The following is a 72,089-nucleotide window of genomic DNA, read 5'->3' on the forward strand; positions in this document are numbered from 1 at the left end:
TTCTCCTTTTAAATGACCATCGCCAGTAGATCAGTGAGCAGCCGTGCAGAAGTTCCACAGGGTTTGTGAAAGGGACAGATTGGTCGCACAAATACAAGCTGATTGAAAATAACAGGTTGGGGAAATAATGTAATGTTCCAGTAAGTCCACAGCATTAATCGTTATCACACTGTGGACACGCTGCTGTGTCCCAGCTGTTGATGTGGAGGAGAGCTCTACATGTTGCATGAGGACGCAGTGGGTGGAAATGGTCCTGTGTTGGCTGCCTGGATGGAGACTGACGCCTGTAGGTGGCAACCATACCTCATCAAGAACTGAATCACACGTGGACGCGCATCCCCCCCCCACCCCCCACACACACACTCACTCAAAGACATGAGATCTGGGGCTTTAAGCGTTAATGCTATTGATCCCTGATAATTAACGACCTCTGGCTGATTTAAATGGGCAGATGGACGGGCGCGCAAAGTGGTCAAAGTTAAAGTGGTCCCTGGGCGACGCGCGCGAACACGCTCACGCCTACACGGGGCGCGCACCTGCACTAACACTCGCCTTACAGTCACTCACACACACACACACACGCACACGTGACTCCGTGCACACGCAGATCTGTGCCCGGGGACCGTGATTTCAGCGCGCTCGTGGGGGCTGCAGCCATTAGGAGCCGGTGGCAGGAACACGCTTCATTTGCAGCGCACGGACGATGCCGCCGCGTCCACGCCGCGCGGATCGCACACACGCGCGGAATCATCCCCGGTAGCCGCGCTTATGTAATCAATACATCGGGGGTTTTGGAAAGCGGTGTCTCGCGGATTCTCGCCCTTCGTCTTGATGGAAAACGCCGCGCCACCATATGCTCCCGCAGCCGATGACAAGCCATTGGTGCTGATGCGACGCGTGTGATGGTTGCAGTGGGACGGATATCCCTTAATTTTTATCCAATAGGCGTCCTCAGGTCTTCTTCTTCTTCTTCTCCTTTCGCAGGACGCTCCCGCACCTCTCCGCGCTGACCTTATCGGCAGTGCTGTGAATTGGGTAGCAGCTGCTTGTCATGTGTGTGCGCGGATCTTCATTTCAAAGACAACGATGATGCGCGTAAAGACGCATCCAGGCGGCGAGATCCGGAAGAATTAGCGCACTTTGGGTTTTTTTATCCTTTTGGTTTTCTCTTTTTGTGGGGGATTTTTATTTTTTTTTGGAGGGGGGTAGAAAAGAGGAAACCACCAGTGGGAGTCAATTTTGGACTGTGACTGGTTTTGGACGGGGGGGTGCTGGGAGAGAGAGAGAGAGAGAGAGAGAGAGAGAGAGAGAGAGAGAGAGAGAGAGAGAGAGGAAAAGGGGCCTTTACAGACTTGATCCCCCCCAATGTGAAACTCTGCAGGATTTCCTCCTCCTCAGTCCAGAGGAATATCTCCAGGTTCCAGGCACCAGGCCACTGCTGCTGCTGCTGGTCATCCGAGGAAAGGGGGGGGTGGGGGGTGTGGAGGTTTTCACCGTGCACATCCGAGGGAATCGTGGCGGCACCGCAGATCCGCGCAACTCTTTCTGAATGTTTGGCATTTTTTCGCATGCGAGCGTCCTGACTTGTGGCGGAGGGAGACGCGGACTGCAGCAGCCTCCAGGTCCCTTTTCACATGGAGATTTGTGCCTCGGTCACGGCGCAGCGGATCTTGGAAACGGGGACCGGGGCCCTGCTGCTGATTTTCCCCGCACTGCTCTCAACCTCGACTTCATTTATTCGAGAAAATGCGTAAGTGTGTGTTTTTTTGTTGTTGTCTTACTGCATCCAGGGGCTGCTCGGTGTGACATGCTGCTGTAACATCCCCATTACTCATCGCCATTTAACCCGTGATGTGTGGCCGGATCACTCACACACTTCCATGAGACGATACTTTTTCCTCAAGAAATGTCCTCTTTTCACCTCCTCACGGTCGCTGTCTCTCGTGTGTGTGTGTGTGTGTGTGTGTGTGTGAATGTGATGCACAGAGAGATAAAGATGGATAGAGACAGAAGAGAGGTTGAGGAGGTGTGTGTGTGAGTGTGAGGAGGAGGAGGAGGAGGAGGGGGGGGGGGGGTGTTAGCTGGTGCAACAAATTGTGTGTTTGAGCCCCTGTGTGGGTCTGTCTGGAATAGTCCCTGTTACCAGTAGGACATTACTGCTACAGAGGAGGGGGAAAAAAAAGGGGGGGGGGGCCTACGTCATGTGGTAATTCAAATTCAGTTCAGGTATTCTCAGCATACACACGTTTGCAGTGCCGGATTGGCCAGGTGGGCAGACTGGCCCACAGGAAGGGGGCTTTCGAGTTGGCTCGTGGGGCAAAGAAAAAAAAAAAAGCTCCTTATATAGGCTGCTGCACGTTGACCCGTGTACGTCTGCACAGCGAGCAGAAGCCCCCCCCCATGGGCGACGTGCTCACCTCCAGCAGGAATTAGGTTGCTGTTTCTCCTGAGCACAGCCGGCATGAGCAGATTATCCAGGAGATTCCAGCTGTCAGGTCCTGCAGTTGTTGCTTTTGACAGTACATACCACCCCCCCATTCACCCCCCTCCCACCCCCCACCCCCTCAATTCACCCCCCCCTACCCTTCTCTTTTTTTTTTATTTCTCTCAAACATAATGCATGTGAACAGGAGCTGTCCGGCAATGGGAGGTGCTGAAAATGCCCTGATGCTGAAAACACTTGTGTGTGTGTGTGTGTGTGTGTGTGTGTGTGTGTGTGTGTGTGTGTGTGTGTGTGTGTGTCGGTTGAAATGGGGAGAGGGAGCTGCCGTCACATCTGAAATTGCTCGGGCTGCTGCAGCCAGAAAAGCATTCCCACTTAAAACCTGAACCGGTCCTCAAGTGTACACTCACACAGTCACGCCTGGCGCTTTTTACGACCCGTCTGTAAAACGAAGGACACAGTCTGAGGGGTTTAAAAATGAGGGCCCCCCCCCCCCCCCCCCCCGTCATTCCGTTGGTTAGCACAGGACGAGCGGAGCCTGCCCATCACATTTCACCTATAGCCTGTTTGATTGGGTTTGAGGGGGGGGGGGGGGTTGCTGATGATTAAATTGTGAAGTGAATAATTTGCTGCAGTGCCATTTCAGCTGGTAGGAAAATGTGCATGGTGTATTGTGTGCAGAGTTCATTTTCAGCCATGCTTTTACACCAAGATTTACGGCTGTTGTAATTATTTTAACTGCAATGCATTCGACTCCACATCCCCTGTTACTCCAGCGCCCTGCAATGCTCTGGTAGCTGCTAAAATTAAGGCCACACAACCATTAAGTGTCTCTATAGGGCATTGGGCCACCATGAACTACCTGAGCTGCTACACTGAACTTTAAGTTTCGGAAAAAACTCAACTCGATGTGGCTATTTTCTCCAACTGCTTGAACTTTAAAAGGTGGTGAGTAACATCGTTCCCAGAATCACCGTGGGGCCCAGACACGGTGACCAATATACTGCCAGGGTGGTAAACACGATTTCCCTGCTCAGGAAACAACTCGGGAGATGTCGTGTCCCGTGGATTTGGATTTGTCACCTCTCTAACACTCCTCTGTCATCGCGACAGAGACACCAAAGCATAAGAGAAGTGATCGTTCCGACAGGCGTAGCTTTTATTGGCATTCACCTGCCCGCCGAGGGAGCAAATGGAGGTAAACGGTGCCAGGACCACTCACCAGAACGGCCCTGACAGAAGCCGTCACTGTGGGAAATAAGCACTTGGGCGAATAGATTACTTTTCATGCGTGACACACATGCAGTCAAACCTCTGGTTCAGAACAGGGTGAGCGGTGACTCATTTTCACGTCCAAGGTTTTTTTTCTCTCAACGCTTTTGTTCCCTGCACAACCTGCTGCGTCAAAGAGACGGTTCATACATTAAGTGCAGCTTTACGCGACGCAGTTCCATCACTATGTTGCTCCCTAGATTTCTCCTGACAAGCTGCCTTCTTACACCTCACACACACGTTTGTAGTGAGTTGATTCATAGTGTCTTGTCTATTTTTTATTTTTTTTTCTTGCATCTGGAGACGTCAGAGTGGAGTAATTCAGGATACACATCTGTTCCTCGCAGGTGGTCACGTCGTCCATATATCTTCCCGGCATCATCACTTCAGCTACATTTTCTAGCCATAAGTCAAATCATATAAGATAAGATAATATACTCAGATAATCAGCTCTCTATAAAAGTCAGAGATTTCTTATTCGAGCAACAGCAGCCAAAAAAAAACGAGCAACTGGGTCTGCCAAGGTTTTTACATACAACACTAAGCATACTGGGATGTTAATAGCCTGAAGGACCAGTTACACAACCGCGTGGAATAAACTTCCAGTTTTTTTATTCATTTTTGATGTCAAATGTCCTGTCAGTCAAACTAGGATTCTGAATTTACTTCCTTCTCCTTGGGTTATGGGTCAAACACAAACAAATAGTTGCAACCAAGTCTGGATTTTAGAGGAACTGTTTTAAGAGAAGAAAATCGTGCTTTGGTTATTCTTCATGGGTTCAAACATCTGCACCCGAAACCAACCTGGACCTGTCTGTCATTTAAAAGCTGGGACCCTGACCCAAGCAGAATCCAGAATCCTTGAATCTGAACCCAGTCAGACATTTAATCCATCCTCCACGAGGTTTTCTATTATTCCTCTCTTAACTTAGTCCACCCTTGATCCACTTATTGTCACGGTGATGGATGACAACTCAGTTTTTGCACATAACGTAAATCAGACCCAGGGCCTGTGGTAATAGAGCGGGACCCAGCCCGGACCCGAGTGACTGTATAACACGTGGATCCAAACCTGTACTGGTTCCAGGTCAGCCCTGGGGTCCTAGGGTCCGGCCTGACCTGTGAAAACCGATAACGACTATAGCTGGGTTTTGGAGTTTATAATTTAAAGGCGTCACCTTCAGCTCTGGGACAATGTGATGAGCATCTTTTGACATTTTATAGGATAAGTGCAGTGCCTGTGCAAACCCTGCCTGTGTAGAATGGGTCGTTCACTTGTCCTGTCGTGATCCTGGTTGCAGCTTTTTCTTTCTTTCTTTCCGAACTGGAGAATCAGTTGTCGTTGTTGTTGTGAATGAACCCGTTGTTGTGAACGTGCTGTTGTCGTGATGGACAACGTCACTAACATTGATGTGTCACAGCTGCAGCTGCTACCGAGCGCCAGTCGCCTGTTTATTCAAATCTTATTAATATTGAGAGTATCATGTGTTCAAATTAGACCACCTCCATTGGCCAATAACAATATACCTGCCAAGTGTGGACCCATTAAGATGAGCGGTTCAGCCATATACAGACAGAGATTCCTGGAAATATTAGATAGATACGTTACTGGTAGATTATTCAAAAAACAAAACAATGAGGATATTAATCCCTCATAAAAATAATAGAACATGTTGCAACCTACAGTAGGTTGCACCTTGAATTGAATCAATGACAGTGTAACCTTCTGACAAGCCCAAACACGTCTTCATATAATGACGACATTTGTTAAACTACAGCAAATCTTTCTGTCCTGAAACTATGAAGTGATTTAGATTAATGCCCATTTCTTAAAAAGAGTTGTGTTTCAACCTGTCAACAGCAAACATGCTGATTCATTTCCAAACGACTATCTTCTCCTCTGCACTTACGCTTGTGGCGACTGATGGGGGCAGTCTGTGTTTTTGAGGGATATGCTTGACTATACGAGGGCCACTGTTGTGTTGTTTCATCAATTTATATCGTGGTCCCGGCCTCCTGCACGCTCCTCCGTGTGATATGAGGATTGGTGTTGGGAGTGGTGATAATTTATGGCTGAGGTCCCTCCAGGCTTGTGCTTTTTATCTTAACTAATACAGAGGGATTGTGTGCATTTCTGTGCAGCATGTGTCTGCGTGACATAAATAAGCAAGTGGGATGCAGCCCGAGATTAGACTGACTTCCTGCCGGCTCCATTTTGATAGATAACAGTCTGTATCTTTCCAGTAGCACCTCCGCAAAACATGTGTTTGTGTCGAGTCAAGAGACAGGCCAATCTGAGCGGGTCGGACTGCTGGGCTGTGAAAGAGTCCGACGCATGCCAGGCTGGAGAGACTTAGTATTCACTGTGGCAGCTTAAGTTATGCCTTTGTGCACCAGAAAGAGGATTATTCAGCGAATCCCACTCTGTGTCATTCACAAGTCTGCATTTCTAAATCAACAAATATTAACGTGGAGAAGTATGCAGAGGGCTGGATCCGCGTGTGTCTGTGGATCCAATGCAACAGTGTTGATTCATCCTGTGAAGAAAATCATAACTTATGGCACAAATGTCTTAATGACTCATTGACTGTTTTGACTGCAGCCGTCGGTGCCGTATTTCACCATCTGTGTTGTGCACCATGTGTCTGCAGCGGCCTGCAGCAGCTACCAGCCTTCAACTCCAATGAGAGCCTCTGAGAGAAAGAGTATGTTCAGGCTGCGGGTGCCGCGTTTCCGCCTCTTCAGCAACCAGCCACATCCGGCACGAGCCGTCCACGGATTCCTCCGCACTGAGCACACACGTGCAGCTGAGCCACATTCTCCCGTCAACTTTATTGTATGTGATTAGAGTTATGGAGGAGCTGTGATGTGAGGCACAGCTGAGTACCGCCCACTGCTCTGAAGAATGCATAATCACAGTAAACAATGCCCTAGAGGCAATCACAGCTTTTCTACAGTTATATTGCTTTTTTTTTTTTTTTAACCATTTCAGAAGTTTTCTTCAGATTAGAGGAACAAGAATAAAAATCAAGACCTATAATTCAGCTCGCACGGAAGCGCAGGAAGCTGTGCATCATGGGAATTGTCCCCGAGAACATGCAGGGCTGCGTTTTGCTGGCAGATTTAATTTTGGATCTGATCCCAAGTTCATAAAACACTGATTAGTTCACAAAGACTTCGCTAATCGAATGTTTTATCTCCTCTCCTCTCAATTTTTACAAACAGAAACAGTGAAAACATGCAGCTGAGGGAATCATCAAACCGTCAATAAATATAAAGTATCACAACAAGCGTAGTGCTATTGATTTTCAGGCTAATAGATCCAGATTCTAATCTTTTTCTACACTGCTCTTGGTATCTAATCTGTCACTGGCAGACAAGCATGTCTCTACTTCAACCTCTCTAACTTTGCTCTGCTTCACTGATCATACATCATGTAGACCCAGTAGTGGCAGAGATTTTCTCTTTTCATGCGGGGCATGTATTTGTCGAGCAGGGGCTTGAGAAAAGGCCACATTTTAAGGTGTTAGTTCAAATATGGTCTCGAAATTAGTGTGAAACTGGAAAATAATATTTAAGAAAACTCAGATTTGGTGCAGTTTGACCCGAGATATCTCTAAAATCACAAAATCCACACGTACTGGGATGCATGTAGAGAAACCGCAGCTTTAGATTTGGGGATTTTCAGTCTTTGTGGCCTGATTTTAATTTCTCTAAGTGTACAGTTGAATCACAGCGCCTGCTCCTCCATGGAGGACGGCAGCTTGCAGTCACAGCTGTGAAAACCCAGAGATAGAGGGGATTGAAAAAAACAAACAAATCTATGTCCATATAGAAAGTCCTGAACTCAGGCAGCATTATTCATCTCTGCTCCGTCCATCTGCACACTCAGTATGTTCCAAACAGTCACATATCTGCCAAAATATGGTGCTAGTGAGATTGTGACAAACTGGGAATATGGACGGTCAGTGGAGGAGAATATTCTGTTTCCCTGGACAATGTGATTTTCTGTTTCAAGCACAAACTGGGCCAGCTGCTGGAATCCATGTTGTAAAGGCCACAAATCAAATCTAGCACTCTCTGAAACCTTAGAATAGTGGATATAGTAAAGTGTTTCTTCACTTGTTCAGGAATACAAACCAAAATGAATAGAAACAGTACGTTCTTTTTTCAAAGGAGATATATAAACAGTATGTTGAGATACCAAATACAAACTTTATGATATGTATGATAAGTCTGATTTACTGGACTATTTATGTTCATTTCCAGTTAGCTTTAAATCTTTGTACGTGGAACCTTAAGAGACCTGAGCCGACAAAACATGTGCCCAGTATAAACAGTCGCAACAGTTGGATAAAAATCTGTTAATAATTCTAATAATGTCTTGAAGCATAATGTGCAAACACGATAAGAAGAACCTGTAGTTGTTAGATGTTGAGACAAACCTGAACTGTTGACATTCTGGGAAACTTCTTAATCTACTTTAGCCTGGATGATGTTGGATGTTCGACGCGGAGCCACAACCCAAACACACAGAATTACAGGTTCAGTTAACAGGCAGAGGAATGAAAGACACAACCAAGTCACTGCTACGGATATCTGTTGTGGTTGTGGTTCTAGATCCGTGCTAACAGCTGTGAGGAGGAACTTTGGCAAAGTGGGTGTTGTGGTGCTGAATAATAAAGTTAGAAAACCAACATGCTCACGATGACACTGCTGGTGTTGTGCAGCTGCAGTGTTTACTGTGTTTAACATCATGGTTTAAATGTGTTCACCTGCTAAAACGTTATAATCAGCACTAAAACGATACAGTTCACACTGTTGGGAGAGTCATGAGATTTGCAGCTTTATTGGACAAATACATGTTTTGGTGTTAGTTGAAAACTGAACAGATGAACAAAGATGTTTTAATTCATCCTGAGGGGAAGATTGTGAAAAGATCATTTCAAGGGAATTTAACCAAAAAACTGTCAACAGATTTCACTCAAAACTAAAAAAAACTTGCAAACCTCACAAGCATTTAGGAGATGAACAAAGATTTGTATCATTCATGTGAAAAGACAATTTCATGGGAATTCATTTAAACAATGGACGTCTTTGATAAAGCTTGCACCGATCCAGTGGATGCATTTTACCGGCTAAGTGAAACATTGGTGTTTCACTGATGCAGTCAAGGGATCGTGTGTCAGGGCTCATCGTCATGCCTCAGTGGATCTTTACCAAATTTAGCAATCTTCTTGTTGTCAAGTCAAAATCAATAATCCCACAGTGATGGCGGCACTAGAGGAATATTTGGGCAACAACCTAAGTCAGTAGGATTCTGATCTCTGGACAGTTCATCCAGTGGTTAAGATATTTCAGTCTGAGACAAAGTGGAGGACTGGGAGGCCGATCATAACACATTAGGATCCCTGAAAATCTTTAACTGAATCTACAATATGACGAATTTCCTTCTTCTCCCTTTGACTTTTTTGTGGTTTCCTAATTAGAGATTCACAGAAGAGGACTGAGAAGAGAGAATCGAGTCTTTACACTGCAAAGACCACGGGCAGCTTGAACGTGCATCATGATGAATCGGTTGCAGGCCACCCTCAAAAACACGTCCGCGCAGCACAAATGTCGCCTCAACACACAACTGCACAGCAGAATCCAGCACAGTGCAGCACAATGAATCTAACTGCAATCGCGATCTGCCGCGTGCAGACGTGAACACGACGGCCGCTCCGGTGTTTGTGCTCCATCTGCTCGTTCTGCACACCCCCCCCCCAATAAAGAGATGACCAATCAGTTTCTGCTGAAGCGACAGAGCGTGCACGGTCACATGACTGTCCGGTGTAGGGACCAGCGTGGAGTGAACAGGCAGGACCAGTGACACTGAGCAGAACCTGCAAAGTGAACATCGCTGCATCGTGAAGCAACGCAACATACTTCTAAGGAAAGTCATGGTGACTGTATGGAAGTGAAAAACTACTGCACGACCAATATGGACCGATACTGATTTTAAGGGGTAAAGATTTTGAATATATGGGTCGATAAAAATAAATTTCATTCCTAGATGTCATTGTCAAACCCTTAAAACAAAGAAATGTAACTGAGGCTTTGAAATTTTACAAACAAACGCAAAACTTTATAATTAATGAAGCTATAAATGGAAAGAAATCAAAAATACAACTACACATATAGGACTTTTTATTAACAAGATAAATAAGATAATTGTCTCAGTGAAAAATGTAACATAAATGCTTCTTATTATCTCTGCAGTGTTTATATTGATGCACATCAGCAAACTGATGTAGATCCCTGTACGTCTGCTCATGTTTGTAGTTTTTATCGGCTGACCAATACATCTGGCTTCAGTGGAAACCCACACAGGTGGCTGTGGGTCGTCCACTAACCAAACGGTCTGCGGTTTGATCCCCGGGGCTCCTCCATTCCACTTGCTGAAACGACCTGGGGCAAGACACTGAACCCCAAATTGTGCCCGACAGCTGTGCCTTGATATGTAATGGAGATAGTGCTGCACATAGAGGAGCCGAGTGTGTGACTGGCACAGACAACACAAACAGCCATAGTGTGTGTGAGTGTTGCTCAATGTGACGAGGAGGAGCGTCGGACCAAGCTGATATAGACGTAGTGCCCGTCATCGGCAAAGAAGGATTTCAGAGAACGATCTGCACCCTGGACACACTATGAAGTGGTGAAGTTAAAGTGAGAGCGTGTGATTATCAAATCACACAATCACGGAATAACTCATCCTCCGAATCGCGCTGCGCTAATCCCACAAACACCAACGAGCGCCACAACGAGCATTCTGCCATTTCAACGAGTCAAGTTCAAAAGCTCTTGTAGGTGAAAACAAGCCCTTGGAAGAGCTTCGCCTCGAAGCCCGGGCAAATCTCATTGTCTGCTTATCAGCCTCAAATTTACTCCGCCTTACTGAGATATTCCCTCCGAGAATTAGGGATAATAGCTGAAGTGATGACTGTCGTGATGAGTCTCTATCTCGCTCGTGTTCAATGCTCTCCCCTCCTCCCTCCGTCTCCCTCTCTCCCAACTTTCCCCCCCCTATTTATCTAATTCTCCACATATTAATATACATTTTATCTGCTGCCAGTTCATTTAGCTCAGATGTCTTTGATGAAAGTATCCTAACGATACTCGGAGCCATGCGACGCACGGAGTTTTTATGTCGTAGCTCACGAGGAACAGACAGCGATTCATGATTCGCCGAAGGGACTCTCTGAATCAGTGTAAGAATAAAATTTATATCTGGTTCATTAATACTTTGGCATCTGGTGCAGATTTCTAGTTGCTGGAATACACTAGATTGGCTTAGTTGGCAAAGATGAAACCTCAGTCACTGGCGCCAAGTCAAACACAACTAAACCGACAAGGGGAATCTTGTAACGTTGACAAGATTGCATTTTTAGTATGTGGCGGAAATTTGCCTCTGCTACATTTGTATCTTTATGACAACACTGTTCTTCAGCCGCAGTGTTTTTCGGGATTTGAACAAGGCAGTTAGAACATCTCGTTCCCCCGTCGCCGTGAACTGATGCATTATTGGTGAACCTCGCTGTTTGCCACGAGAGCATTTTGTCCTTCACATTCAAAGGGAACGAAAGAGGAAACGCTCCTGTGATGATGTTCGTTGTGTCGTGTATCCTCAATAATAACAAAGTCGCTTTGATATGTTGTGAAATGTATTAAACCTCGGCTGAGCGTCGAGGCGCTTTAATGACATTTGCCGCGCATTTGTTCTTTCCTCTTGTTTTCCCGCATCCTGAAACCGTTTTAAGTCACAGGAGATAGTCACGTCCCAAACACGTGTTTTTTACAGTTTATCACAATCAGACACCGACACTGCGTTCAATACATATTTCAGCTATTGCTCCACAACACAGGTGCACATTGAATTCATAGCTCGCGGCCTTGAGATCCACATAATAACTTTACTATAATGTGTGTAGAAAGAGGACGGTCACTGGGTTTATGTTGAGAGAAGAATAAAGCTCTTTCCGTTTCTTCAGCTCCACTTTGAACAGACTTTCTGCTGCTCAGATTATAAAATGTTCCCAACAACAGCAGCGTGTCAGAGGTGGAGCTCACCCACAACACGAGAGAGATGTAAGACGACAGTTAAAGCGGCTTTGTTCACGCCTGCCGGCTGACGCAGTCATTTCTGCACTGTGCAATTAACTCGTGGGTCAGTCTCTGACTGTGGATACCAGTGTTCTCAGGGCAGCTCACAGACTTAAGCAACAAATACAGGATCAGGAATAGAAACCAAACAATTATTTGACTTATGTTATTTGATTTTTTTTTTTTTTACATTTTGACCTTTTAACACCGTCTCATTATAACGAGGCGCTGTATGGTAATCATGCACATTACAGGCTGGAAACATGCCATAAACGAGCTGGCACTCATTAGAGCACATGCCTCGGCCAATTAAGGTCCAACAGTCCCCTTAAATTCAATCAAGCTGCACCACATTACCCACACTCAGAGATGTCAGCCTCCTATGTGTACGCCATGTTTCTTCATTAAGTTCCCTGAAGTGTTCCCTGGACAATTAGTGAGAATTAGTGCAGATCTCGCAAGGTGGACAAAACACTGGATTTGCTCTTTTGTCCGGATCTGTGCCAAATATCGCATGTTCTTTTTTGGCAGATTGCATATTGAGATCAGATGTTCACATGAATATTTTAAGTCTTTACATTAAACACAGGGTGAAATATATCCATTCTCTAGAGTTTGAGGGATAGTTGTTACCCCACAGTAACTGTAGAAAGATCATTATACGGATCTACACCACGTTTCACCTGATAGTCGATATGAGCACTTTACCCACGCAAGATTTATTTTCATTAAAGCTCTCTGCTAAAACGACCCTGTCTCACAATGTTACGCACATTTTTGCTGATTTAATGGATTCTTCTTTGGCTGATTCCAAATCTTTCCACCATAAACTGCCCAGTGGTTCTTGTGTACTCTTGCTAACTATCAAAATTATGATAACATTATCTTCTTGGCGTAGTTAATTAGATAAACGCTTAAAACTTTACACGTACAGTATGATACATCTGCCCAGATTAAATGGAACATTATTGATGTATATCTGTTCATTTAAATATTTTTATAACTACAGACAAACATTGACTTGTCTCCATTTTACTTTACAATCTTCTAACCTCAGAACTTAAACCCATAACGATGCCTCAATAATGTTTAGGTTAGCAGAGGAAACCTGCTTTAGGTGAGTTGGGTGTTTAATAATTAATTATATTTTTGATGAACTGATTAATTGGCTGAAAGATTCACTGGCTCTTGCTGATCCAATGTGTGTAAATGAGTCTAAATGTGTAAATATGTTTGGGTTTTGAAGACATCACCTCATTAATCAGGAAAACATTTAGTGCATTAATCAATAATGAAGATAATCATTAGCTGCAGCTCGAGTCTGTGAGATCTTCAATCATCATATGCAGCAGTTTTCTGTTGCACTTGAAGCTCACTTGTGCGTTTCCCTCTCAACGTCTTCGAGGACACGCAGATGAGGCGGAATTCTGCAAGCTCGTCTAACTAGCACCTGCTGCTCGGACTTTAATTATCCAGGCAGGGAATACTGGCACAAACAAAGAGGGAGCGCCGAGTCGTTATCTCATTCACACCGTGGAAATTGAACTAACAATGTTGGAGACGGTAGCGCCGCCCGACCGACCCACCAAACGTTTGGGTTTAGCGGGCCCGAGCCGGCGGAGCAGGTCACACGAAGTGCAGTGTCGATATTCCTGCAGCTAAGAATAAAAATGTGACTGTGAAAACTTCCTGAATGTCAACTCCTGCAGGCGCAGAGGAGGAAAGATACATGTTTTTTTAGCTTCACCGTCATGTACTGTTGAATCAATATCATGGGTCTGAAAGAGCTTCTGAGAGGGAACAAGTTTATTCCAACCTGAAGAGCAGCATGTTCCCTGTGAATCGCAGAAAAACATGGGGACAATCTACATCTGAAGCCTTCTCAACAGATCAGATCACAAGTAGAGCTGCAAATAACAATTATCTTTATAATTATTATCATATTTACCAATTAAAATGGATACTTTTTTTGCTTATGTCTTCTCTGTGCTTGTTTTGACAGAAAAGCATAAAATATTCACATCTAAGAGGCTGAAACATCACAAATATTGACCAACAAAAAACTAAATAATTGTTCATTATAATCATTCTGAATAATCTATGACTATCTTTGATAATAAAAGATGTGAAATATGCTTTTAACTGCAGAAATGTTACAATTTTATGACTTTTTTTGTCAAATATAATAGAAAATCTAATTTTTCTGTTTCTATATGATGGAATATAACTAATCAATGATGGACCACCAGAAAGCCGATAACTATTTTGATCATTTCCGCCATGCTTCGAGCAAAGATGCCAAAGATTTTCAGCTTTTCGCTGCTGAAATGTCACAATCTGAAGCTTCAAACATGAACATATGTGGAATTTTTCAGTTTTCAAACGTTGTGCGGACAAAATAAGCAGTTTGAAGACTTCCCTTTACAATCTGGGCTGAAATGCGATGAGCATCAAATATTCAACCTCAACTGGGACCCTACGAGCGTCAGTAACGCTATGCCTGAGTCAACCGGTGTCTCCCAGTTGTGTTTTCTCTCTCTCACTGGTTGTGATGATATGTAGACTATGTATCCTGAATCATTTAATACAGAGTGGAGCAGCGAGGGCATATGGCATCGCTGGAGCCGAGCCATGTGGCTTAAGGCGGGGTAAACGCATGGGCAGGGATAGCTCGGTGCATTAGCTGCTCGGCTCTGCGTCGTGTCTCACTGTTGTCTCCACAGCGAGCGCGCTGTTTATCCAACAGCAGTAAATGAAACAATACAATCAGACTTTTTTTTTTTTTTTTTCCCGTGTCGGAGCCTCTCGCTCTGTCAATACCGTTTGTCTGTGCATTCACATGAGAGAGAGAGAGAGAGGAAGAAGAGGGAGAGAGAGAGGCAGACGGAGAGAGGAAGAAAACAAAATCCTTGGCGATGAAAGACTGCTGTATTCACACTTTATCCACGGACAGTTTGTACCAACACTAACATTCTGCTGAGGCTATGATCGGCCGTGATTGGCTAAATGCACTGGAGAGAGAATGCTGCCGCTGAGCTAGAGCGCTGACGACGGACTGTGTGTGTCGACTGTTGATTATGGGGAGAGCCTGTGGTTCCATCTATTTCATATTCATGAGCCAAATGGTGCACGATGTAATATTCATGGACAAATTAGACGTTCAAAACACCAGTGTGAGTGAGGCCGTATGGAGAATCATAAACTCCTCGCTAACCCGATGCACAAATCCACATCTCGAATCCTGGTGCTGTTTCCCTGCATCTGAGCTGCTGATGCTGAATATAACCCACTGGCTTTTTTTTTTTTTTCTTTCTTCCTTTTTAGTAGCACAGCGCTCTGCACTTCTTTCCGTGCAGCAGCAGCTTCTGCAAGCGTCGGGGAAAAGAGAAGACAGCCTTTTCCTTTTTTTTAAATATACATCCTGTTTACTATACAAGAGGCCGACCGGCTTGTAGGAGAGCGGCTTTGTTCTGCCTCTCTGATCAGCTGGCTTGCGAGCAGTCGGGACGCAGAGAAACACAAGTGTGTCCAATCAAGCTGAGTCTTTTTTTAAAGGCCCTGCAGTCCTTGGGCAGAGGCCGCGTTTATGACCCAAAAATCGAGGAGGCAAGTCTGGCCCTCGTCCAAACCCTCCGGCTCGTATATGTTCAGTTTGAGCATATCCAGAGGAAAGTGCAGTACTGCGAGGAGGCCTCACGAGGCACCTGTACGTGCGTAACTGACTCTGTTAGCGTGTGCATGTGCATGTAGTATGTCGGATGACGGAAGAACTTGTTAACCTTCAAACCTGCTCTGGTTTTAGAGAACACATCGAGATGAGATGCACGGTGCAACGGAACGTGAGATATTCAATGAGGTCAAAAAAAAAAACCAACACGTGTGCCTCTAATATACTGTCACTCAGGGATAATATAATCAGATGATGAATGTTCTCTTCTTACCTTTGACTTCAGTTAACCATCAGATTAACAACCACCTCAATTACATCAGCTAAATGGGAAACTGCGGTGATTTTTGTGATTACAGTGCGTTTGGTCAATTACGGTAATGGTGCGGTTTTGAATCACATCTTTCCCCATTAGGTGATCAGGAGGTGTTTTACACCCCAGTGGGTCTCATCCCGTCTGGAGTTCATCCCTAAACCGAAGGTCACAATCACAGGTCAATGACTGTGTGTGTGTGTGTGTGTGTCTGGAATCTATTCGAACAGACCCATGGGCTGGAATTGATGGCAAATTAGATGCAGAAATGACGCCGTTAAGGCAGTTAATGTGATTTCATACCTTAATTATTTCATTTCATACTGTAATTGCTTTGTTTTATATATTAAGCAGATAAAATGTGATATCTATCTTCTCAGTTCTCTGGGATTCTCCTTTTCCAATTGGATATGAGCCCTGCAGAGAGTCACAATTACCCCCAGTATGATTAGTATGATGTTAGCTGGATGCTATTCTGCTATTCTGCATTTCTTCTCTTGGGCCGGAAGTCTTCTGGTGTCTGTTTCTACTTTGACCAATCACGAGCAGGCTTTGGTTGCAGGCGAAAAAGAGGCGGAACACATTGACCTAAATACGTGGGCTTTTTAATTTATCTGTATTTATCTGCAGACAGCTGTTAATAGTGATGAGCCAGAATATCGTCTGGACCTAAAACACCTAAAAAAGGTGTTGTTCCTGGTGTTTTATGTGGAGAAACATTCAGCTAAAAGCAGTGAAGGGATCCAACAAAGAACTTAGTTAGAGTGCCTACTCACAGTATCTGTTCTTAGATATTCTCAGGCACTTCTCACTTTTACTCCACTGCTTATATTAGCAAGTATCTCAACTCTCTACATTTGTATAAAAACAGTGTTTTATGTTGATAAAGTGTTGGTTTGTGTCATATTTTTAAAAAGGATCCCGAGAGGGGAATTGATCCACTGATCCAATCAGAGCGGACAGGTAACATTAGACACCGCCTCCTTTAACGAGGGCAAACGGCAGCATCACTGGTGAAGAATCATTTTTTAACTTAAGACTGTCGCCTTATGGAATAAGCGTGTAACTCTACTTTTACTTAAACACGTTTTGTCTACATGCATTTGCACTTTTAGTTAATTAAAGACAAAGGCTTGGCCCAGATATCCACCGTCTATCAGATATGTCGAAGCCCCAAAAATATTGGCCTTTGCTGCCAGAGGATAATTCGCTTTCATACGATGGCTGATGGGCTCTGAGATTGGCTGGGTGTGTGTGTGTGTGTGTGTCTGTGTGTGTGTGTGTGTGTGTGTGTGTGTGTGTGTGTGTGTGTGTGTGTGTGTGTGTGCGTGTGCGTGTGTGTGTGTGTGCGTACACGTGTTGTTGCACTGCAATAGTTTGTTTTCCTCGGAGTGGATTTGTGCCAGCGTGGCCCGTGCTCGTGGTGATCAATAGGCATTAACTTGAGACAAGTGTTTTGTCAAGTAGGTTGTTCAGTGAGTGATTGACATCTCTGTGCTCCACCCAGACATCAGCATGAACCCGTCCTGCGCCTCTCGGCCTGAGTGACTGAGCGCTTCACTCACCGGGCTGTCACATCTTTTCAAAATAAAAAACACTGCAGCGCTTCCCGAGCTCGGAAATTATCCATCAAAATATGTTTCGAGATCAATCTTCAGGTGGGAAAAACGGGTTCCCGGGGATCGAACGCTGGCTCGGTTCCTCAGCGTTTAAAAAAAATAATTTGTACGTTGTCATCGTGTGTTCACTGAAGTTTACGATGTTTGAATAGATACGATTCATCAAACGGGGAATTTCCCTACTGAGAGTAATAACGTTTATCTCCACGTCTGTCCGACCTGTTGTAAAGTCATGGTTCACAAAGTTTGGGACTTTCTAGAGAAGGGTCGGGGTTTGATCAATATGAAACCTGAATTCACTTCCACCTGAAAATGAGCAGCAGAGGATGAAATGTTGAATAAATATCCATCCGTCATCGTATCAATAGAGTTTATCCTTCAAGGAGAAGCCGGAGCCGATCCCAGCTGACACTGGTCAGGAGTTGGGGTAGATCCCGCTCTGGTCTTGTACTAATATGTGTTTGACATGTTGATTTAACAGGCGTAGTTTATAGATAGATGGATGGATGTGTGCTTTATTGATCCCAAATTGGGAAATAATTGTGTTAAAGCAGCAATAATGAGCAATAAAACAGATACGAAGAATTAGAAAAGCTCAAAATAGAATGCAATATACTTAAAGACTTACAAGTAATTATACACAATAAAGTACTAGAATACACAGTAAAGTAGTAAATATGATAGAACAGCAAATACGCCCATAAACAAGAGACTAAATAGAAGAGATGACAAACTATGAATAAGAGACAAGTGTGCAAAGTTGCACTAGTTGTTTGCATTTAAGACAATGTAATGAAGTAGGTGGGAATATGACAAAAAATGAAGTATGAACTTGTTTTTTCATCAGCTTTTGATTGTTAACTAGCAGGATTAGGCAAAAACTACTGGATTGATATCCTTGAATCTTGGTGGAGGTTTGGTGTTGATCCAGATCAGGGGGCGGACCCAGGAAAAGTTTTTCACCGTATTCAAGGTTGCGTTATTAATCTTTTCTGTATTTGAGTTGATATCTCGGGAAAATAATTCACAGATCTTGATGAAAAATGTCAGACTGATATTTATGAGTGTGTGTCCACATAAAAGTCTGGATCCAGTGAATTTAAATGGGGTTTTACTGGGGGACTGGTGCTTGGCGGAGGTAGACACTCTGAGTTAGTTACTGCTGTAGATGGTGGATTCACTTTGACCAGCGCGTTGTGTGAACTGTTGGGTTTCTCTATGACGTTGTAAGGTCACGACCTCACTATGTAAGAGATATTGTGACATGACGCTAAACAATTAAAACTGAATTTACCTAGATGCTTAAAAAAAGAGCATCTAGGTCAATTAGAGAGTAATCTGGATTATTTAAACATTTACTTTGTCATCGACTTTGTACTTTTTTGACACATTAGTAGACAAAGAATGGATTACAAGGGGAGGAACAATGACAGGGAATCATTCAGGCTGCAGACCAGTCAGTGGACACCAGCTCTTTCCTCCTCCTCTGTTCTCTATTGAGTTTGATCTCTGTCCTTCTGATTTAGATTCAGCTGCGAAAACTCCTGTGTCGAGATCCAAAGCACTGGTGCTGTTTGCTCTCAATAACATTCCAGTCCATGCATCCATCTCCCAACTGCAGCTCAATTGATTTCCTTTCACACTCTCCCAGTTCCCGTCCCTCTCTGCAACATCTAATGAGTTACAAACCAATTTGCACCTGATTTCACATGTCGACTTACACAGATGAATAATCACAGAGACTCGCATGTTCCCTGTGCGGCTGCTTTCTGCTGCATCGCACACTAGAACAATGGTGAACGCCTCACTAAGCATGTCAGGCGTATTGTATTCTACTCTAGATGCATATTAATGTGGACGCTGTCTGTACATTAACACCGTCTGGACTGAAACGTACAATTCCTTGAATAGGAATTTGCACAACAAAGAGGTGGCCTATCAGTAACTGGGGAGGCGGCGAACGTGGCCGTGGCCTTGGAGATGTGCAACAGGAGGGATGATTTAATTATTGAAAAGTCTTGTGGGCTCCTTCCCTTTGCTTCCCCACCCCGACGGCGTTCAAGGTTAATTGTCGTAGGTTCAGGCCAATCTACCACCAAGAGCACAAGGGAGGGGACCAGAGGACAGCCGCCACGCCAGAATTCAATTTTATTAAGATGATTGTGCATTCAAGCAGTATTTTCCATTAGGCATTGATTCCTACCTTCAGGCAGCTTCAAAGAGTCGCTCCAATTTTCTGCACGGAGTTACCGCTCGTCCCCGCTCCTCACGAGCAGCGCTGCAGATAGAAAAAGAAAAAAAGCAATGCAACACATTGACTGCAGAGCCAAACGTAAGTAAAAGGGAATATGAAACGTCCTCTGAACCGTGTCCTGAAATAAGGCTCTTGGCAGTGGCATTAACAAAAGGTGTTTGGCATCGCAGAGGCACTGCAGATAGACGCAGGCCATTCCAGACACCGGCGTGTTAGCGTGTCTCAGCCGTTTAGAGGATTGCTTGTGTAATACCATCTGTATTCAGGGGATCAACACCCACTTTTACACCAGGGCAGGGAGAGAGGAGCAACAGTGACTTCAGCCAACATCTGTCGCTTCCCCTCTATCCTCCATTCACTCATCCGCCAGTCGCTTTCATCCACTTAAAGTAGTGACACAAGACCGGATATGTTAATTGGAGGAACAACTCGCTCCTCACACTGAATGTGAAGGAGAAAAAGTGTTTCGTTCGACGCAGAACATGAACTGCGACGGAAACAATGAGATTTAATGCTCAGTGAATGATTCATGGATTCAGCTCCATCACGTAACAGGAAATCCAGAGCATAAACGGGAAACTTCCAACGTGTCATGGGGAGATAAAGGTGAAATAAACCAGTTAGTAAGTCAAAAGCTGGAATTCTGAATTCAGGGGTTCAAGGAGAAAGTGCAAACTGGAGCTGGAGCGATAAGATAACAGATCCCTTAGTTCATCAATCAGCAAACTTTTCAACTGTTTCTGATAATTAAATCATTTAGAAGAAGTTTTAAAGGAAAAATAACAAACATTTGCTCGTTACAGCTCCTGCTCACATGTTCGAGTGGAGGCTTATGTTGCTTTCTTGGTTTTATGTGATAGTAAACTGAACATCAACAAGTGTTGGAGATTCGATTGAACAAAACAGAGAATTGTGAGGATTTTTCAATAGATTCTTTGTTCTTTGTTGACCAAATAATAATTACATTTTATTTAAATTTGTAAAAAGTAGAACCACAGACATTTAATAGAGGCCCAGTTCCTCATCCATAAAACATTTCAATGGTGCAAATCTGATTGAAGGATAAAGACGGAGATTCCCAAAAAGCTTGATAAGGTGCTGGCAAGAAGTTTCAGAAATCAGTTCTTCATTCAGCAAACTCAGGTCCGTGGGCACCATGAGAGTTTAAAAACACGAAGTGCTCTCAGAGAGTTTATTCCTCCGCTAATGCCCAAACTAACCATGTTAAAGAAAATGAAAAAATGATTCCTGGATCTGAATCCACTTAATGGGTTCTCCCTTGGGTCATGACCAACCCCGCCACAAATAGTAATTAAAGTGGTTCAGTACATTTTGCTGAATCCTGATAGACAAACAATTGGATGAGGGATGAAAACGTGACCTGTAGGCGAAGGTAACAAATCCTAAATGTTCATGATGACGTAACCAAGTGAGTCCAGAATCCAAAAATGGCTAAAACAAGTCTGCAAATGTCACAGGCTTTACTATGATTTGTGGTTTGACTGTGTCTGTGCCTTCAGGTCAGAAACTTTATATCTACAGTTGTTGGGACGTCAGCAGTGAGACTTGCTATTGGGATGATTAATACAGTGAATTAGAAAGTAAGATCCTGTTTAACCATAATTACTTAACCTAAATCTCTTTTTATGGGGTTTTATTAGACCAAATGAAAATACTGCATCTCTGATAATTAGATTTGTAACAAGCGTGCGAACATGGATCCTGTACTTTAGCTCGTCTGGACTTTTTCTATTGATGTGCCATGAGACGCAGGATGAATTAGTAAAGAAAAGAAAAGCTCACTTTAGGAAAGTGCACGTGCGAACACCTAGAACCTAAAGCTAATTAAACTGTTATAGATTGGGGAGGATATTAAAGACAAGAAGGTTGGAAACTGAGGTTGAGGAAGATGCGACGTCCGACATCACAGGAAACGTTCAGTTTTTGCTGTAACTTTGTTGTTTCTTTATAACAACAGTGTTTACAGTCTAATGTGCGAAAGATGAGACGCTGTAAAACTTTCCGTTGACACAGCAGCCGCTCGCTGCTGTTCAGGCCACACTTTGTTTTTCTAACTTTTATGAGATTGTTTCCTTGACAGCAGCTTTGATAAATGATCATAGCAATGTCCACAAAAAAAAAGGGACCAGTCCATTTTGTTTCTCCTTCATCCTTAAGTGCTTTTTATCTTTGGAAGGACGAACCCGCTCTTTACTTTGCTTCTGGCTTGCAGACACTTATTTCCATGTTTTCTAATTCATGTGGGTTATCCTACGATTGGTGCTCTTGTAATGTGATTCTCTGGCGGTGCCAAGTTTTTTGTTGTTTCCGTTTGTGCAGTCACGTGGTCGCCGGCGCTCATGCTCACGACCCGGCTCTTTCTCGCTTAGCTCCAAAAGAAGCTGCTGCTGTTGCTGCTCCGTGAAAAAAACCGCAGAAGCATCATTTTCTGTGGCGAGCAGGAGCAAAAAACAACAGAGAACAGACTCTGTTTGTGAAGTTACAGATTAATTCTCATACAATCAGTCTACTTTCATTAACAAGGATCCTTAATAATGTATGCAAAACACACACACACACACACAAACACACACACAGACACACACACACACACACACCCACACAAACCCAGGGGAAGATTAACTGGCGTAACAGATACAAATAAAATAAGAAGCAGGAGGTTGCAGCCATGGATCTGAACCACAGAGAGACAATTAGTCTTTTGGTTGGAGTAAACGGGTACATCTCACACACACACACACACACACACACACACACACACACACACACACACACACACACACACACACACACACACACACACACACACTGTAGTACTTTGACTCCATTCCTGTACCACTGCTGTCAGAACAAGGCAAAAACAAGCAACTCTGTTGTTCAAATATAGCTCAAAAAGCAACTCTATCGTTTTATTTCCCCACAGACTGAACAGGGGCTGATCAGCACTCCCTAATTTTAGTTTGCCGGTAATTGACGTGACAATATTTTTGGTCTCGTAGCGTTTTCAGGATCAAATGAACACACTTTTGTTCGTGTGTGTGTCAGTTTTAATGGGGCATGACACACTGTCTGGGTTTATAAATCAAATAGTAGTAGAATATTCAAATCTGAGTTGGAAAAAGAAAATGTGAATATACAAAATGAAGTTTAAATGATTCAATATATATCCTCACGTGCACTGTACATTTGTTTGTTTGTTAGTTCTTTTTAGGTCAAGTTGCACATTTGCATATTTGCTATTTCGGACTCGTTCCCATCCCACAGTTAGAGTAGTGACAGTTGCAGTTTCTCTCAAGACGTGATTTATCAAACCGTGAAGTATGTGGAAAACAGCCCTCTTAAATATTGCACATTGAAAAACCAGAGCTCTTTCCATTTTGGAGCAGCCTCTGATTTTAATTACTATACATGGTGAATTAGCTAATGAATAATGAATGGATTCCTCACACTAAGTGCTCTGACTGCTAATGCACTTGCAGTTCTCTCACTCTACAACCTCCTCACACACTGCCAATGTTGCTTTCTGATTCGGTCTCTTTTCAACCCCTCCTCCTCCTCCTCCTCCTCCTCCTCACCAAGTCGGATTCACACACACACACACACACACACACACACACACATTTCTTCCTGTTTTTGCTTCTTATTTTTCACTCTCACTCACATTTGATTAGATTTTCCTCTGTGAGGAATTATTTAGTGATGATAGTGGAGAATGAGAAGGAGACAGAGAAAGGCTCGGGGACAGATTGGAGACGGATAGTGGTTCTCGGGGGAGCGAGGGCGAAAGGGGAAAGGTGCTTTGAGGAAAATGAGAGCTGGGGGGGTGGGGGGGGGGGGGGGGGGGGGGTGGGGGTGGGGGGGGGGGAGCTGGAGGATTTAGGTGCCGCGGAGCTGCAGACGTGGAGTAAGAAGCAGAAACAGACACTATCCCATGTGCTTAGCGTGCATAACTTCAAGTGACACGAAGTTGTAAAATCTCTGCATATATAAATACACTCAAATGTATGTAATACTGAATTATACAAGACGAGGGCTGTGTGTTATATCCTGCGAACCAGCTAGACACCTGAACTCCACACATTTACACACGTTATCGTTGTGTCAGCATCCGTTTCCTCCACGTGCTCCACTTTCCTCCCACAGCACAAAGACGTGTAGGTGAAATGGAGCCGACTCTAAATTGCCTGTAGGTGTGAACGAGTGTGTGTCTGTGTGGAGCCTCCAATTCCTGAACTTTTTCCAGACGTTACCCAGAGGAGCTGCGTGTGTGAGAATACAAGTGTCCAACTGGGTTAGACCCAACGTTCCCTGGTGGCTCGTCAGCACCCGAGACGGCGTAATGTCTGATAAAGTGTGAATATAGCTGGTTATTGTCTGGGGGGGGGATTCACAGCCAATGAGTGGGCGCCGTGATGACGTTTCTGTCGCTCGTCCAAAGCAAACTGAGGAGGTGAGAATGCACCTCACACGGAGAAGCTCCTGTGAGGTGCTACATGTGTGAGAGGGCGACTCCGGTCACCTTCTGGACCCCGAGAGAGAGGAAACGGCTTCTACGTGCAGGAATGCTGGAAGTCAGTCAAAGTCAGAGTCGGGGGTGTGAAAAGCAAGTCCTTATAATGACGTCATATTTAAGTCTTAATAGAAATGGCCAGCAGACAGCAGACTTGGCTTTAAAGACGCATCACAAAATACAATACAGTTAACACCACAAACATCCATGGTTTATTCCTAACATTGTCCAGATCACATTCTACATGTTCAGATAGGCTACCCAGAAAATACAATAATACATAACATTCATTTAATATCATGAAAATATTACATTGAAAAATGGTACAACTACTACTTCTATTCTACTCTTAAAATGTTACTCTAGAAAAAGGAAAGTCTTTTTTGTTTGATTTGTTTGATAAGTTAACTTTTTTTGCCTTTCAGTTACAGCCCCTTGCCAGTAGGTGTGTGACTATATGTAATGTAAAAAGATGTCGCTCAGAGTATTTTCCCTCGACTCTGCTCTTACACGATTCTTTCAGCTGATTGTTTAGGTTTTTCTGGTTCACACTCCTCAGTGTCACCTTGTGTTCAGGGAGAAGCAGCACAGCTCCAGTGCCACACACCAGACAGACATCGAGCAACTAGCTGGTAAACAGTCACAGAGCCAGACATTTCATTTAAGAGCTTTCTGATAAATCCTTTACATCAACTTACAAAAACAATGCACCATGAAATACACTATACCACTGACAAGCTGTTTGACCTGTTCAAGCTAACACACATCAGTTGGACTCTACCTGAGTGGAAGTGATGTCTCTTCTTACACCCGATCGCGTCCTCTGTCCCGTGAAGGATCGGCTTATTGCCCGTTTGCATTGATTTTGTATTTTACTGCTCTGTCATGGTGGCAGCTACTGTCACAGGGAGCTAGCTTCACCTCCAGCTAACGCAACGGGAAGGCTGTGACCCGTTGACGACGTCTGAGGCTCGTCTACTAGATTTATCTACAACACGCTCATTTGTATCTACGACGTAATTAACATGCTGAGTCATGCATTGAGTCGGGGGCTTTGTTATTGGAGTTGAGGGGGGACTGCTGTATATGAAAAACTAGCTTTACACAGAAATGCATGGCTCTGTGTCAAGCGGGCTACATGCTTGAATCAAACAATAGTGAAAGGGGAGAAAGAACAAGGATGAACAGTAATCAGCACCACAGCGGCTGGACAGCTCGGCCTCCGGGTGACGAGGATTAAATATAAACGGTGTGAAATGTGTAAAGATAAACCAGCTTCTGTGGACTCAGGATTAAAGCCCGAGGTTCAGGTGTGAAAATGCACATGTACGGAAACACGGTGTTTGGACAGCGGAGAATTGAACTTTAAACAATGCTGCTGAAAAAAAGACCAGAGTGATTCACCAAGAAGAAAGTAATGTTTAAATGTCAAATACAGTGGAATCCACACTATTGTCGAGGACACTATATGAACAGAATCCACCTGTTTGGCATGGATTTGGTAAATGGAAACGTTATTGGACTGTTTTGGTTTCGTGTGGTTTGCCGTGTGGCCTGCTCCTGCAAAAAGCTGCAGGGTTACTATGGTAACTGGAGCACCAGGAGGGGTTAGAAGTGGATGTTTCTATGAGACAGTTGGTTCTGTTGTAAAAATGTAAATCAAAGCTCACAGAGGTGCATGTGCAGCAAAGGAGAAAGTTCCCGTCGAGTTCATCCCAGTGAGTCCTTCACCACCAGCGTAGGCCCAGATTAATGTACGATAACTTTGCAGTATAAGTATATAGTTCATCATAATATTTAAGTATTGTGAAGGTATAAAGGGCTAGTTTAAAAAGGGAATATTACAGGGGTTGTTTCCTCCAGAAAATGTTTCCTCTGACAAAGTCTTGAACAAGATGGATTTTCCTCCAAGTGCCTCTTTTGAAATGGTCAGAAACATTTTCTAAAGGAATAGAGGGGGCCGTCTTCTGAGCATCGATCACACCGGTTTGTGATTTATTACGTTGCACAATAAACTTAAGCAGTTGCATATGATAATTTCCTTGTAAAATAAAACAAGAAACAAAAAAAACTGAAGAGGACAAACAAGGACAAACCGATGGGGGGAAAAAACAATTTGAAGGAGGGGTTACAAATTTGGGCACGGCCCCAGCTCTAAACAGCTTATTAGCATGCCAGCTGAGACTTCACACTATGAACAAATAATGAAAGAAAAACAAGATGGACTACCTACTGTGTGCTGTCGACGCCGGCTACAAACAATCAATCTGCCATCAGCAGTGAGAAAACTCACACGATCCTTTACCTCCACAGACTGTATTGTGTTCAGCAGCTGGCTCTGCAGATGATAAAGCGTAATAACACTTTTGCCACCACTTTCAAAAATAAGAGGCAATGATCATCGTGGCTGGCGTAAGATACAAAGTAAAAAAAAAAGGTAGGTAATGTTTGCAACAGTACGATAAATCCCAAAGCCTTCCCGATGACCTTGCACAAGCAGAACAATAATATGGCTCATGGTGATGATTTGTGATCCTCTTAGTCGAGTTTTTATGAGGGACTGTGAGCACAGTGTACATCCGTCTTTCACAAAATTGTTGACTGCCACTTGAATAATTGCATTTTTCCCCCCGCTTTGATTTCTGACTGACTTTAAGACGGTCTCCCACCGAGCGTCACGCATCGGCTGCTGAAATTATCAAAGCAGATTAACGGCGAGGGGAGAAAGGAGAAGGGAGAAGAGGAGCGGCGAGAGAAAGAAAGAAAGACAGAGGAGGAGAGGAGAGGATAAAAAAAAAAAAAAAATCAAAATCACACCACAGTGAAAATGTCTGCTCCACAGCTTTCATTTATCGAGTCCAAATATATTGGAGGGTGGTTATTTTTAAACAGACCTTAATCCTCTGCTCACCCTTCATAGTGAGGTAGATAATTATAGTAATCTGGTCGAGGGGAATTAAATTTCCGAGCTGTAAATCGTTGCAGTGGGATGGGACTAGTTGCTCTGTGAAAGGGATTTATTGTGTCCTGCAGTTTTGACAGTTTGACATGTGACATGTAACATTGCTGCGGGGTTACTTAATTAGCACTTTCGGCACCAGGTACCCTCATGGAACGACACGGCGCATGGCAGGGATATACTCGAAGGCGAATAGTACCCATTGTTCCTCATGTTCTATATCGAGGACTATAGATGAATAACTTCCCTTCGAAGTAGGACAACCTAATGGTGCTCCCCTAATGTTCACTTCAAATGAAATCCTACCCTCCACCTCTAGAAGCTGTGCGTCTTCTGCTGGGAATTTCTTTTGAAGATATAAGAGATTTGAAATGGCCCTCCCATTGTTGCCATACAGGGAAAAAGGAGCTTGTAATGTGCTCGCCGCTCTTGTCCTTGCCCTTGAGCAAATCAGCGATTCCCCACTGACTCGCTGGCGGCTCCGGGGGCGACTCTAAGTGAAGATGACCCCCAAACTCTGACCTCCCTGGAGGGAGCGAAGTGAAAAGAGAGTTCCACTGCGGGGATCAATAGAAGTATCACGTCCTTATCGCTTCATACGAGTCAGTTAGGCAATTTGGAAAAGAAGGGCTTAGCTTGAATTTAATCTCTCGGCCAAGATATGCAGGGACACACTGCATGTGTGGTTCTTATTTAAACATGTTGTGTATCATCTATAATCATCAGTTCATCTTTGTCATAGAAGTGATTCTTACTGCACAAACATTTGTTTTTCGTCGTTGCAGAACATTAAATAATAAATCCTCCTTATGCTCTTTGACAAAAATTAACGACGTAAATTTTTCTTGGAACATTTTAGTTTTTCGGTGCAGTGTTTAATGCTTTTTGTTGACGTGTGCGTGAAGGTAATTAGGCGTAAACAGCTTACTTATAGTCTCACAGGTGCTCACTGTATCCTCTGTATGGAAGCTGGAACAGAGGATTGGATACAGTTGGCTTTTTTTGGGGGGGGAATGTAAATGGTGAAGCCCGTTAACTGCAGCGAACCCGTTTCATCGCTGTGGATGTTTTTTAAGACCCCGGACATGATTCTGAGAGCCGGAGCTCGGCCTCTGAGTGGATGCAGATCTGAGCTCCACTGGATGCGTTGGACCAAGTCATCCATCACTGTTGCATCAGAACATTAACATCCACTTTTACATTTTCTGAAAGAGGCTGTGCTCAGCGTTACATATTCATGCTCACAGTCAGAAGCCCTGTGTCAGGAGGAGCAGCTATTTTTCATTCGCACAGTTTACTGGGACATTTGGCAAAGTTAACTCAAAACACGGTGGAGAAAACAAACACATAAATCCTCATTTGTATTTTGTATTGATGGAAAATCAGACATGATAGTCTGTTGTTGAGAGACGTTAGGGTCATGCACAAAGATGTAAACCTGGATCTCTGTGGTGCTGGTTTTCATGTATCGATTTCATGTGTTTGAGGGTTTATGCCACTGGTTTTATAATTAATATTTTATTTTACTGACCCCAAAACAAGAGCAGACTTTTAAATTCTGCCCTCTTCTGCAGGAATAACTGCTTGAACATATAAATCTACATTTAAAGCCAAACACATTCCTTTACAAATCTTTCAAGTACGTAAATAACACACCATCAAAGTTTTTTTAAAACAAACCATAACCTGGCGTCATATACTCAACAGCTACAACCTAAATATTATTTGGGTTAACATATGTTGTCAGTGTTGCAGAAACCAGATTCATTTTGAGGATTTGTGAGACCGTGTTGACACCAACCTACGTACCAAGTGTGCGTCAGCATGGGAATGTGCGTCTGCAGCGTTGTATGTTGTCACTGACGTGATGAATGACTCCTCACAGACTGACAGACGTGCCGCTCAGTCCAGAGAATTGATTTCCAGTGAGAAACTGGTGGGCAGTAATCTTAAAAGAACAAAAGACCGCGCCGCGTATGGTGCCATCTGTTGTCAGTATTCTGTCACCACAACATTCAAACAAAAGCTCCAGAGAGAAACGCGTCCAACTTCTCCTATTCAGTCAATTTGCAAACTAGAATGGCCGGAATTCATTGGCAAATAGCTGCGACGGAACAGAGGACACTCCAGTGAACTAATCCCTTCGAGCACTCGGCATTTCGCAGGAAGCGGCAACCGGCCAGGACCTGCCATTGAAGCTACATTCCTATTGTGACATTTTTAATACAACACTGTTGTCTTTTCTCAATGCTGACAATGAATAACAGTATTTTGGCCTTTTGGAGGTATAAACATAGAATCCCACAACAGCAGTGATACTCCACAGTGAGGTAGAGATGTCATTGTTTTTTCCGACAAAATTGCAAAAACCCCCTTGTGCATGAACATTTGAAATGCGCGCGTTATGTCATTAAAACACACAACTCCCTGGCCCACGTTCTACAGCGTCTCAACCTGAAAGAAATCACATTCATTACGTTACCAACACATTTGGAAGGAGCCGAGTTCCACCGGCGATGAGGCACCTTCTGGAATGTGGGACCTTTATAATTATATATTTAATGATTGATCTTTCCAACAAAGTGAGTGTCCTGAGTTCATTACAGATTATTTAGCCGGCAGCACAACGTCGGTCCTCAGCTGCACGGACCCACTTCAGCAGTCACACAAATCCTTGGCGGAAGCGGTGATCTGTTTAACCACCATGAGAAGGCAGCTTACAGGGTCTGTCTCATTATTCTGCCACTGCTGCCGGCTGTGTGTACTCACCTACCTAAACCCAGGCTGCCACCTGCATTGTGGAGGGAGTGCGTTTCCAGCTTTCTGATCACGGAAACCAAAAATGTTTTGCAGGGGGGAAGCATTAGTCCATATCTGTATAACCAATTACAGAGGACTGTAGCTAACATTCTTCCCTGTGCCATGTTTTCATTTAGTCCAGTCAGCCCTGACCCTGCCGCCGTGCCCTTCCAACTACAGTTGGCTGATCCTGCACGTCTCTTTTTAGGAAGGCAGTCATGGGAGCAGATTGGTGGGCTACACAAGTGACACGAATACTAAGAGCGCCCTCGCATTCAGCCAGCGCGCCACCCAGGGCATCCTGTCTTAATCCCTTTTGCAGAGAGCAGACACAGCCTTGGCACGGTGCTTTTGAACACCGAGGTCCCTGCAGATTATTTAGCCCATGCAATTATCATAATGGAGGTAGCATAAGGCAATACGTGAATAGGAATGGAATATTCACTTGAAAAGGCGTCTCTTTACCGACTCGCTTTCCCTCTTTCCTGCACAAGACACAAACCCTCGCCTGGAATGAAGACACATGAAGCAACACACGGGGAACTGCGAGTCCTAGAATGTGATGCTCCCTGACGCCGTAACACAGGAGGTACTTCAAGTGCAAATCCCTGAAAAACAGCTGCACTCAGTGAATCCTGTTTAACATTAGCTGTACTCACTCACCACGGGTTTACTATAATCCCCACTTCCAGAATTTACAGATGTGTAGTATTAAAAATGCATGCCTGGCATTTTATACACTTTTTTATTTTTTTACATACAGTTTGGATCATTTTAAACTCAGTCAGACTGAAAGTGCTATGAAAAACGTGGCTTGTCCACTCAAAACACTGCTTTTCTTACTCTTCAGCAGAGATTAACACCATGTCACCATTTCAGAGCTATTTGATAAACAAAAAAAACATAAGACTTTCATTATAGCCAAGACTATAATCAGTCTGTGGGGCAAAGAGGCTGGATGGGTGAGAATAATAAGACACTGCTCATCAGCAACAAGAAATTGATTAAAACTGTCTTCTGTTCCGTTTTTCAGACATAACACTATGAAGCATATTGCACTTTGTTCCCTGAATAATTGTCTCTCTGACCATAATTCCAGATGGCAGTTTGATTGCTCTCAAATCTGCCTTTATTTCTTAATTTAATCACTGACTGGAGAAAATGAGCCCGCTCGTCAAAAAATCGTGATGATTTCCGATGATACGATGAAGCCATCTGGGAGCGCTCGTGCCCAAAGGGGACGGCAGATGTTACGCCGGGGTCAGAGTGTCGGCTGCACCCCCCCTCTCACCTCATAACCGACGGGGAGACCGAGGTTATTGTGTGTCTTCTCTCTTCAGCGAACCGGAGTGAACAGAAATCTTTTCACACAGACCCACGGTCGACAATGTTAGTAACACATTATGAGGAGAGTGCAGTTAGCTGGATAATCTCTCACCTCCTGTGAACCTGAGAAGTTAGTGTGGGAAATTGACTGTTTTTTCTATTTATAATATATTTTTGATCCCTGCATTGGCTGCGTGGTGTTTCCAAGAATAAACCTGGATATATTTCGTATATACAACATATAAATGGAGGAATCTCTACCTGGATTTCCTTGAGAACCACTAATCCGATCGAAGTTGGGTGGGTGTATCGCTAACGACCCGGTGAAGTGGAGTTTTGACTGTTAAGTGTTTTTGGTACAGTTGAGAAAATTAATTTGAAGCTGTAAACACTGTGAATAGAGACATTAATGACATCACGAGGGTTCAGGCTCATCAGGCTGCCCGTTCCGGCCTTTAAAACACGGTTACCATGGTAACAGCAAGTACAGTTTGAAAGATGTGGAGGACTTTCTGTTGATTCTCTTGACAGACGCTGCAGTCGACACCGCTACTTCCTTTAGGTCCTCGGCAATACAAGGTGTTGTGTGTGAAGGGAGCGGGCGACAGGTGGAAGCTGCAGCTCTTCTGAGTCAGTATGTCGTGCAATCAGCATCTGGGCTTTGTGACCATTAACTGGTGCATGTGCAATTTTATAATGGGCCTCAAAACTTGAGCAGAGAGATGAACTCAGGGATTATCAGGATTACGGCCGGTGGTGAGAGTTGAGTCTTCGTCAATGACCCAGAGACCGAACAGCCGTCTTCAACGTGGAAGAGCCCAAAATCCCTCGAGACCCAAGAAAATCAAGGTCTGGAGTATGTCCAAAATCACGCTAATCATTTTTTGTTAAATTCCCTGAGGGTTGCGCAAGCCTTACTCATCCCTAAATAAAATCCAAGGTAAAAGGTTAGGTTAACGCTTATCACGGTGCCATCTCAGAACTTTTTGATGGATAAAGTTGAAAGGATAAGCAGTTGTTAAGAAAGGCGTTTGCTGAAAGGGGTTGTCTATACTTATAGGCAATAGTACTAGTAATTGTATTAGTAACACCAGCCAACTAAATTCCCGGATTTGCATATTTTCTGATCAGTTGAATCAATGAATGAGTTTATTGTTTTCATGCCCCCTAGCGTCCAATAATCAACTTTAAAATGAATGGCTCCCGCAGAGTGTGTATGTGAAGGACTCAGACAAAACACATTATTCTCCTACAAAATGACTGATAGCTGCTTAAAATGTAGGAAATATAATTTAAACACATCCAAATGTGAGCAACTGTGTTTAGTTGAGCTCTACTAAATGTGGCGTGACCCTTCAGTCGTTATAGCGTCATGTTGTCGCTGAGACAAGAACATTATCCACAAAAACAGATGAGAAAAATCACTTAAGCTTTAGCCCAGTGTTATGACCTTTCTTCTTTTTTTCCATTTTGTGTCTGTGGGCATATCAGTGACTCTAAAATCCTCTGTCAACACGATGTTGTAGAATGTTTCTTGGGTCGCATCTCCCAGCAATCAGCAAGTCGTTACCTCGACGACATCCAATGAAAATGAGTAAATCATGTTACTTTCATTACCTTGAAAAATGAAATATTGTGGCTGCTGTCAGCTGAGCTTTGCATGATCAGACCGAAGGTGCAGAAATGATTTGATTTCAAAGATGAAATTATGATTTCTCCAAGTGATATTCCACACTAAGGGGTGTTGCTAAGGAATTAACAGCAACGGCAAAACGTGGTTAGCATCATTCTTTTCTTTTCAGGGGGGGGGGGGCCAGCTGTGAATCAGGAAGTCGAGCTGCTCGTCCACTAATCGAAAGGTTCGGTCTGTGGCTTTGCAGAAAGCGCACTTTGACCCTTAATGCATCAAAACATGTGACTGTGATAGAAAAGCTCCTCGTGAATGTTAATGAATGGGTGAATATTGCTTACATTGATAAGAAAAGTGCATTTACCATTTCATGATCATGTCTTGCAGCAGTTGGCTGTAATTCCTCTCAGACACTGAATTAACACAACACTCATTGTATGGTACTTGTACAAAAACTATTTTCTTTCAATGCATCACTTTTTTTTATGACAACTGGACAAACCAAACGGGCCATGAAGGCAAAATGCAAATGTAAAAAATATACCAGGCATTCACAGTGAAAGAAAATGATGTGCTTACACCTCAACCTTTGTAAATTTGACAATATACCGAGAGTTATCTTGCATTTGACAGCTGCGCCGACTGCCACATTCTAAAAAAAGGAGCTGAACTTCGACTCTACAGTTATAGACACAGTTTAAAATTGGCAGCAGCAGCGAGCCAGTGCCAATTCTAAAAAAAAAAAAAATGCTTGTTGGATAAAACCAACCCGAGAGAATGGAAATATATTCAGGGAAATAAACTTCATTTCTGCCGATCTAAAACCTTGTGCGGTCAACTAAAGAGCCATCGTTTCAGTTTCTGCTGAAAGAAAAGAGTTTGGTTGATAAGTCGGCAGCACCCAACTGATTTATTTACCCAATACCAGCACTGGTGGGGGGGGGGGGGGGGGGGCTGCCTTCATTTCTTTCAGGTGGAGCAGAAGTGAAGCGTCAAACACTCTCGTCCTGTCGGATCCTGGCAGCAGCAGCAGTGTTAGCCGCTGGCGATGATGACCCCTAGAGCAACGTTTTAAATATCCCAGAGACTTACGTATGCAAACATGCACGCGCAGTAAAGAGGTTTATTACACAAACGGTTTCAGTCATGAAATCGACTCATTTGTGTGTAAAAAAGCGAATAGAACGTTAAATAGATTCGCGGTAATTATTGTTGTATTATGAAGCCAAAAGCAAATCCCCTGCTGTGTTACATTATTACAGTATTTTTCAAAGTGTTAATAATTATGTATAAATCAGTCATGGTCAGAAAATACTTGCTTCAACAAGCGATATTGAAATATTTTCCATAACAGCTCTTCACTGGAAGGCCAGATTATATAGTTTGCAAGTTTAATCTGCTTCAATCCGTTTTAGATTCATTATAGAGCTGCAATTTATTGTTTTAATTATTAATTTATCTTCCGACTATTTCTCTTATCGATAAAACTGTTGAATGCAAAGTGGCTAAATAACAGCTGATTAAGTGGTTGGACATTTTACAGGAAATTTAATGGACTAATTATTTCACTTATTTACATTTTGTGTCTTTCCAAGTGATTTGTAAAGAATGAGGCTGGTAATAGTTTGTTTTACAATAAAATACCAAACCACTTCCTGCAGTAGAAGAAGATGATTGATTTGTGGTCACGGAGATTTACATCTTCATTAGGAATAAATAGTCTTTGCAGAACTGAGCAATCAACTGCTCCACCTAGTTTATCCCTCTCACCCTGGTATTGGTTGAAAACAAGAAAAAAACCTCATCGTTTAACACGCTTTCTTAGAACATATGCTCGCTAACAATGTATTCGTGTCATCACTTCCAACCCTGACACAACAAACCTGCCGTCCATCTGCGTCTCCTTTCCGCGTCGTGCACAGGTCTCGTAAGCTGCAGATGGTCAGCGAGGTTACGGCGTCAAACCAGATTAAAACAAGACGTGCGGCAGAAGAAAAGCACGCGAATGCTGTGAATCAGTGATGTGTTGAATGAATTAGCGAGATGACATTTAGCTCATCAGACAGCCGTCTCGGTGGCCATGGGCTTCTGTCTCTGTCATGATGCGAGACTGCCAGATTTCATATCACTTCATCTTTTACCCACTCTATCAATTTCACACTCGCTGGATCGACTGCGAAAGGCTGTGATTGGTAATCGTCTAGTAAGAAAAAAAACTGACTCTGCATTAAAGGGCTTTTTAGAAATACCAAATTATTCAAATAAATTATAAGGCATTTAGGTTATTCCCTGTGAGGTGAAAATGTGATTCATGAGGCTACATTGCACAGTGGAGTGTTAATGGTTTCAGCATCAACTGTGATACTATCAGACTTTAAACTGTCTGCCACACACGAGATTTGCAAATTAACTGTGGAGCATGTTTATTTCTTGTCACTCAGTTGGAATAATCCTTTTCATACATGAGACAAAATTCCCCTCAGAGCTGCGAGGGGAAGATGCTAAATGTGCCAACAAGCCAAGACAAATATCAAAATCAAAATGTGACTGCCAAGCAAGTTGTTCAATAATGCAACAATTCTTGCTAAAATTTCATATTCATAGATGTGTTGTATTTCTCAATTTGCGCGGAGCAGCTTTAACACTCTCGTAATTCGTACCGTCGCAAAAAACTGAAACCGAATCTCTCCTGCTGGAAACGAGGGGTGTTACCTCTGCTGATTGCGAGGCAGTTACTCCATTGTTATCTGCCAGGTTTGCTTCCCTGGCGTGTGGGAATGTCCGAGCCGCTTGTCCAAGGTGTCGTTGCTCGCGGTGCGCAACGCGACGCTCTAATTATCTGACACAGTAATTTAACGACGTTCAGGCAAAATACTCTCTGCTAAATAAACTACGGGCTCCTCGCTATGTGCGACCAGATTTAGACACGTGTCGCCACCGCACTTTTCCAACAAACTCATTATAACAAATGAATTTGGCAACTCGCGCTGGTGTCAGACATAATTCCGATGGCTGCCGGTTGCAGAAGCAGAAAAGTAATTGTGGGTGTGTTTTTATGTTGCTGGCAGGATTTGAGATGTAAGCAGCTCCTGCTTACAGTGGCTCTGAATGCACGTTGAGCCTGGATGAAATTAATCCACGCAGTGTTGCACCGACAAAAGGAAGGAGGATGTTTGAAGTGATGTTTTTTTTTTTTCTCCCTTGTGAAATATACGTGCTGTCTCTTTATGTAATGATGCATTATCTGCTTGTGTTCAGACAAATGGTTTTCACGAAGAAGTGGAGTGGTAGATGAACACGCTCACACCTGAGTTTACAGCTGATGATCTCTATCAGCGAGTCTGTCAAAGTTTCATCTCTTGGTGGCAACGCGGGGTTGTGGTAATTCCAGCCAGACGAAATGAGCTCCTGCCAGCGGGAGGCCTCGTTCGATCAGATTCCTCAGCAGTGGCTCCACTCTCCGTGCAGACCAATTCCTCCTGATGAAGACGCCGCTCATCTTCACCCGGAGAGCGATTTTCACCATTAAACAAAAACACCTGTCACCACACACTCGTTTCTTGTTGCTCGTGGGTTGATGGAAAAGGGATGATTGACAGATAGCTCGAGTTGGAAGAGCTGAAAAGAGAACGTCTAAGGACCCAGTGGGGAAGGATAATGTTTCCTTCGCACGAGCGAGAAGAGACAAGAGTGCTTCGCTCTCGGCGAAGGCATAAACGGCACTGAAGAACTTAATTGTACAGCTTGACACAATGCTGTCACATTTCATAACTTCACGGCACATGTGATCTTTTTCGGCATACAATATGTATTGATTTAAGTGTAGGTTACCATCTCTGCAAAGCAGGAGATAATACGGGGTGATAGCAACACGTCAACACGGCTGTGTGGAAGTGGCAAGTGCAGGCTTCACTGTATGTGCATAATGTCTTGGAAAATGTTATCTCCGGCACACTCGGGCGTATTCGTAGACACTTTGGCTGAATGGACTAATCTAATCTGATTTTAATCTAATCTAAGATAACAGAGTAATGAGTTTCTTGTTAGTCACTTTATTTGAGAGATAATAAATTCGGCTACAGTTACGCAAGGACAATATCTGGACCTCTTCACTCTATTTGTCAGGGATTTTGTGAGTCTAAATTGGATGGTAATGAAAAGTAAACAGGGCTGAAAAACTGCTTTAAATAAAAAATAAAAAAGCATGATTCATGAATCAATGAATGAAGGGAAACCCAGGAAATAAATCACAGATAAAAGACTTTAAAAGGCTATAAATTAGGTATAGATTGTTTTAGTAAAAGGTTAAAATCGTTAAAAGTAACCCTTATTGATTTGTTGGATTCCCTCTTTGATTGGCATTGGATGCATTTCGATATTTGCAATATTTTTAGCATTGACAGATGTTCTGTCAAAGTTCCTCAGACGGTATCTTCTTGTGCCGGTGCAGAGCCGTGTTCGCCGGGCGTAATGATTTGGTGTCAGTGACTTGTCTCGTCCTAAAACCACTGGGTCCCAGTGAACTCAAAAGATGCTACTATTTCCTCTGAAAATTTCATGACTAAGGCTTTGTGTATTAAATAATTCCAGGCTTAGGGTTTTCAATGAGTAAAGGGCTTACAAGAAATTCACGGTTCCTGCTCGAATGGGAGACAGATGCTAAGTTCTCGTTTTTCATTTTCAGTCTCCAGTGTAGATGTATCAGCTTCTGTGAAGTCTGGAAATCTGGGGCAATCCAGGGTTAGGGAGCGGACAAAAAAGCTTGTTACATCCCACAGATGGGCAATACTGACAATTAATGAAGCTCTTAATTCATCTTGGTTCCTTTTTCCATGCGCATTGTACTATATAAATAACTCAGGGCTGCTTGTAATGATTATTTTCATTATCAATTATCTGTTGATTGAGCTCAACGTTACATCTTTCAATAGTTTGTTTCATCTGACCAACGCTGCCAAAATATCCATTTCACCATCGTAAAACATAACAAAGCAGCAATTGTTCACATTTGAGAATCTGAAAAAAAAAAAAGCTAATGTTTTTGTTGCCAGTTAATTTTCTGCCCACTAAACAGTTCGGCATGAAAAAGATCTGGTCATGAGTCAAATTTAACTCATGACCAGATCTTTTTCATGCCGAACTGTGACTCAGAGAAACGTCTGGTCCTATGTGCTTATTAACTATTGTTCTTTTGTCTTTCTTCTTGTTGCAGAGAACACAAACAGCCGATGAACTATGAATGCTGAACACAATGATCTCCTCCCTCCAGCGCCAGACAATGAGAGGTCGTAGGCTGAAGGGGGCGCTGTCCAACCCCCTCTTTGTGCTGCTGTTGGCCCTTCAGATCCTGGTGGTGGCCGGGCTGGTTCGTGCTCAGACCTGCCCGTCCGTCTGCTCATGCAGTAACCAGTTCAGCAAGGTCATATGCACCCGCCGAGGTCTCCGGGACGTCCCCGATGGCATTTCCACCAACACTCGCTACCTGAACCTCCAGGACAACCTCATCCAGGTCATCAAGGTGGACAGTTTTAAACATCTGCGCCATCTGGAGATCCTGCAGCTGAGCAAGAACCACATTCGCAACATTGAAATTGGTGCCTTCAATGGGTTAGCCAGTCTCAACACTTTGGAGCTCTTTGATAATCGGCTCACGACAATCCCCAATGGAGCATTCGAGTACTTGTCCAAGCTGAAGGAGTTGTGGCTCCGGAACAACCCCATTGAAAGTATACCATCATATGCCTTCAATCGAGTCCCCTCGCTTCGAAGGCTAGATCTAGGTGAGCTCAAACGTCTCTCCTACATTTCAGACGGAGCTTTCAAGGACTTAAGCAACCTGCGCTACCTGAACCTGGGAATGTGCAACCTCAAGGAGATTCCCAACATTTTACCGTTGGTCAGGCTCGAAGAACTAGAAATGTCAGGAAACCAGCTCGCTGTTGTCAAGCCCAGCGCATTCACGGGATTAGTGAACCTCCAGAAGCTGTGGATGATGCATGCCCAAATCCAAACTATCGAGAGGAACTCATTCGATGACCTGCAGTCAATGGTGGAGCTCAACCTGGCTCACAACAACCTCACCTTTCTACCACATGACCTCTTCACGCCATTGCATCGCCTGGAGCGGGTCCACCTCCATCACAACCCTTGGAACTGCAACTGTGATATCTTGTGGCTCAGCTGGTGGCTGAAGGAAACTGTACCTGCCAACACCAGCTGCTGTGCACGTTGCCATTCTCCTTCAGCTTTTAAGGGTCGCTACATTGGGGAACTGGACCACAGCTACTTCCAGTGCGATGTCCCCGTCATCGTGGAGCCACCCAGTGACTTGAATGTGACAGAGGGAATGGCTGCGGAGCTTAAATGTCGTACGAGCTCGTTGACGTCCATCAGCTGGCTCACACCAAATGGCTCATTGGTGACACACGGGGCTTACAAGGTGCGTTTGTCTGTACTCAATGACGGGACACTGAACTTTACTAGCGTCACAATGCAGGACACTGGGACGTACACCTGTATGGTCAGTAACACAGCAGGCAACATTTCCGCCTCTGCTGTCCTTAACGTTACTTCCGTGGAAAACAGTGGTGTGACCTATTTCACCACAGTCACCGTGGAGACCATTGAGACACCAGGGGACGATAGCCAAACGCCGTATCCCCCGTTCGGCTGGACGTCCTCGACAACAAAAGGAACTCCTGTGTCCACGAGGACCACAGAGCGGACTTACACCATTCCAGTTATTGATCTGGATGGAGAGGGAGCCCTCAACGGCCTGGACGAAGTGATGAAAACCACCAAGATTATCATCGGCTGCTTCGTGGCCATCACGCTCATGGCTGCCGTTCTCCTGGTTATTTTCTACAAGATGAGGAAGCAGCATAACCAGCAGGATCCCGATGGCCCGGCCTCCTCTATGGAGGTCATTACTGTTGAAGAAGAGCTTGCAGGGGTTGCAGCCATGGAGAGACACCTATCGCTGCCCCCTCTGGAGCACTACAACCACTACAACACCTACAAGAGCACTTACCACCACCCGTCCATGCTCAGCACCATACACAGCTCTGCCACACAGGAACCTTTACTGATTCAAGCCTGCTCAAAAGACAATGTACAAGAGACCCAAATCTGATCTTGTGTTTGAACAAATATCCAGTATCAGCAGTTTCATACAAGTACAATGGACCAAAACACGACGACAAAAGAAAAATCAAAATGACATTGACTTGACAGGGTTGATGTCGATAATAGCGATAAATCAGCATTTGGCAAAGGGACAACGCGCGATACTTTAACAAGTGTCTTTACAAGAACAAAGATTATTTATTAAAAATATGTCTAGTGACTAAATGAAGAAAAACAATTTGTGATAGCTTTTTAGCTCATTTTATTTCTCTCTCTCTCTCTCTCTCTCTCTCTCTGTGTGTAATACTGCACAAGGGAAAGAATGGTTCACTGAAGGCGAATATGGAATTCATCGTCTACATCTCGTGTGAAACCCAATGCAGAAATTGGCCTTATTCTACAATTAAAACAGTGCTATAAATGTAATAGTTTGATTTGAGTAATTATTATTTGGTAGAAATGCATTGCTCTAGTCGAGAGAAGCATTTATTTCCCGGCTGTTGGACGAATCTTGTCCAGTTTAGCAGAGGTTTATGAGACAAAACATAAAATGGGTTTATTTTCGTCGCCATTATTTTCTAGCTGTCATTCAAACACAAAATGGGATCTTTTAATGACACAGCTCCGGATGATATCACAGTGAAGCCAGCATGCCTGAGGAGCAACGCAGCCAAATGAGTAAATGTGCATTTCCCCCGTGGCTCCTAAACAACAGACATAGATCCTTCACTTTAATTAAGATTAAGTTTTTGCTCCCACTCCTCCTCCTACATTTTCTTTATGCTTCTACAGTCACTCTGTCTTTCTTTCCATTCCTCTATTCCAACTCCGAAATTCTCCATCTTCCCCGTCTGCCCTTGTTCTGCTTCCTCCTCACTCTCTCTTCCTCCATGTCCCCATTCTCCTTTGATTGTCTCTCTGTCACTTTGCTCAGGCAGGTTCCTCAACCCTTCGCCATGTCTCATTTGTCTCGCTTTATCCGTCGGCGTGTGCCGCACGACGGCAGAATATTGCTTGGGAAAATGAAGGGGAGCATAAGGCTGCAGTCTGCAGCCTCCCTGTTAACCCAGCAATGATCTACGTCCACTCAGCGTCGTGTTACCTTGCCATCACCCCAGGGTCACACAAGCTTGGGCGCTGATAGTCCATCTGTTAGTACAGATAAAGAGGCAAATGAGGCTGCTTTGTAATGTAGTGTGACCCTGTCAGACTAACACAGACAGGGCGAACATAGGCAGTGAAGCAGCTAGAAACCTGCAAAAAATAAGGGGAGATGGGTTATAGCTCATTAATCTGTATCAGCAGTTCATTTGCAGACTAACAGACGAAAGCTGATAACAAAACAGCATGAGACTTTTCCACTCTCCCTGTGCCTCACATCTAACGGGGGGGGCGGAGGCCTTTGATATTGAAGCGACCCCTGTTCCGTCTCATTTTTGTCCGAGAAAAACACACACACTTTGATGTTGCATCATTTATAGACCATCAAAACATTGTCTCTGCTGTAGTCTGTTGACGCTTTGCTTTTTTTTCATTTAGTCTTTCAAAGAGGGAGGCTTACGGAAGGGGGGGGCAGGGATGAAAAGTGAAGAGCAGTGGGTGGGGAGGGGGGTGGGTGGTGGACCCACAACGGTCATGAGGGGTCTTCAAACGGAGATATTGCAGATATGAAGAGAGAGGAGTGAAAAATAGATAAGGAATAAGGAGGCAAAAACTAGCCATCAGACGGTTGCCAAGGAAACAGTGACCTTGTGCAGAAAGTAAAAATAGGTAAATCTGCCTTTCTCTTTGGTCTCCGTGCAACAAGAAGATTTTAAGCGTATTTATTTTTGAGCGAGCTTCCCAAAAGCGATTCCACAAATGCCAAATCAACAAAATTGCGATAATAGTATTGACAGATGGTTCTGATGGGATCTGACCTGCACACGTCTTAAATAAAATAAAAATAAAAATAAAATAAATCACTGCATGATGTGGAAAAAAACTGAACAATTTAACCGTCCGGCGGTTCCACTCGCCCGTATTGATTTCCATCCCCGTGAAGACAGCGACCGTAGCATGAGCGTCATAAAGCACTGTCACATAATCATGTGCTTCTGATCCGTCATTCTCCCCAATCCATTCTTACATTTTCTACAATAACGGAGGTGCGGCAAACAGAAAGGTGGCGAGAGGCGGAGGCAAAGGGGGGGGGGGGGGGGGGGGGGGTGAAAATTTACATCTAAAGACCGGTCCCGTCTGTTGAGGTGGAGACGGATGAAACTGCAAATGGAGCCGGAACCAACTCATCTATCATCGGCCTCTCGTCAGCTTTGAATGACAGGAGTAGGACAGTCGACGAGTGAGCCATTCTTTCCCTTTTCCACTGTTTTTCTTTTTCAATGCTCAATTCCTTTTTCAATGCTTTTGGTGGCTTAATGATTAAATGTCGACGCTGGCTACAGTGAAAAAAAAACAAAACAAAGGTTGAGTTTTTTTTTTTTTTTTTTTATATATATACATATATATATATATATATATATATATATTTGGGGATGAGGACTGTGAGTTATTTGGGGATGAATGGAATATATCTCTGTTTTGGTATTTACTTGAGCGGGACGGCTTGATGTGAGGAGGTATCTGAACGCCAGAATGAAATTAAGACTGACAGAATGTGGGGACTTGAAATACCAGCAGAGTGAGCTTGATTTTTTTGTGCAAAAACCCGAAGCCAAGGTGATCAACTTCTTGTGTGTTATTCTGCCAACTGTCTACGTATGGGGGAGGGGGTTACTGTACGAGGGGGGGGATGCTCTCTCTCATTTTTTGGAGAGGATGATCATCGAAATGGTGAAAATTTCTACAAAAAAAAAATATTTTCAAAAACATAATGCGAAAAAAAAAAAATCTTCAGATCATAATTTTACATGTGCTTCGATTGTTAAAAAAAAGACTAAAAAAGCAAAAACAAAAAATGAGAAAAGAAAAAAAAAAGACAAACAAGAGACTTGTGCTTGTGAGGAGTCCAACTAATTTCTCTGAGGATGATGTTCAATTATTGATACCTGAGATTGTAGTTCATACTGTACATGAATACAAATAAAAATTGCAATTCTTTTTTTTTTTTTTTCAATAGATTTCATGGGGAATGCATTATTCACAGGCCGTGTCGCCGTTTTGCCATCTCTGCCCCATTTGCACATGAACACATTTATAGAGATATGCAAACAAAAGGGATTACTAAGCAGCTCCCAGAATGCTGAAGTGAGAAGAATGCGCTGCGGAGGAAACGTACTGCGGAGCATTTTTTACGAGGTCAGAGGAGGGAAGTGGAATCTCGGGAGAGGAAAAGGAAGAGTGATCTTTCTGTATTATACATGGGAAGTCGGATTCCTTTATCTAATTTGAATCACTCCATCTGTCTGACAGAATCATTTGCTGCATGCGGGCAAATTTCGAGAATTTCATAACCAACGGCACAATGGGCTGTTCCTGCGCTCCCTCCGCTGACTCAATACGACGAACAAAGGACCTCACAGACCCTTGGAGAACATTGTCACGGGCATAGAAACACACGTCTAATAGCTCCACCCTCAATGTCACTTCCAAATCTATTCAATATCAAATCTATTAAACCGAATCTCAGCTGGAGATGACCATGATTTGTATTTAAAAAAAAATACTAACCAGTGAGGAGACCGCGTTTTCATTATGACATCCCCACTAAGCCAAATAGCACAGAATGGCTCCGTGACAGTGCCTTTAGGATTTGCTCCATTTCATTCACAAAGTACTTGACGGTGGCCTCGTTTAGAAGATACACTCGTTTGCATGGTCCACAGACGGTTTATAAAAGTGGTCGTGCATCTTCCAGAAAGTGAAGTGGATTCTCTCACCCACACCAAGCAACTCCTGGGGCTGCAAGTCAGTTTCTATATAAGTTTTAATGACAGAATGACCCTTCTCACTGGATCGATAACATTTTCCTTTATTCTCTCAATCTAGACTTTATTCTCTCAAATAGACCCGTAAGCACCGTGTGCATTGGGGGCTTGGATACCGTGTGATTGACAGCGAGTACCGTCCAATGTGTGCAGGTCACAGGTGTCTTGTGGGCGTGCAGCATCCAGCAGCTCCCAGTCAGGCTCAAACCCCCACTCCTCCAAATATGGTTCCTTCTGGTTTCCAATAACCAAGATGGCGCCGTTCCAACAGAGAGATCATTCACTCATGACCCAACGGATCAATTCATCCAGGAGGTGACACATCCTCAATGAAATTATGCCAATGAGTCCAACACGTGTGCCACATGTTGTGGGTGATTGACGTTTCTTTGCTCTCCAGCAGTGAATCAGATGTTGGTTTATTCTCCGTGGGAGCAGTGTGGGTTTGTGTCTTTGTTTTTTACCAGAGCACTTGACGTCAACTGACAAGAATGAAATAGAAAAAAAAAGAGGCTGCCGTTCTGTGTCAATGACTCTGTGTGTGTGCGTGTGTGTGTGTGTGTGTGTGTGTGTGTGTGTGTGTGTGTGTGTGTGTGTGTGTGTGTGAGCGGCTGTGGAGCCCTGATAATTTAAAACGTGAAATTCAGCTTCATTCACAGAACTATAGAGAATCACTGTGGGTGTTTGCCTCCACCAACCAGCGTAGTTTCAGTCTACATACATTTTCTTTCCCAGACACCTACGAGGACACCAGGACATTTGACCCTGAAAGAACTGAAATCTGATCAAGTGACCTTTGGGTTAGAGTCCAAGTGACGACAGGTCAAGCTGTGAAGAAAATCACTTGAGATATCGTGTTCAAGAAGCCAACTACATGTTGTATAAAGGCCATTGTCACTTTGACATTTGACCTCCCAAATCTAATCAGTTTATCCGTGAGTCTAAGTGAACGTTTTTGCCAAATTTGAAAGGATTGTGAAGAAGAGACGTTCACAAGGTAAAAAAGTATTTTGTGGGGTCAAAGCCACCTTGACCTTTGACCTCAAACAACCAACATCGTATCAGTTTATCCTTTTGTCTGATTCAACACCAAACGAGTTCCAAATCTGAAGAAACTCCCTCTGGGCTCTCTCAAGATATCGTGTTCACAAGAATGAGAAAGATGGAAGGGCGACCTGAAAACAGAAGGCCTGGGGCATAAAAACTCTCACCTCTCACTACAGTTTGAAACCTGCACACATTTATCTTTCCTATTTTTAAGAAAACAAAAAACCCATCGTCAGCCCTCGGTCTTTTCTGAGAACTTCACCACTTGAGAACAACTGTTCTGTCGAGGTGATGTTAAACCTGCAGAGGCTTTGGGAAATAACGTGACTTGATGGATGGATTAAAACAGAGACATTAATTAATCAATAATATTGTTTAAATTTGAAACGTTTGTATTTTTCGAATGAGATCTTTCACATATTGCATTTGACAGGCTGTTAAATTGCACATGAGCCATCAGCGACATTACTGACATTGAAACAAATTAGTCTGTTAACAAATTGACAGACTAAGACCAGAAGACATTCACATATTAAAAGAAGAAGGAAACAACATGTCAATGGAAAATATCAGTTTTTTAAAAAAAGGTTCTAAAGCCCCTTTCAAGGTACCCAAGGCTGCTTTATGGAGTAAAACAAAGCAGCCAGTTGAGTCTTCAAATGAAAGGAAGCGGCGATAACTATTTGCAGCAAGTGCTTTACTGCAGGTTAGTAGCCTACTGAGTTTGAAAAAGGCCACTTTACACCTAATAATTTGCAGCACTTTAGGCAAAGGAGCCTCACTGTGCTCTTCAGAGGATGCGTCATGAGGCCACAGTTTCGAGTGCTGCATTAATGTGGGCGTGATGGTACATAATCTGGATGCAGAACATTATATACAAACTATAAATTCTGTTTGAAGCCTTACCAGACTGGTCAAGGCTGGAATTGTTCAACTCCAGGAGGTGAATCAGGGACACGGTTAAGTTACCTGAACGTTGCTTTAAAGAGTTCACACCAGCTCAAATATATCATATTTAACTAAACCGAGGAGGTTGTGTTTTCACCCCTGTCCGTTTGATTGTTGATACGCAAGATTACGCAACAAATTAGAGATGGATCAGCAACAAACTTGGTCAAAGGAAGCGGTGTAGGTCAGGGAGGAAGCCAATACATTTTAATACAGATCCATATGAGGGTTAGACTGGAAACCAGTAACAGTACTAGGTGATGAAAGGTGCAGGCGAGGAAAATCTTTACCAAGTCAAACTTTGCTGAGACTCAAGTGAATCATTTCGGCTAAAATCAAACTTGAAGGCTTCTTTTCACAATAATTTCACATTATACAATAAAGCAGAAATTCTCAATAAATATTGATTGAAATAAATCCTATGAAATTGGCAGTTACCCCTTTAAAACTCATCTTTTTACAATGGCATGTGATTTCATGGGTGAAAATCCAATATACCGACTGTTTTCTGGGATTGATATGTAGTCAAATAAAATTAAAAAAGAGTGGAAACTTTGTTTAGTGCAATAGTTTCATCCTTTTTCTTTTAGCAAGAGAAATGCAGTGTGTTTTAATACGGTGCAGCTGCAGCTATATTAGTTTGTATCACTGCCTTCACAACATATCTACTGTTGGCCTTCAGTAGCTTCAGCTCTATCAGTAAGAGTCAATGTGAAACAAATGTAGGCCAAGGTTGTGTTTCAAGGCGCCGAGCGTCGCCTCTCAATACAGTTTGGCATCTCTCATGATTTTGGCAGCTTTTATGCCTAAAGTAGCTTCAGACATTTGTCTGCACAGACTGGATAAGAGAAGGAGCCAAGTGTCTTAAGATTTTATGCTGAGGAGGAGATGAGGAAAATATTCCTGTGGCCTCAATGCTCATTCTCAATCTGTGTGTGCACTTGTATTTATATATTTGTGAGGCCCAGTTTGAGTATAAACCTGGCTTTTTCTGGTTAGAATTGGCTTTAGCTTGGCATGAAGAGAGGGACTGAGGTCAGGCAAGATGTTATGATGGTTAAACTGAGATTAAGGGCCAAGGTGTTCATTGAGTCAACAGGAAGGGAGCTCACTCACGGTCACCACCTTCACCAGAAAGTGAAAAAGAGCTCCGGGACCTGCTCCAACATGTAATGGTCTCTTCCTTCTGTCAGGCCCCTGCCCTCCAAAACACTTCCTGCAAATTGGTTGAGTAGTTTTTGAGTAATCCTGCTGAGCAAAAAAAAATATACAGCCATGAAAAGCTTGTTGGCGGTTAAAGATAGAAGTGCAAGTGTGTGTGTGTGTGTGTGTGTGTGTGTATGTGTGTGTGTGTGTGTGTGTGTGTATGTGTATGTGTATGTGTGTGTGTGTGTGTGTGTGTGTGTGTAAGGTAGCAGATGCTTTTTTATTTGGTTTCATTCATGTGCTGCTTAATGGATAATTTATTACAATATCAGAAAGAAGCAAACAGCAAAAAACATGTTGCTGCAAACAACAAATGAAAAGGGAACTTGAAAGGCCTCAGGTCCCAGCAGAGATTCTGTGCAGTGTTTTTATCATGCATTTAAAAGTCTCGTTGAATTACACTTATACACTAGGATGTTTTTCTGTTATCACAGCGGCTGGTGAAGGATGGAATCAACCCAGAGACCTCAGTGCTGCCCACAATGGCAGACGTGATGGGTGCTGTGACAGCTGCAGCAAATTATGATGCAAAAGAAATGGCTGCCTGTTGCGTTGCCAGCGAGCGCCGTCACGCGCGTGCTTAAGTCCCACCTACTCCGAGACGGACCGGTGCTGCGACAAACGAGCCAAAGAGTGGATTTGAGCAAACTGGCAGCAGCCGCGGAGGCATGTGGCCGCTGCCTGAAAGTGATACTCGCTCAGCGTGGCCGCTCGACTCCTGTGGGCTGGAAGTCTAAAATATGTGTAGAAGCTCCAGAAATGAGCTCGTCTTCGGAGAGAGGGGGCGAGAGAGAGAGAGAGAGAGAGCGAGAGAGAGAGCGAGGGAGAGAGAGAGAGAGAGAGCTTAAAAATGGCATGCCAGCCAACGTTGCCCTTTGGGGTGGAAGAAGACATCTGATTTGCTTAATCTGTCGTAGTCTGTGTGGTTGTTTTTTCTACCAAAACCACTCAGAGGCAGAATCTGACAAGCCGAGTATCATCTGATTCAACCCTTGGGAATCTGGTGCTCTTTTACTCATTTTTGAATGCTTTTTTATATGAAATATCTATTATATATAAGAAAAACAATGTTTGCAATACCAAGGTTTGGTATTTTTTTCCTTTAAGCAAAACATTACTTATATGATTCGGCAAAAACGTTTTCCCTTCGAGATTATATATATTATCATTTTAAACCCCAAAACCCATCAAATCTGATGAAAACTGATATCAAATATATATATACACCTGCAGACATAACAAGTAGGTGATGTATTCATAGGCTTTTTTTGTTTATCTTTTAGCTATTTCATTCTTCCAGAGACTTCATGTGCACGTGGCCGGAGATGTGTCGGTCTTAACTCTGCTCACACATCATGGTCACCTTGCGTACCCTGTGTCTGTTTGGTGCATAGGTTGGAAAACAGGATGCAATACGCACATGAACAGTAGGGGCAACATCAGCACTGTTGATTAGGGGCCTCATGCACCATGAGTGATGGTGCTGAGCTTTGTCTGCCCTGAACTCAGAAGTAACCACAGACACAACTTCCTCCTGTGCCTCCACAGTTTGTTTCTTACTAATAGAAATCTAGAAGTTCTATGTGGTCTGAGTTCTGTGGCGTAAATATCCGCTGCCTAAGACAAAGATTTGACTTGCTGGCTTTTGCAGAAGTTCTCAAACTGTGCAAACATAACTTAGAAAAGGTCAAACGTAGAAAAAAAATCAATCATTCAGCTATTTACAAAAACAAAATCCATTAAAAACTGGCTTTTATATACTTTATATAATCACAGGATTAGCATTCCCATGGTGTGAGGTTTCTATTCTTTGCCCGACAAATTGAACTATTTCCATCATTACTCTCGACACCAAACAAATACTAGCTTCGAGTTTCAAAACCAGGATACATTTTTAGATAAGACTTTTTTTTTGGGGATAAGTTATGTGAACTTTTTAATGTTATGAGCACAAAGTGAAGCTTTTACAGGCTTCTATTTCATAATATATATATTGTTCTGTTTTCTCCGTATCCATTTTCATTCCTTGTTGTTTTTTTCTAATATTACTTTTGTTTGGTTCTAAATTTAACTTCAAGATCTGACACTGATCCGTCACTCTCTCTTTTCTCGGGCGCAGGGAAGCGAGTTACACAAAACCAGAGTGACAGTTTCAGCGGAGGACGAACTGTGACAGGACCTCACATGTTGTGCAGACGAGTCAGACTGTCAAGTGGCAGATTAAACAGAACACATCAAGTAGCCTTTATATTCCTCCTCTTTAGTAGCCCAAGTCTCATCGGCTGGTGCTGCAGCTCTGGCGTCGTTTCAAGCAGCAGTGACACAGCCATAAAAGTGCTACTTTGACGTATTGAAAAAGCCGCAGAGGAAGAGGCAGAACTGTGAGCGGATGGAACAGCTGTGTACGTAGGTGTAGCGCTTGTGCAATTGACCATGAGCCAAAAGAACCTGTCAAAACATCCTCTGGCGCTGAGCTTCACGACTGTGAATCTGCAGCTTTTCTCTGTTTGGTACCAATGTTAACTAGATATCAGGGATTCTGCAGTTTTCAACGAGGCAAACGCAAGACTCTTTAAGACCATAATGGAAGAGATGTGTTTCCAGTACAACAGATATGAGGGGATGTCAGAGTCCAAGAATTACATTCACTGCCACATAATTGAAGATTAGGTGAAGTAGCTGAGTAGAGAATCATCCTGTAAATCTCAGAGACAGTAGGTTCCATAGTCTTTCACAGTGTACCGAGACCTATTAGGACCAGGGTGTTTGTATCAGTACTATGTTGGTCTTGTAGTTTTATTGCAGCGTGTTAATAAATGTATTGTTGAGAAAGAACTACAACACATGGAGACATTACAAAACATTTCTCTTAAAAATTGGCAATGGAAGTTTCATTAAATAACTGTTACCATAATTAAAACTTAAACATAGCACGTAATATTTCCACAGAGGCTATTTAAGACATTTTAAGGTCTAAAATTCAGATTATTAAATTACAGACTTTTAAGGACCCAGCAGAAACCCTGTATGATGGAGCTGTTGACGGCTGATCGAACAAAACAAGCAATCCGAGGCTCTCACTTTGGGCCTTGGCGAGTTGTTTGACATTTTCTTCACCCGACGATGAATCCGTTACGTTAACGATGCACATAATCGTTGTTTGCGGTGTTAATACCTGGGACTTTACGGCTGTGGTTTCAGGATTGTCACACAGTTGGTGGAGGAGTGTTGGCGTCGTCACCGCCGCCGCCACCGCTGCTGCTTCTGGGAGCTCAGACGCACCTAAAGTGTCTTATGCTAAACAGGTGGTTACCTGCGCTGGCACAGGCGGTTGGCAGTGGCGGCCATGTTCTCTCCCCTTTTCCCTTTCCTTGATGAGCTGGCAGCCGACCACCCGACTGCCCAGCCGTTCAAATGACAGACTGCTGCTTCACTCTGGTGCTAATCCTGCAGCTCCAACCATCACCTCCTGACTGTGTATGTCACTAGGTATAAATGATCATACACAGGATATGATCATACATGCTCCATAAATACCAGACTATTGGTTTAGTGAACTGTATATCAGACCCTGGTTGTTTTTTTTAAATGTGCTTTAAAAATAAACTTAACTTTAAGTGGGTCTAAAGTTCAGGTGAAGTTTTCTGAACTTTCCAAAACAGTATCACACCTCATAGGAAAGGAAAATTTAACAATTTATGACTGTAAGTAAAAACAAGATGGTGTTCAGAACAAAAAACAAACATTACATCAATGTAGAAGCAGAGAAAGTCAGGTAATTAAATAAAAATAAGGAATTGATTAAGGACCCAGAGTGAATTTAAAGACAGTACAGACATAGGTTCATATAGTTTTGTAGAATATGGGTTCTATTAACCAATACCAGGGTATTTAATGAAACATGTATATGTTTATCTATGTGCAAAGTGTATTTGAAAGAGAATAAATCTATATTCATGAGTCTGGAGCTCAACAAGTATTTTTTCAATGTGTCACATATAAGACAGATGCTCTATTATTTCTACATTCACATGGACCTGCCTTGTTAAAAGTTCATTGGTGCATCGTTATTAAATGTTGCCGCCCCAAGGAATTGTGGGATATCTGTGGGTCTTATTGTTCCAGTGTATCCAACACTGGAGGTGAGAAGAAGAGAAGAAGAGAAGAACCTTTTCTTTACATTTAGTGAATTTGACCTGCGCTCATCATGGCTGCCACTCCGACACTTCCAGGTCGTTTCACTCCGTTGGGAATCAACCTTTGATCAAAAGACTATTTGACAGCAACCGAGCTCTGCAGTAGCTTCAGTGTTTAAAGTGGAAGAACGTTTGTTGAAGTTACTTCTCAGTGTTATTCACACTGTGGCCAAAATATGATTAAACCAGACTACATTAGGATTTAAAGGAAACAACATCCCAGAGTGGAAGATAAAACTAATTTGCATTTAAAAAGCAGTAAGATTAAAAGGCGAGAACTAAAAAAGAAAACACACAAAGGAAACAGGAATGGCTTCAGTGGAGCGCACACCTCTGCCAAGTCCCCTTAAATTCAATCAGGCTGCACCAACATTGCACACACTCGTAGAAATCAGTTCCCTTAATGTACCTTTTCTTCATCAGGAGCCATGAATTATTCCCAGGGTAATTGGTGCAATGTTAAAGAAAGTGAAAAAGTCAAAGTGAAATTTCTGAATCTGCCCCCTTGAATATGTCCCGTCCTTCCACTAAGTTTTGTGAAAAATTGATTCAGTAGTTTTTGCACAATCCTGCCAGCAAACTCACCAACCAACCACTTACCATTCAAGGACAGGGGCGGAAATAAATGGAAAGAATATGAGGGCTGATTATAAAGATGTTTTCAGGAAGAAGCCCAATCAGCCACTCTGTAAATGGACCTGTGCCAGGAATTCAAAATGTCCAGAAGGGCCCAATGTGAGAGTGTCAGAGCACACTCCATCTTTTAAAGGAATTAAAAACATTTGAGAAATGTCCCGGCCTTGTCGAGAGTTTAAAGGACTCTGTAAAAATATCCCCCCCAAAAAAAGAAATCAATAGAAACCCTGACAGGCTGCTGGGGCTCGATGCAGGATATATCGTTAATATGTTACTGCGACGCGCACACGGCACAATCTGCTGCTATGTCACAGCAGGCGGGGGGGGGGGGGGGGGGGGGGGGGGGGGGGGGGGGGACAGGGGATTAAAGAGAGGATATGAAAGCCACACATGATAAAAAATGATCTTTGCAGTGTTCCTGGGTTAAGAAACATGGATCAATCAGCTTCTTAGGAGGTTTATCTGGTGTCATGTATTAAATCAGTCATTTAACATGACTGATGTCAAACTCAAACATGAGCTGTTAGTGCTGCATTAAAGAGGCTGGAGGCAAATGAATTCAAATAAATATATATACATGCTTAGAGAATTATAATAAATATAAGTAGTATGTGCAAAATAAGAAGTATGTGCATTATTCTACAATATAAAAAGAAACGCAATAAGAACATGTGAAATGAATACAGTACATTTAAATTATAAATAGGTATGTTAAGATGAAAGCAATAAAGTATAAAATGTACAGTATAAATGTGGTATTGGTGCAGAGTACTGCACAGTTTATTGCACAAAGTAGTGTATTACTGCTCATTTGTTATTATCACTAGTTTTATAGTTGCTGTATCGTTTGTACTTTTTTTCCAAACCGATTGTTGAGCAATTGCAACAAAAAGAAATTTCCCTGTGGGGATCATTAAAGTTTTTCTGATTCAGATTCTGATGTAAATATTAATATTCTAAAGCAGCCGTGAGCTGTTGCCTAGCAACAGCTGCTATAAGTGGAAGAAGACTGACAAGTGGTGTGACGACAGACAGAAGTTTAAAAAAGTAGCTGAGGAATAAATGGAAAATCAAGTATGTTTGAAAAGGAAAAAACAAACCAAGGGTAAAAATCCAAAGGAAATTATTATTAGTTTAATTTAAAAACAGTTTAAAGACGTGATGAAAATACCAAAGCTCATTTACAAATGTTTGGGGTGATAAAATAAAAACAACATATTTTTCTTTATAACCTCTGAATAGATTCTAAAAAGTAATTAAATGTTGCCTGATGAAAGTTGAACACTTTATCATACGACTGACAATATCAACCAATATGAGCCTTTTCACAAACATACCAGTGTCGGTGTTTGACAGATACATTTTGAATTTTACAGAGTAAAAAATGCAGGAAGGATGTGGAATTAACTTTAAATTTTACGAAAGAATGTTAAGATATTTACTCAAGTTCTATATATTTGGTTGTCTTTGTGCTTTCTTTTTATTTTAGGGTTTGATAACTTAGGATTCATTGCCAAATTTTGTTTCAATATATATTTATTGGTCGATATTTTGTTATGGGAATCCTTTTACTCCCCAATACCAACATCAGCCACCAAACATTGGCCGGGCTGTGATAATAAAGTGTATCTTCTTGTACTTTTCATTTTGATAAAGATTTGTGAGATTCTTATTAGTAGCTAACTCAAGTCTAACTTAAGTAAATCAAATCTTTTTGTGATCCTTAAGTTCGAAGGAGCAGTGTGTATCTCGCGGTATTGAAGGAAGATGCCCCCCCCTTCCTACGGCGTTGTCCAACATAGAAACATGACGATGAACCACGGTGGTCCCGCTCCCTGTGTGGATATAAGAGGCTCATTTCAAATACACGGATTCAGTGTAAAAATCGTAGTTTCAGGTGATTATACACAAATGAAAACATCTTGATGTTTCATTTCTGCCAATAGAGCCCCTCACACACAACACACTGATCCTGGAAGGAACGTGTAAAGTCAATATATTATAATTTAGAGCAAATAATTACTAATTGATTGGTTGTCAGAATAAATGCCACACATGCTGTTAATGTTTAACTGGGCTGGTATGTACCCTGAGGTCTCTCTCTCTCTCTCTCCCTCTCTCTCTCTCTCTGACAGCTCCATGCCTCTAAAATGTTTCAACACCGTCTGGGAGGAAAATCATCATCGGGGAAATGGAGAGAGGATTTGTAGTGATATGACTCTTTTTTTTCCACTCCTCGTACATCTTAGGAAAACATGCTTTAAAAGAACGCTGCAGGCGGTGGTGCAACAATGGAACATGGCGCTCAGGATACATGTACACTACGGCTGTAAATCCATATGCACTGATACCAAAATAATCCCCTGAAAGCCGGAGAGAGGGAGAGAGAGGAGAAGGAATCGCACAGGAGAGAGGGAGAGAGAGAGGAGAAGGAAAAGCACAGGAGAGAGGGAGAGAGAGAGGGAGAGAGAGAGGAGAAGGAAAAGCACAGGAGAGAGGGAGAGAGAGAGGAGAAGGAAAAGCACAGGAGAAAGGGAGAGAGAGAGGAGAAGGAAACGCACAGGAGAGAGGGAGAGAGAGATAGAGAGGAGAACGAAATGCACAGGAGAAAGGGAGAGAGAGAGGAGAAGGAAAAGCACAGGAGAAAGGGAGAGAGAGAGGAGAAGGAAAAGCACAGGAGAGAGGGAGAGAGAGAGGGAGAGAGAGAGGAGAAGGAAAAGCACAGGAGAGAGGGAGAGAGAGAGGGAGAGAGAGAGGAGAAGGAAAAGCACAGGAGAAAGGGAGAGAGAGAGGAGAAGGAAACGCACAGGAGAGAGGGAGAGAGAGAGGAGAAGGAAAAGCACAGGAGAGAGGGAGAGAGAGAGGAGAAGGAAAAGCACAGTAGAGAGGGAGAGAGAGAGAGGGAGAGAGAGAGGAGAAGGAAAAGCACAGGAGAAAGGGAGAGAGAGAGGAGAAGGAAACGCACAGGAGAGAGGGAGAGAGAGAGGAGAAGGAAAAGCACAGGAGAGAGGGAGAGAGAGAGAGGGAGAGAGAGAGGAGAAGGAAAAGCACAGGAGAGAGGGAGAGAGAGAGGAGAAGGAAAAGCACAGGAGAAAGGGAGAGAGAGAGGAGAAGGAAACTTACAGGAGAGAGGGAGAGAGAGAGTAGAAGGAAACCAGAGGAGAAGGAAACGCACAGGAGAAAGGGAGAGAGAGAGAGGAGAAGGAAATGTACAGGAGAGAGGGAGAGAGAGAGAGGGAGAGAGAGAGAGGAGAAGGAAAAGCACAGGAGAAAGGGAGAGCGAGAGGAGAAGGAAACTTACAGGAGAGAGGGAGAGAGAGAGTAGAAGGAAACCAGAGGAGAAGGAAACGCACAGGAGAGAGGGAGAGAGAGAGAGGAGAAGGAAACACACAGGAGAGAGAGAGAGAGAGAGAGAGAGAGAGAGAGAGAGAGAGAGAGAGAGAGGAGAAGGAAAAGCACAGGAGAAAGGGAGAGAGAGAGGAGAAGGAAACTTACAGGAGAGAGGGAGAGAGAGAGTAGAAGGAAACCAGAGGAGAAGGAAACGCACAGGAGAAAGGGAGAGAGAGAGAGGAGAAGGAAATGTACAGGAGAGAGGGAGAGAGAGAGAGGGAGAGAGAGAGAGGAGAAGGAAAAGCACAGGAGAAAGGGAGAGCGAGAGGAGAAGGAAACTTACAGGAGAGAGGGAGAGAGAGAGAGGAGAAGGAAACACACAGGAGAGAGAGAGAGAGAGAGAGAGAGAGAGAGAGAGAGAGAGAGAGAGAGAGGAGAAGGAAACACACAGGAGAGCAGGGAGGTAAATGGGATCAGAACTCGGCGTTCACCTCCAGAACTTGGAGTAAGCACTTTTCCTGTGTTGGAGTCTGGAGTCGTGCCAAACTCTAACCAACGACCCCGTCACCTCGTGAAAGGATTACATGCCTTGACTTCTTGACATTTGTATACATACAAATTACATCTCCCTTTCTTTCTTAGTGCTTTTGCTTCCTGCCAAGAGGATCGGTGTGATCACCTTGAGAAGAACTGTGTCACTGGCTTTTCATTTATTTTTTATTTTCCTTTTTTACTATTTTGACTGATATTTTTTAATTTGTCCAATTTAACCCGAATATACAGCTCCGGGAAAAATAGAAGAGCTCTACTGTCTTATCTGAAGGGAAGCAATTTAATTGAAGTATAGGTCATAAACCCCACCTCCTCCGTGTTAATGAATGGGACACGAACCAAACTAAAAAACCCTGCAAATACATCTATCCGTTATTACATGTAATTTTTTTGCTAATCTATATATGCTCAAGTGTTCATGTGTCTGATAAGTTTGGTTTGAGGTATTTATCAGGTTATTAAAACATGGTGAAACGTCATAATTGACTCGCAATTGGTCGAGGACGTGGGAACCGCAGTGACCACGATACCGCGGCGCCACACCCTGATCATTACTGCACAGACGCCTCCTCCAGAGGACGTCACCAGCGCCTGACAGCAGCCTTAACCTTTGTACTGGGAGAATAAGTGGAGATGCATCGTCCATCTTTATTCACAGTCACTGGTGGCAATTCAGCAAAATTAATGCAATACTACTGGTGTAGGCGTTTTTCAAAAAGAAAATGTAAAGACATATTCTGGGCAGTTCAAGCGTGAAATGGGGAAGACACACGCAGTCGCTGCAGGAGGATTCAAGCCTCATGCAGGTCCCTCACGCTACCAGGTGAGGTAACGTGTTGTTGAACTGTTCTAATGTTATGTATCGTACAAAGCAACGCCATTTCTTTTATTCTTTAATTAAAATTACGCCCTATGTGGCGCGCACACACGTACACACACACACACCGTTAATTGAGCTACTAATGTCTGTAATATTCTATTACTTAAGCAGACGATCACTGGGGGGGGGGGAAATATGTGCAGTGGGTAGCCATATCAAATTAGCGCAGGTGTAATGAAAGACGGAGACTTTAATGGCACGACGCGATCATGATGCGGCACAGAGGGACGGTAAGCAGGTAAGTGGCCTGCAGAGACGATCTCCTGTGTGAGAGCAGAGGAGAACTCAGAGACTCGCCCTTCATTTCCTGCTCTTCTTGTCGAGTCATGAGAAGTAAGTGTGTGTCTGTGTGTGTGTGTGTGTGTGTGTGTGTGTGTGGGGGGGGGGGGGGGGGGGGGGGGGAGTATAATTGAAAGGCGTGCCTGGTTCAACTCCACTGGTCCACACACACGCACGCACACACACACACACACACACACACAATTGTAATTAAAGGGACCTTTGCACTGTGTGTGTGTGTGTGTGTGTCTGTGTGTGTTTGTTGCTCGTTACCTGTTTGATATATGGAGCCGCAGCCATGATGGATGTTTGGTCGTTCGCCGGTTAATTATTTTGGGGGCGATGTGGAACCATAAAATAAACCTGAGAGACCGGCTCCATGTGGTCCTTGTTCCTGTGATGGCAGATGGAACGACACCCATCAGGACAGAATCCAGGATTTATAACGAGACAAGATCAGGTCGTTTCAGATTGAAGCAGTTTACACAAACAAGAGACAGGATAATACTGTGATTGTGATTTCTATTGATACTGAAAAGATGATGAGTGTTAATGAAGCTGAACAGATGTGGATTTTGAGGGGGGGGGGGGGGGGGGCGATGCCCAAACTGATATTTGGGAGTAAAACATGTCATTTACCGTTACATGTAGATTCATAAGATGTCGTTATCAAACCCTAATGACAAAGAGTACGAGTGAGGCTGGATATTCTACAGTTCACCAAATTCAACATCATTTTTAATAAATACGAATTTATACATAAATGCACATCTGTTCTGCATTGTTCATTTATTCTGTTGTATAAAAGTTTAATATCGCCAAACAGTATTAGGCCTGTGAAAGGCTCATATGGGCCAATTATTGGTCGGTCGGGTTCTATAATGACTTATTAATTACTTGACGATCTAAAATGAGCAGAATGGAGGAAATGTAGAGCAACATTTTTTAAAGAATGAGGGGGAAAAAATGCTGAATCACTTTCTGACAATGCTACGTTGGTTTTTAAGTTCCACTCGGCTGCTGCTGCTCTTTGTGAACATTTTCATTTTCTCTCTAGGACGTGCACCAGCGCCTGTGAGAAGCCAGTGTGGGCAACATATAGAACTTTAAAGACAGAATTTAATCTATATATATAATTCCTCTGTGGTTAGAAAGGTTGTTTCTAGTCGAAGATCAAATGCACATCTGTATCAGCACAGACACAAAGCAGATTTTATCTAGTTTTCCTCATTTTAACCAAAAAAAGATGGTGGAAATCATGGGGTCGGAAATCATTGCCGGATGAGATAATTATCTTTCACCAGTTGCTGAGTGTTTGTCATCGCGTGGTTTTCACTTCAGGGGGCACAAATATAAACGCAACTAAAACAACCTGACGTGCTGTTTTTACTGCCAAGCAATGAGACGATAAACTGCAGACAATAACTATCGTGTTTTTCCCTTTTATATTTACATTTGCTGACAACGAGAGCGTTAATCATGCATTTACATCATATTTTAGTGCCTTGTTTAGTTTAATATCCATCAAAAAGTAATTACAGTATTCTTTGTCTTTTTTTTTTAACCGTATGCAACCAGTTAGTTTCCCGACAGAATTGGGATTATTCATTTCTCCTTCTTGTCTCGCGAGTGCATTAAAGTCTTGGAAGAGCAGGATGTGAATGATGTCTCCATAGAACTGATTAGAAATCAGCCAGTTTGATCCAGTGAACAAACACTCGACTTGCTAATGAATACGCCGCCTGATCCGTAACAGGTGCAACATCTGTGACACGAGTCTCCGTGAAGGTCTTCATCAGTCTTCATCACCAACTCTCTAAACGGATCCAGGTCCACATGAGTGTGTTGGCTCCGTGTCAGCTTTAGATTAGATTAGATAGAACTTTATTGATCCGCACATTGGGGGAAACTCACTTGTTACAGCAGCAGGCAGCTCAGAATGAGGGAGACAAGAGAGTAAGAAATGTATAAAGTACAATAGAATAAAAATAAAGTATTCTGTACACACAGGATGATTGTACGTGGCAAGTAAAAATCTGTTGTGACCACTCTTGTACTCGCCATGCAGGATAAGAAACGCCACTGGACACAGGAAGTGTCACAGATTGCTCAAATAACAGCTTGTCCTCTAAACGTGTTGTCAATTGTAAAATGCTCAGCAAATGCTAAGCTTAGCAAAGACAACAGGGTCAACAACGCCTGTAATTGATTATCCATGTTGCGTTCTACATTGGTTGCCGAGGCTTATGCCAGTTGTCTCCTTCTGGCAAAAGGGGGGGGGGGGTCACGTGATAGGTGCCTTGAAGAATCAACAAAAGGTTAAATCATGACCCAAAAGATCCAATCAGCAAGCGGTTTGCGAGCGTGTACGTAATTGTTTCCAAACATCTCTGTTTCTGCTAAAACGCTACCCCGGAGTTTTCAGACTAAAACACAGCCAGAAACCTTTTTCTAATCTTCTCTGTGTTGTGTCTCTAAAACTCCAAAGTAGTGTGGATGCCAAGCGTTGATGCATTTTCTAATGAAGACGTAGTGGTTTGGATTCAGCCTGAAAGTCCCATTATTTTCACTTGGAACTTAAACAACTAATAATGTGTATCTGGAATGAGAACGTGATTTCAACCTGAAGACGGTTGCAACAATGTTCAGCATGTGATAATTGCAAGGTGGATTTTCAGTAGAACACATGCACACTCTGGCACAACAGCAATTAAAAGACAAGAACACGAGGTGATGGTTTTGTACAGTGAGGACAGTCCTGTTTTATCACATGCTGTACCACTCAAGTCACAAAACACCAGGCGTCTGAGTAACACGTACACTTAAAGCACTTCAGACACCACATGAGCTGATCTTTAATTTTCTGTTATGCTGACTTTCAGAAGGTAAGATACAGCAAAAGATAAAACCCTCCTCAGTGAAGAATTTCAGTATAAAGAGACAATTCTTTATCCCTTCCAAAGCTTAAGGAATATTAAAGCCCAGGCTGCTGCCTTGTAAGGCAGGAAGGTCGAGTGTGAATGTCTGTTAAGAATCACACTGATCCAGGTCATGGTTCTTCAACAGGAATTAAACGGAGGGCAGCAGGACTTTACTTGAAGACGTTTCACTTCTCATCCAGAAGGGTTCTTCAGTTGTGGCCGACTGGTGGTGACGTCCCGGCTATTTATCTTCTGTGGCATCGTAATGTAGGCCATCGATGTCGTTTGTTTTATTAGTGGCACATGAGGCCAAGTGTGAATGATTGTTAAATCCCCTGTGAAGGGATGCAGGGTCAGCAGAGTAGGTCGAGGAGAAGTCACATTGTTGACCTCTGCTTCTGTTGAGGGATGGTTTCTATACGACTAGATAGACTCGTCACTCCTCTGTCAAACCACTGGTCCTTGTTATCCAAAGTATCTACCCTGCTCCTACCCGTCCTTCATGTGGAGGTAAATTACTGAGTCTTGGCCCAAGGAGTTTAGCTATTAGCCATGTGTCGTTTTCAAACTTGTTTTTGTTTACAGCACCTCAACACCAGCGTTGGCCCGCTTCACCACATGATCTCCAAATCTTTTGTCTTTTCAAGTTGACATATTTCTCGGCATCTTCTATATTTACTTATATTTAATCCTGAGATATTTGTTTTATTTGTGTTTACTTTTAAGTTTTGCATCTGAAGCATACTAGTAATATCGTTAACACACTCACTGTAACATTTCTGACAAAATTAGATGGACCAGTTTTGTCTCTCTTGAAAAACATAGCTCCAATGCATGTTGAAGACCCTCCTGAGTTTTTCCAGATACTGCACACACATGTATGACAATGCTGTTTATTCCTGTTTTCTCCACCACCTGCAGTACCGATGCTCCACCACCTGCAGTACCGATGCTCTTCCTGGATCTTGTGGCTGTTTTCCCCAGAAGCTCCAGTCCGGGGGTTTACACAATCTTCAAGTGCATCCCTCTTGTCTTTGTGCTCCTTCTCTTGGGCCTCGGCACTTGCTGGCACACCGTCAGCTCAGTGTTGCAGGGTTCTGAAAACTCCGAGCTTATGTTGCAGTGGGTGGCGAGAGTCAAAGAGTAGGCATTCGTCTGTATGTGTGGGTTTCCTCTGTACTCCAATGCGGAGGCTCCTGTCTTTTTGAGTTTGTACAGCACAGTCAAGAAAGAACTTGATCTTGAAGTCCACTTAGCTGATGTGTTCAGCGAAGGCCTGGGTTTTCGTTCTGACCCATGTGGCGTCCGTACATCTGCAGTTCCTCTGAAGGAGTTCAGGGCTCTGCTTTCAACTACCTCCAAGTAGAGGGTTGGCCACAACGGGACGTACCGGTGAGTTCATGGCACAGCTTTTGTGCTTTTGTTTTGTAAAGCCCTTCATTGTACAGGAAATGGATGGTTTTGAGAAAAACACATCTACGACTGTGAGGTCAACGCAGCAGACAGGCTGCTTCAAAACTGCTGAACGCGGGTTTCCAGCAGAGGCTTCTCTGTTTCAGCTGCTCAGTGACGCAGTGTCCCGAGATAACCCCGAGGCTAGCTAACGTCAACTTGTACTGGAGTAGATGGTCCAACCTTTAGTGTTGTGGGTTTTTTAAGGTTTTTCTAAGCAAGGTTTTTGGTTGTTTCATGCACAAAACTGAAAATAAGAGAAAATAATGAATAATATTTTACAGTTAATGGAAAAATAAAGTTATTTTTGTTTTTTGCTGCCGGGCCAGTAAAACGTCCAAGTAGGCAAGTGGGGACAATTCTAGCATCTTGTGTAGCAGTAGATTTCATATTTCTATTGATATTTTTGATTCATAACAGTTTCACAGTCTAACATTAAGAATAAAAGTGCTACAGCTTCAACTCCATCATTGAATAGTCTCTTTTAAGTCTTTATATCCAGAGAATCAGGTAATGTGGTGAGAATCCTTCAGTCAGATCATAATCAGTTAAGGTCCCGAGGTCCTTACAGCTCCTCAACCACAATCGATCCCCTCGGGCCTTTGTCGCTCAGATGTAAAAGTCTCTCTCCAGAAATCCCCGTGTTATCTTTGATTCTGGTTTAAAATTTCATGAACCAAAAATCAACTCGGCTGTCAGCACTGGCTTCTCCTGTCTTGGATCACTTGCAAAATTCAAAGCCGTCCCTGTCCGTTAAAGATCTGGAGACTGAGGTTCACACTTGTATTTCCTCTCAGCTCGACTGGTGCAGCTCTCCCTGTGTAAGAATCAGTCAATCAGACCCATCTTGCCCGCGGCTGGTTCAAAATGCCAGACTCCTCACTGGAACTAAGAGGAGAGACCACATCTCCCCTGCACTGGCCTCTCTTCACTGGTTACCAGTGGAGAACAGAATTGATTTTAAGATTCCTATATTTGTTTTTAAAGCTCTGCATGAACTGGCACCGGTTCTCGGCTCTGAACGGCTCATCCCTTATTCCACCTCCAGACTGCTGCTCGACATTCCACGCACGAACATCAGAAACCACAGGTGACTGAGCATTTTCTGTTGCTGGCCCGAAATTGTGCGATAATTTGCTGCCAACGATTAGATCTTCCACCTCCTCTGTTTTCTTTAACATGTTGATTGTCATCACAAAAACATGCATCACACTTTTGCTTTCATTTGTTCGACTATATGATATTTGTGCAGTGTTTTCTTTGCTATGATAGTAGCAAGATCTTTTATACTTAATCTATGTATATCCCCTTATTTATGCCTGTGTAATCTCTTAAAACAGATTCTACATGTGAGTATATAGAATCTGAAAGGCACTGGACAGGAGGCCTTTAAAACCCTCTGGTTTCTGTTTCTAGTTTGATCAATCACGTTGGAGCAGGCGTTGGCCGCCCGGAGGTAAACAGCCCGTGTGGAGAGCAAATGAGGTGGAACACATTGAACGAGACGCATCGACTATCGGCTTTTTAATTCATCTGCATCCCTATGCAGACTTAGATTGTCGTCTGGGCGTTAAACTCTTAACGTGAACTTGCTAGTTGTTCTAACTCCATTCTCATGTCTCACATTGCTAGTCAGACTGTAAACTGTGTGTGGAACAGAAGACGGTCATCTCTGAATATCCACATTTATATCAGAACCCCCAAAATATTGACCATTGCCCCCAGAGACTGATTCATCATCAGACAACAGCCAACGGGCTCCAAGATTGATGACTGTGTTTACATGCGATCATTTCTGTGTTTTTAATTGATTGTAAGCAATCAAATAATTCTATAATTTTAATTATTTCATTCAATAATTTGTCTTGACCTGAAGTTTTCATATGACACTGTGTTGATTACATGTACTTTAAAAAGAAAAAGGACACGTGTAGATAGAAGTAAAAGAAGGTTGAATGGCGTCGTGGTTCAGCCGCAGAATTTAAAATGGAACTTGCTCGAAGAGGGTCGACTTCCTCCAGTAGTTTACTTCCTCGAGCAGGCAGATCCTGCAGTGGATCAATTGTACATTTCTCCTATTTAGAGGTCCAGCTCTCTTTAGGGATATTTAGGGATCGAGCACCAGAAGGGATAGAAGCCTATTGTTATTGCTGAGGTCTATGATATTGTGATGTAGGTCTACACGGACAATATAATACCATCCATCACCACCTCCGTCATAAGTGCCTGGTTCCCCCGCTGCTTCTGCCAAATCTGAGAGCAGAGTGCAGTGCATCATAATGAGGGCGGAAAACTGTGACTTCTACCTCCACGGAAAATGTGCAATACACCAGAACATGCAGGGGAAGATCTTCACTGATCACAAGCAAGAAGGAATATGTTATTATTGTAGTTGCAATAATTGTACTTAATGTTTTACATAAATATTTGTGTGTTTTGTTTTTCTCGTTTTTTGTGTTTTGTTTTTTTAAAGCCAGCGATGTAGAAGTCACAGGCTTCACCGTGCAAATGCAGATGGCACATGGATTTTTATGGTTTTGTGTCTTTACGTTCCTCTTTCTCCGAAGCAGAGATGCCGGCTGTGGATGTTGACATTTACGTGGGAGGATGGGAACATTGAGCGTGGATGAGAAAAAGTTTGTTAGAATGATTAAGAAGCTGTTTGCCTGTGAGAAGAAAGATAAAAAAAAAACTGCATGTTTGCACAAAGGTATGTACAAATAAAAAATTGTGAGGAGGCGGGGGGATTTTGAAGCAGATTGTTCATTAAAGATTCAAAAGTGCGCGGCGTATCTAATGTATGTTTAATGGGCACCTTGAAAAGAGATGAAAACAATTGGTGATCGGATGTGAACAACGTCCCCCTGAGTGGATAGAGTGCGACTGAAGGTGAAGACTAAATCGAGGGCGAAGCTGCGAGTGGATTCACACGCGTGTTGCTCTAAAGTGAAACTCTCTCCACTGCTGTTAACCCCCGAGAGACAACGTGACCTCTGAGGATTTGAAAACTAGAGTATCTGCAACTATTTTCCAGTGATTATGGAACATAAAAGTGAAAAAATACAGTCTCAGATGGGTAAGTGTCTTTTTTGTCCAGAATTTTATAAACTCCATTTTCAAGTAGCAAGGTTTTGCACAAACAGAGTTAAACAAATGCTAATTAGTATATGGACACAGTACATCAATGGGATAACTACCTAAAATGTAGTATTATGCATACTACGTTTAAAGTATTACATATAATGTAATATTTTACATGTAGTTTGGTCCATGTCCCATACAACGAAATGGAGGAGGTGAGTTTATGAAGGTGAGGTTTATTGGCTTCACCTTTGGGGGAAGCTGCCATGTCGACGGTGCAAATCTAACATTGTTTTCTGCCACTTAACAGTTCTGTTGGACTTGGTCCTTAACATTTTATATTTCTTTAATTCTACTGTATATTATTTATATTTTCTCTCTCACGAAAACCAATTTGTTTGATCATATCTGTGCTTGTTTATGGAGATGCATGTACTGGTCTACTGAATATGCATTTTATAATAATGGATGTTGGCTATTACAAAAATAAGGATTGTTTGTCACAGGCAACATGAAGACATACAACATAATGTACTATTATTTTTTTATTAATGAAGGTCTATAAGAAGTGAGAACGAAGAAGACTAAACCAAACGATGTGTTATTCCTTCTCTTAAGACTTAAATGACTTCACTGCACTTAGGATTCACTTCACTGTGAAGGGAAAAGTACATTTTTAAAATCTTAAATAATTTCGTTTAACAGCTGGATGCTGTAGCTTTTAGCAAATGTTGCTCAAATAGGAGTAAATACTGCATTTCTGCCGTCTTCTGCTTCTTTCGGACTATTTTTAGCCGCAGATAAACACACATGTGGTGCACTTCTAAGTATTTTGGAGCAACGGCAAGGAACATGCAGCGTCGACTCAAAACAAACAACCATGTCCATATTCCTCATCATGGAGAACAGGGTCATCCAGTTCTAAGGTGCAGGTTATTTCTGAGTGTTTTTAAACTTTGTGGCAGAAGGGAAAAGGTTCAAGCAGGATTTGGCTACACAGGAAACTCATTTTAGTAACTTAAATATATCGCTAGTTAATTTGTATTTATTTAGTGATTTGTTGGCAACAAGAAAATCTAGAAGTACAGCACTTCAGACGCATGCCTCTGTCAACGAGTGTAATTTCAGTGTACACTCGTTTTTTGAACACCCAAATCAAACCAGTTGATCTGTGAGCGTTTGTGCCAAATTGTGTCCTTAAGATAAATGTTCCTGATATATCACTTTGACCTTTGACCACCAACATCCAATCAGTCCACCTTTGAGAAATTCATTCAAGGTCCTCTCGAGACATCGTGTTCACAACAACCTTCACTCCTCACAACCAGAATCTAATCAATTCATTTTGTACCAAATTTGAAGAAATCCCCTCAAGACATTTTAGAGATATCATGTTCACAAGAATGCGACGGGCGGACAGATCACCCAAACACATGATGCCTCCGGCCACTGACTGTCACCGGCACTGGGGCAGAAAACTTGTATTCACCAGACTAGATCTCAACAGTGGCTAACGTGAAATGCACACGGCCTAAATGCTGAAATTGGACATCTGGAGTTTTTGTTGACAGAGGCTGTAATCGATTCTGATGTGATGGGTTGAAAACCTCCAAACAGTAGCTTCAGCAGCTTTGCATACAGTTTTTTCTCATTGTACGCACTATGTTTATTATCGGTTACCACACAGCTCCGTACTCTACTCCGTGTCGTGGCATTAATGTGCGTCTCAGGTGATCGGTTCACACCCGCGGCATTAGAATGTGTGGCCACACGCGGCTGGAGTGACCACTTGTGATCAGAGCTCGCCTCCCCGCTCTATATGCAAATAAACCCGGAGCCTACTAATGTAGAGATAGATGTTCATGTATTTATGTATGTATTTATGTATGTATGTATGTATACAGAGGGGCAAGGAGGTGTGCATGCATTTGAAATCATTAAAATAACTGGTGGTTGATTATAAATGTATACAGGGTCAAAGGTCGTCAGCTGAGTAGGTGGTTCTTTAATATTACCCAGGATGCATTTGTGTTCACAAAGAAAGAATGTGGTCAGAGTTCACACCTGCACCGGAGACAGATGTTTGTCTGCAGATACAGTCACAGAGCATCAGGGGAAAAGGGGAACATGTGAATCTCTCTGCAGGTTGTGTCTTCAGTGTCAGGGAACGGTGAATCCAACGGTCAATCCACTGTTGTAGAACAAGTGTTTAAATCCAATACTTCCACATGTTGAAGTAGCTCCACTGGCAGCAGCGCCGGCTCGATGGCGCAGTCGGTGGAAATGTTAGATTTAAATATTGGTTGTACTCCTGGAAAATACGTCTTCCTGCGCAGACAACACATAAAATGTGGGATTAGATACAATCCCGCTGGATGAAATGCAAGGTTTGGTTTGCACAGATAAACGATGCGTGAGACTGAATCCCAGGGAAATGTACTGACTGAAAAGGTCACAGATGGTTCGAAGGCTCCAACGCAGGCGAGTGTGTGTATTTAATGCAATGGCAACTCTTCATGAATAATTAAAAAAATAGAAACTCGAGGTGAAGTCTGTTAACTGAAAAGAAAACTGTTAAAGCTGGAGTCTTTTAGGTGATATATGGGTTTATATCTTATTAATAATATTCAGCTTTATTTCAGACACACGTCCATATCAGTACATATTTAAATGGAAAAAAATAATACAGACATATGATCATCAAACAGGGATTAAAAGACATAGTCACAGCACTAAAGCACCATCAGATGATAGTGGTCCTGGTACACAGAGCCTGTGTCTTTGCTATACTTTTTCATTCCCTCTTAAAAATGTTAAATTAATCTGTGAATTTATATTATTGATTGTATAAATTAGAATTTGTATTGTTATATTGTTTCTTATCCTTTTGTGAAGCACTTTGTAACCAACATGAAAAGTGCCACACAACGCTTATTAACGTCATTACTGTTATTTTCGCCATAACTAACAACAACAATAATAATAAATGAAATTTGCATGTTAATCGCTCCTGACGATGTGACCCACATGTCTTACTTTATTCACTATATTGTGAATAAAGAATGAAGGAAGGTTTTATGAATCCTGACAACACGCCTTTTAAAATTTAATTTCATGCTGCACAATAAACAGTAACTAGAACATGAGGACAAAAGACATCTACCCTTTAAATATAGTCCATAAAAACTGTAATAACATGTGCATGCTATATAATCTCAAAGGTTAGAAGGTTAACATCATAATTAATGTCAGGAAAATGATTTCAATACTTCAAATGACAGATATGCAGATGATCTTTCGTTCTTCGGGGATGAAGCAGATGCTGCCGCCTCCAAAGTAAAACAAATACGAGATATGAATGTGATACGAAAGCAGCAACTTCCCTTTACAGAGACGTCTCCTCGTAGTCGTTTAGTCAGTCAAATTCAGTGTCTCTGTGCCTCTCATGTACTTCAGGGACACATACTGACACCATATTGGAACAGTTTATTACTGAACTCATAAGAGCTGAGGGAACAAAGCGCTGAAGGGACACGAGGCCCAAATTGGAAAGAAAAAAGTATCTTGTATAACACTGCAAAAATGAAATAAAATAAAATGATACAATAAACTTTGGGGAAGCGAGAGATGTCGGAGCTCTGTGTGAATGAGAAGTTTACATCCGTCTGCTGAGGTCTCCGTGGCCTGGAAAAGCCAGTCTGAGCTTTTCCTGGTGGGCTCCGCTAACAAAGATAAGGATATAATGTTGAAAATGGCTGACTTCCAAGAGATGAGTGGAGTAAGCTCCAAGCAAGAAGATGTGATTTAACGGGTAAGTGTGAAACTCGGGGAGTCACTCACTCTCAAGGCTGCCTGGTGCTGCTGCGCTCGGAGGACGGCGAGGGGGAACTGGACATAATGGCTTTTGTCACGCGACGGGGTGCAGACGCACTTTGACAATTTTCATGGCATTTAAGGTTTTTGGTGGGAAAACAGATTTGATTTTTATTCTCGCCATCGTTAGACGTAGCTGATGCTGTGGTGCAAAGCTTCTCGTGCATCGTGTTTTGCTTTTTCATCTCTTTTCACTGAGAATCTTTGGCCATTTTTATTAATAGAAATTTACCCATGAGCAGCAGTTTTTCAAAAGAATACAGCTGGGACCCATTGGCGTGTGTTGCAGAAAGATTAAAAAAGGACCCTGGAGACGCACAGAGGGAAACTGTTCTCTGGCTTGTAGGTACGCAGCCCCGAACCACAGTAAATGATGTTAAATTAGCCCATCCCGCTGTGTCCGTGCACGACCGCTTTGTTCTTCATCTGTAACGCGAGTGCATGACTCAAATCCAGTCTCCACAAAGTGGCTTCTCTGCCACCGGATAGGATTTTTCATGTGGGTGGTGAAATGCATATCAAATTTCTATTATCTACTAATCAAAATGTCTGTTTATTTCATGGTTGGCGTTTTGCCTTTTGTTTGCAGCGGGCGCCTCGGTTTTTTTCCGGCCCAGTGCTCGCGGAGGAGAGAAGTGTTTTATCCATCAGGCTTCACAAATACTTCCTGCACTTGATCACAACATGAAAGACTGAGAGGTCTCCAGGCTAAGTGAGGTAAGGAAACTTGAGTGAGGGGGAAACCTTGTCTTGTCAGCACTAGTAAAAGTCTGCAGCTTTCTGAGAGTGCAGTGTCAGTCACTGCGAGGCACAGCTGACAGGGTCAACTGATCCGTTATGCAGTATGTGCACTTTTCAGGCAGACCCAAGAGATGTGCCAAGGGTAGCTTAGGAACAGCCTCCCTGTTCGCAGGACTACCACTGACCTCCAGATCTCATTTGGTGTCCCCGTTGAATTCCATATATACTCTAAATACGTCAGGCTAGGTGGGCGTTTTTTACCTGGAGTCAGCAAAACAAGAGGTTTGAGAATGAATGAATAACAGCAATAATATTATATTATTTTTTTGTCGTGAAACAGCAGAACTTGACATTTGATATTTGTTTAACCTTTACTTAGAATTAATTGAATGGACCTTTGTGGAAATCCAACTTTGTATTTCAAGCTGCATAGAAATCGTGAGCCCTCAGGATTTCTTTCCAGCGTTGGCAGCTCGGGGCGCGACTCAGGTGTGACGACAGCGAGAAGCCGCTGCTTGTTAACAACAGTAGCATCTTCAAGAGGTAGAGCACAGATTCTGATACAGCATCGGTTACATCTGTCACTGGAAGAAGAAGAAGAAGAAGAAGAAGAAGAGCAGAGGACGACGGAGGGATATTTTCACTCTTCTCCTGAGAGCGAGGGATGGTCCCGTCCAATCACCTGCCAGCCTTCCCACACTGTTAAAAAAAAACACCTGGAGCATAAGGTTATAATAAATCTCATGAATAAATCACAGGTGGTCAAACAGCTCAGCTCCTGCAGCTGGAATCCAATGCGTCGATGGCAACGACGACCTTGTTTACAGACGAGAAAATTCCACTGGAAAACTGTCCCCTCTACTGTACTGCTCTGGGTTTACAGTTACATTTAAGTGGGTCAAAAAATAAAGTTTGGGAGCTGAAGTTACCAAAGGCTTAAAGCGACACACAGGCAGAGGAGGAAGGCAAACAGCTTACTCCCCTATCTGTCTCCACTCTCTCCCACACTGGATTAAATGAAGATAGGGAAGTTGGGCATGGAAATGGAATGATTTATTTAAGACAGGTCGCTCCACCAGGAGTAAACACAGTCCCTGGGGAAACCCTGTTTTCTCCTACACTGCTCTCTCTCTCTCTCTGTCCTTCACTCGTTGCACATGCACACACATTTTACATATTTCAGGAGGAGAGAAGTAATAAAGATGCAACACAGTGCACGATGTGACACGTCCCGATGAATGTGTCTCCGCCGTTGTTAGTCATCTCAGTCCGACTTATTTACCGTCAGCGTGATTCATTTCCATGCAGTCGTGTGCCGTTAAGGTTTCATCTCTTTGAGCGCGTGCAGCTTAATGTGCTTCTAATCAAAATGAAGCCTGTATAGATATATAGTGACACCTAATTTGGGCAGATGATTAAAAGACATTCTGTGTGGTCTCTAGGTGTTGCAATGGGGAAGTATTTTTTACTCCAGCATGTTTATTTCTCTTAATTACTGAGGCTTCCTCTGGAATGGAAGGCACCACGTACCTAGCAACCAGTTATGAGAAGTGCAGGGGCGGTGCAACAGGGTCGGCAAGGCCGGGTATTGCCTTGGGCGAGCTGAATCCGTTGGTCTACAGCCACGACAATTTTCTGAAAACCCTCAATTCTATGATCTACTATGTCGAGGAAACTACACCGTTGTCTGAAACGTCCCCAACAGCCCCATTCCACTAGATTTCTGCTAAATGCTTCTTAACCTTAAGAGGTTTGGTAGATGACTAGAACGTGTGTATGGTGTGTTTGTTATTCATGGTTATGCACACTCAGCATTCGTTTATAATTTTGAGGATAAAAGAATAATTTGAAGATTGGAATGATTCCTGGGGGAGGTTCGGTTGAAACGCTCCTGGAAGAAGTGGACAACTGACTCACACTGGCAGTATCGTATTTATATTTCATATTTAGCAAATGTCAATATGATGTTTTAGTTCTTCTTTTGCTGGGCACGCTGCAGTAAACCAAATTTCAGGCTTGGAAATCAAGAAAAACTGTAATTTCAGTGTCACGCAGTATTGTTGCATGATACAATGAATTACACTCAAAAAACTATTATTATCAAACTATCCAGCAGAGCAGCGTGTTTCACAGAGAAGTGGAAAACGTGTTTAAAGTCAGATGTTACAAGCTGTTTTGTTTCCAGGACAGATCAACGCAGATGTAAAAAGCAGGATGCAGACGTCACCTGCTTCTTTAGAGCTCAAAACACAACTAGAGTCAGCAACGACTGGCTGTGCTGCACACGGTGTACATGCTTTAAATATCAAAGTCAGTCTAATTCACTGCCAGGTACCGGCTCTTGATCGTGACAACTTTAAACCTTCAGCCTTCAACTTAACTTCCCCTCGCAGCCCTGATACTCTTCACTGCTTCACACTCAGGAGACTCCATTCTTCAGTTTTTACATTTTAGCGGAGGATACTGGTGAATATCTGTCACGGTCCCACCAGAAGTGCTGCCTTTAGCGTCCTTATCACGAGTTCTTAATTGTATTAGAGATTCGGAGGAAATTGCAGAGTGTTAATTGGTTTCCTATCTCAGAGATAGGTCGTCCTCCGTTTCCTCGGTCGTTCTATAATCTCTTTAGGACTGTTTAACTTTTACGTGCAAAGGTCTCATCCTCACATTTAGATCGTTGTCTGAATAATTCATAGCAGCGACGGTGAATTTCGTGCCAAATTTCTCCGTGTTTAAACTCTGATATTGCACTTTTTTTGGGGCCACATGGGGACGGCAGAACGAAAAAAATACGAACATTGTGCTTATTTGACAAAATTGTTAGCAAACAGTGATTTATTAATGCATCCAGCGGCTGTATTAGCACTCATTCATGTCATGTTCCTCACTGTCGACTGAAGCCTGAAATCCACACTCCTTTCAGCTCTGCCATTTGGTGCTG

The 72,089-nt window shown here is 43.0% G+C and overlaps 1 protein-coding gene across 1 annotated transcript; it reads left to right on the plus strand.

The window, feature by feature from the left end:
- The first annotated feature begins 437 nt into the window (after positions 1-437).
- On the plus strand, positions 438-43,182 carry lrrc4cb (leucine rich repeat containing 4C, genome duplicate b). The gene is made up of 2 exons (XM_034580772.1): positions 438-1,750; positions 38,168-43,182. Exon 2 carries the CDS (start codon positions 38,195-38,197, stop codon positions 40,085-40,087), a length of 1,893 nt encoding a protein of 630 aa, XP_034436663.1. The 5' UTR covers positions 438-1,750; positions 38,168-38,194; the 3' UTR covers positions 40,088-43,182.
- Positions 43,183-72,089: the final 28,907 nt, after the last annotated feature.

This window comes from Hippoglossus hippoglossus, chromosome 3 (genome assembly GCF_009819705.1).
Source record: "Hippoglossus hippoglossus isolate fHipHip1 chromosome 3, fHipHip1.pri, whole genome shotgun sequence".
NCBI classification, from domain to species: Eukaryota; Metazoa; Chordata; class Actinopteri; order Pleuronectiformes; family Pleuronectidae; genus Hippoglossus; species Hippoglossus hippoglossus.

Coding starts and splice junctions, on each gene's coding strand:
- lrrc4cb (XM_034580772.1), top strand. CDS start 38,195: ATGCTGAACACAATGATCTCCTCCCTCCAGCGCCAGACAATGAGAGGT.